Source organism: Mustela erminea, chromosome 5 (assembly GCF_009829155.1).
Source record: "Mustela erminea isolate mMusErm1 chromosome 5, mMusErm1.Pri, whole genome shotgun sequence".
NCBI lineage: Eukaryota > Metazoa > Chordata > Mammalia > Carnivora > Mustelidae > Mustela > Mustela erminea.
Window position 1 is genome coordinate 133,882,612 of NC_045618.1, and position 64,826 is coordinate 133,947,437.

Genomic DNA, 64,826 nt, shown 5'->3' on the forward strand with positions numbered 1-64,826 from the left:
GGCTTGAATACCCATAAAGGGAAAACAAAACTCCAACAGTAGTTCTATTCTTTTATCAGTTCTTTCTAGTCATTTCCTAACTTGGGCAAGGTGAAATCAGGGAAGAGGAGATGGCTCGTTTTTACACATTTTTGAAGGAATGGTGTGCAATATGGGTTCGGAAAATCGAGTTATTTGCGTCAACTATACTACACATTACATCACTCGTCTAATTTAGCGCCATTCCCTTTCCGGCCACTACCCAAAACAACGCGCTGAAACCTCCGACCACCGCAGTAATGCAAAAACTCCAAGTCCCGAAATGCTCCACCGCCTGTCTTTACCGCCTCCTCACAGGAGCAGCCCTTTTCGTCCTGGGAGTTGTAGTCACTTAGAGCCTTGACTTCCGGGATGTGGGGAGGGACCCATATCCAGGGGACTACATTTCCCAGGAAGCTGTGCGCGCCCTTCTCCGCCCTCGCCGGCGTAGGACTCCACCCCCTCCCTCTCCTCTCTCCCTGGACTGCACTGCTCACGCCTTCCTGGTAGTCTGAGCTGGGAGAAGTTCACTCCGATCAGCTGATCCCAACTGACAACAGGAGAGGAGGAAGCCCGGAGGCAGAGAAGGAGGAGGGGGGGCGGAGATGGAGATGAGGATGGATCCTCGGGTGCCCTGAGGAACAGCTCCCGCCCCCGCCGGCGCCCTGCGGTCCCCCGACGCCACCTCGCCGCGGCGGAGCTGCTCGGTAGTGGGATCCCCGGGCCGCCGCGGGCGGGGAGGGAAGGGCACGGCCCAGCGCCGGGCGAGCGATAGTCCTGGAGCTCCGGCTGCCCCCGGGGGCGGGGGGGGGGGGCGGGTGCGGCTGGGGTGGGGGTGGGGTGGTATAAACAATGGATTCGGCTCTGGCCTCTGCTAGCTTGGGGGTGGATTTTGGGGGACCTTCTTTGTTTAGACTCTGCTCGTGCCCCTCGGGTTGTGGTGGTGTTGCCCGGGAGAAAGGAAGGGTGAGGAATCCCCGGCTGGAGAGACGTGTCGAGGTGGGGGCCCAAGGGGGCAGATTGTTTGCTCGGCCGGTCCGGCGGTGGGGTGTTCTTTTGGAGGTTGATTTTATATTTTTATAAATTGTGGCTAATTTCGATTTTTGTTTCTGTTGCGGGAGCTGGGTGGGCATGGCTGAGGTTAGGGGGTAAATAAGGTCTCCTAGTCACTCCCTTGCCTTCCTGTTTGTCTAAAAATAAGATTGATAGATTGATTACTAGAGGGAGGAGTGAATATTTGTAAGGAGGATTTTGCATTTCGTTAGGGTATTAGAATGGAGGTCAAGGCTAAGAAGGGTTAAGAATACAATTGTGGAAGTGACAAAAGCCTCTTTCCTGTCCCAGTTATCTTTTTCCCCCCTTTATTTTCTTTTTTGAAGTTATTTTTAAGTTAGTTTTTGAGTGACAAAGAGAAAAATCATTTGTTTTAACTCATGCAGGCCTAGCTTTGCCGTGGGCCTTAGAGGAGGGAGGAATTCTGTCTCCTGTTGCTCCCCCCCCTTTTTTTTTGCAGTTAGAGAAGGGACAAAAGGAAGTACAGTAATTGTCTTTTATTGTTTTTAAACATGACATGGTGGCTTTTGTTTCCAGGTATAAGGTCCTTAATAGACATTTGTCTAGAGTTGAAACAACCTAACTAGACCTGCCAAAGACTTTGGTGAAGCTAAAGTCTACATTATTATCATTTCTTCAGGTTTTTTACAGGCCTCTTTATTCACCTCACAAGTGCGTGTTGTGGGTTAGGGGAATGCAGAGGGTTGCCCTTCCAAAGATGATTTTATTCTGAATTTAATAACTGGATGAAGAGAGAATTTCAGTCTGTGAAATGAATACACAGTTTCTGAGATGCCTTGGGCCTAGAGACAGTGGCAGTGTTCAAAGGGAGGAGTCTTGCCCATGATTTTGAGAAGAAATTTCTGGGGTCAGAAGTAGCCTGTGTAAGTTTTACAAGCAAGAATGAGATTTCTCTCAGGAGTTCTGGCGTCTTATTTAATCACAATCTTTTTTTTTTCTTCCTTTCTTTTTAAGGTGTACTTCCGTTTTTAGATTAGTGAAATCCTTTTCCTTCCTCTATTCTAGGTATCCCCTGAAATATTGACTTGAGGTTGGATTAAATTGCAAAGCTCCTGACCACTCTCCTTCCCTACCAAAACCTTGTGGCTGAGGCCCAGCCCACGAGGTGCCCACCTTGGTGAACCTACCGGATCTCTCTCAGATAGCCGTAAGAGACCTTTTCAAGTTAATTTTGACCACAACTTTGGTTGCACTTTATGGAGGAGAAAACCGTCAAACCAAATCAACATTGCTGCTGATCCGGGAATCTTGGAGGCAGAAAATTAAAAATTTGAACATTTGTGAGCAGGTGAAGAATTCTGATAGGACCCCGAAACTTTGTTTTTGTTTTTTTGTTTTTCTGAAGGTGTCCAGAATCCTCTGAAAGTTCTCTGCGGTCCTCAGACTCAAAGCCTCTGTCTTCACCCCTGGGGCAAGCCCAGGGACCATTATATGGTGGGTGATTTCCTTGCCAACCTGAGTATGAGTGCTCAGACTTCCCCAGCAGAGAAGGGCCTGAATCCGGGGCTGATGTGCCAGGAGAGTTACGCCTGCAGCGGGACTGACGAAGCGGTCTTTGAGTGTGATGAGTGCTGCAGTTTGCAGTGTCTCCGCTGCGAGGAGGAGCTCCACCGGCAGGAGCGCCTGAGAAACCATGAGCGGATAAGACTCAAACCTGGCCACGTCCCTTACTGCGATCCCTGCAAGGGCACCAATGGGCACTCGCCGGGTGTTAGGCAGAGGGCAGCCGTGAGGTGCCAGACCTGTAAAATCAACTTGTGCCTGGAGTGCCAGAAGCGGACTCATTCTGGGGGTAACAAAAGGAGACACCCCGTTACTGTGTACCATGTCACTAAGGTCCAGGGCTTACTGGAGGAGGACGAGCTGGATGAAGAGACCAGGAGGAAGAAGATGACTGAGAAGGTTGTGAGTTTCCTCCTAGTAGATGAAAATGAAGAAATTCAGGTGAGCGAGCCTGTGGGTGAAGTGGGAGTCCTGTGGTCGAGCCGCGGAGCTCTAGTTGGAAGGGAGCTCTTGTTGGAAGGGAGCTCTCGAAAGGAAAAGTCCAAGAAGAGCTCACGTTTTGATGGTTCAGGGGCGAGACCCAGGAAAGCTTAAGTTGCATGGAGTCAGATTTCGTCACTTACCAGTCACTTACCGTCGTGTGTGACCTCCGGCTGAATTACTTTCTCTCCCTGCCTTAGTTTTGTCATCTGTAAATTGGAGGCAGTGCCTACTTCACCAGGCAGTTGTGAGGATGAAGTGGTACTGTGTTTCTAAAGCCTGTTGCATAACAGATGATCACAACACGGTCGCCGTTGTCATTATCGTTATTGGGGTTATTGCGAGGGAGACCTGACTTAGATGAGCTTTTGGAGTGAGCGCTTGGCGAGTGGTAGGTAAATGGGGCTGACACGGGCTGTGTGTGCAGGGTGGCAGACACAGTGGGTCCCCTGGGAGTGCCAGGCAGCAAGTCAAAAACCTGCTAGCTTAAATTTAGAGACGGGGGTGGTCCTCGGAAAGTGGCTTTAGAGAAGGATAGCATTCTGCCCAGATGGCCTCTTCTTTTCCTGTACCGGCTGATCAGGAAAAGCCAGGGAGGGCACCTGCCATTACAGAAGGAGAATACCTGATCCGCTTCCGAGTTGGGGGCAAGGGTAGCATGTGGTGGGAACAAACTGGGGAGACGGCGGCATGCAACAGGGGTGACTGTGGAAGGGGTGGTGTGATGCTTATACGTTCCAGTGAAGGGAGTATCATGTGCATGCTTTTGAGTGAAGACCGCTCGAATTCCACGCTCACTTCCCCCCTAACTGTGTAGCCGTGGAGAGTGATGTGAGCTTCGTGCGTTCATCTTACTTGTACTTCCCAGTGGTAGTTGAGAAGATTCAGAGAGAGAGAGTAAGGAATGGCAGTGGAAGGGCCCTTATCACAGGGCCTGGCACATAGTGTCCGGTACCAACGCCTTGTTTCTGTGGGTGTCATGAGGTATTTGTGGCAAATGGACTTGGTACTTTTCAGCTGTGATGAAAAGTCTCCAGGTTGGGGAATAACCTTTGTAAATTGCTGTTCCACAACTCTCCAGTTGCCCACTAGGAATTTTTCAGCTCTATCTCTTTCCTCCTTGGTAAGGTTATAGAAATGCATTACATCATGATTCCATTGTCAGCTAAATATTTTGCTAACACAGACTTCTTTATTGGCTGAGAGGGACTAATGGAGTTATGGGAAGAGTGACCCAGATCCCGGTCTGCCTCTCTTGTTAGCAGTAATGTCTTCATCATGGTTATGCTCTAATTGGGTGACAATGTGGAGTGAATATTTTCTAAATGGAACACTTGAGCTTGGGTGTTTCTTGTTGGTTTTGCCATCAGTTCATAGTCTGGAGTCATAGTTCATAGTTTGGATGGCTGTCACTTTTGTAAAGCAAGAGGGAGATTTGGGACAAACCAGTAATCTCACAGATCAGTTTTAGCACCAAAAATAATATTTTCTGATGGGAGGAGGATGTGTATTTTTTCTTTTTGTGCCACTGATACATGTTCCTTAGTAGAGAATTAGGAAAATTTATGGAAGTGTAATGAAGAAGACAAATCCACTACCCACAGATAGATAACTTGTTCATCTTTTTTCCTGCAGTGTGTAGTAATGTATGTGACTGAGTTGATTGTGAAGATTCCTCCTGCTTTGCTTTCCTTAAACACTGACCACCCTCCAGGAAGTAACTATTTCTGAAGCTTAAGCAGCACTGGTTGGGACTAATGGACTAGACATAGAATGTATTCTTTTTGGGTGGTGACTTGTTCTCCCAGAGTCACAGTGGAAAACTACTTTGCGAGAATGTCTGGTTCTGTTTTCTGATGTGAATGTCCAAGACAATTAGATGATTGTCTAATACAAACGTAGAGTATAAATTCAGCCAGCATGTGAACTCCTGGAGAGCAGGACTGGGTCTTAGGCCCTGTGTCATGTGCAGTGGTAGGCACATTGGGCATAAATACCTTTGATAGGTCGGTGATGTCACATCTCAACTTCAGCTTTTAAAAACTGGGGATCATGCACATTTCTAGTTAAAACCTAAAATAACAGCAAAGGGTATATGATAGCAAGACTTTCCCTTCTACTCCACCCCCCTAGTCTCTTTTAGAACAGTCTCCATGAACAATGAACTACCTGCCCTTCTAGAATTTTTTGACATGTGCTTATTAACATATGTATGTATCCTTTTTATTTTTAAACAGAAATGAGATCTTTTCAGGCCCTGAGCTTTTTTTCACTAAAAGATACATCTTGTTGATGTATCAGTACATCTTATCAGTACATTGAGGTCTACCTCATTATTTAAAGGCTGCCTACTATTTTGTTGAATGGATTTTCTATAATTTAAGCCTGTTAGTGGATATTTGAGTAGTTACAAACAGGATATGTTGAATATCCTGTGAATTTATTTAGAAATGGAATCTCTTTGTCAAATGATGTATGTATGCATTTTATTTTATATATTTTATTTTTATTTTTTAAAAGATTTTATGGATTACAGAGAGCACACATGCACTTGAACAAGGGGATAGACAGAGGGAGAGGGAGGGGAGAAACAGACTCCCCAGTGAGCAGGGAGCCTATTGATTCCAGGACCTGGAGGTGATGACGTGAGCTAAAGGCAGATGCTTAGCTGACTGAGCTACCTCTGATGTGTGCATTTTAAATTTGGACAGGCAGGACGCCTGGGTGGCTCAGTTGGTTGAACGACTGCCTTTGGCCTGGGTCATGATCCCGGGACCAGGATCGAGTCCCGCATCGGGCTCCCAGCTCCACGGGGAGTCTGCTTCGCTCTCTGACCTTCTCCTCGCTCATGCTCTCTCTCACTGTCTCTCTCTCAAATAAATAAATAAAAAATCTTTAAATTTGGACAGGTGTTACCAGATTTCTAAACCGCATTTTCTTACCCTCTGAAGTACTTCAGTGAATCCCCTGGGTTCTGATCTTGACTCATAATAGCTAACATTTAAAGCGCTCTTACTATGGTTGTTAGGAACTGTACTTAGCACTTTGCATGTAGAAGCTCATTTAATCCTGGTGATAACTATGTATTAGTTTCTTATTGCTGCTGGTGCAAATTCCCACACATTTAGTGGCTTAAAACAACACAAATTTATTTTCTTACAGCTTGGAGATCAGAAGTCCTAAAATGGGTCTGAGTGGCTGTGTTTCTTGTGGGACTCTAGGGGAGGATTTCTTGGTCTTTTCTAGCTTCAGGAGGCTGCCTACATTCTTTGGCTCGTGGCCCCATCATCCAACTTTAAAGACAGCGATGTTAACATCTTCCCATCCCTCTCTATGACTCTCTGCTTCTGTTGTCCTATCTCCTTGGCCCTCCTGCCTCCCCCCTTACAAGGACACTATGATTCCATTGGACCAACTTGGATAATCCAACACTGTCTCCTCTCAAGGTGTTTAATGCAGTCACATCTGTAAAGTTCCTTTTGCTACATAAAGTGAGATATTCACAGGTCTCAGGGATAAGGAGGTGGTTGTAGGGGGTGCAGTTTCAGCCTACCACACCCTGTGAAGTAAGTTGTAGTCAGTTTGGGCTGCTTTGTGTGATAGAATGCTGCGTATGTTGTTATCTTATATACCATTCAGTAGCATATGAACAACAGAAGTTTATTTCTTGCAGTTTCCTGGAGGCTAGGAGGCCCAGGATCAAGGTGCTGGCTGTTCAGTGTCTGGAGATGCCTGACTTCCCGACTCACAGACAGCCATCTTATCTTCTCCCTGTGTCCTCAGATGGTGGAAGGGAGTTCTGGAATCTGGTTTTATAAGGGCATTAATCTTATTCATGAAGACCTCACTTCATGACCTAATCAACCTCCCAACCCCCCCACCCCACCCCTACCATCATATTAGGGATTAGATTTGAACCTGAATGTTGGGGGGACACAAGCATTTCATTTCTAACATTGTGTTTTGTAAGTGAGGACACTGAAGAACAGAGATGAAGTAACTTACCAGGGTCAAGTTACAGTAAGTGGCAGAGGATTTGAACACAAGCGTCTGGCTCTGAAATCCTTGCTGTGACCATGACACTCCAGTTGTCTCTGACCAAGGCAGTTAAGCTTTCTGATTAAGCTTTCTATGGCCGGTAGCTTCAGCCCACCAGTTCTTCCTCAGGGCTGCTGTGCGGAGCAAATAAAGCATGGCTTTGTATAAATGCAAGACAGGGTTATTATTGTTACTAAAAATTATTTTAAATTTTAAAAATGAAAAAACATTTTTAAAATATTCAATTTATTTATTTGTCAGAGAGAGAGTGAGCGAGCGAGCGCACAAGCAGGGGAAGTGGCAAGCAGAGCAGGCAGAAGGAGGAGCCTGATGTGGGGGACTTGATCCCAGGACCCTGGGATCATGACCTGAGCTGAAGGCAGACTCTTAACCGACTGAGCCACCCTGGCGTTCCGGAAGGCAGGGTTACTGAAGAACTGTTTACTACAATAGTAAAGATTCTGTGAGGTAGGCCCCATCTTTGTTTTTCCTTTTATGTTTCTAGCATTTGTGGGTTTTGACCATTTTCAGTTTTGTACATAGGAATTATTTTAGAAGCTTGTAGGCTATAACTGGTGTGTGGTTTTTTCCAAATTCTTTGGCCTAGAATCCCCTAAGATTCATTGCTTACGGTTTGAGTATTACTCGGTTTCTTCTGGAAAACCTGAAAGTTCCTTTTAGAAACAAACAAGTTCCTTTTAGAAGTGTGAATTTTATCATTACCTTGTCATTTTCATGTGCACTATAGTGCTAAATTTAAGGAGAGACTGGCTTTTGGTTTCAGAAGCAAGAATTCATTTATGGCTCTTAAACGGACCTTTAGTCTGTTACCCACAAAAGCATTCACTGATCGATCACAATTATTGAGCTCACATTGTGTGCCGGGCTCTTTCGAGGTTTCAGGGATACTTGGGTGATAGGACCGGTCCATGCCATCGTAGACTTAGCACCCAAGCAGGGAAAACAGAGTTCACCCATGTAAAACACATAAAAAGATGGTTCAGGTGTAGTATTATGCAGGAAGGTTTTACTGTAGAGATGACTTTTAAGCAAAGACCTGATGGATACTACTACCTGGGGAAATAGATCTTCAGGCAGAGGGCAGTGGGAACAGATAGAAGGTGGTGGGCATGTTCGGGGTATAGGTAGAATGCCAGTGTTGCCTGAGGGAGCCGGCAGAGCGTGGGAAGGGCAGAAGCACGGACGTAAATGGGTTCCAGAGCAGGTGGGGCCTTGCAGGCCATAGAAAAAAGTGTGGCTTTTAGGTGTAATGGGAAGCACAGACAGCATTAGGGTAGTAAGTCACGTGATCCAGTAGTTTTCAAGAAAGGGCGGCAGTGTGAAGACGAGATTGTAGTGACTGGTAGGGGCGGGGCAAGAAGAAAGGCAGGGAGACCCCCTAGGAGGCCATTGTAAAAGATAAGTGAGAGGTGGCTTCGATTTGGGGTTACCACTGACATTGGGGAGATGGAAAGACACTGATGGGCGCTTCCGGGTTGGTGAACACATGGCCGCTGGGGAGAGTGGTGTTCCTGGAGAGTGCGCGGAAGCTCCTCACCCTTTCCCCATCCCTCTCTCCCTGCGCATCTCTCCATCTGGCCGTTGATTTGTATCCTTTAGCATATCCTTTAATAAACTGGTAAGTATTAAAAAGAAATAAAGACTGACGAATTTGGGCCAAAATTTGGATGTAAAAGAGGAATGCTCTTACAGAGTTGGTGGTGAGGAACGAGAGAACTCGCGGTGGTGACTCCGTGGCATTTCCTTTGTGCAGATCTCACTGGCTTAATACCCCGTATTTTATTGATTTGCTAACACTAAAAGTCTTTTAAGAACCTGATTTGTACAATAAGGAGTTAAATTAATCTCATTTGGTATTATCTAACGCAGTGGTTCTCAACCAGGAGTGATTTCGCTCTCCCAGAGGGCATTTGGCAATGTTGAGAGACATCTTTGGTTGTCAAAACTGGGGGATGTGCTACTGGCTAATGGGTAGAGGCCAGGGTGTTGGTAAATATGTTACAACACATAGGGCAGCCCCCCACAAAAAGAATGATCTGGTACAAAACGTCAGTTGTGCTGTGATTGAGAAATTGATCTAACGGATGAAAGTTTGATCTAATAGGAGATCTGTAATCTGGTGACATGGCAGACATACCAGGGACAAAAATTTAACCTATACACCAGTTTTGCCTCCCTCTCTTGGTTCTGTTTGCTCCCCAGAAGTAATGTAGCTGAAATCAGTATTCTCTTTTTGGCATACTTGCAACCTCTCCAGTGAAATGCTTAGACATCTGTGTAGTTTTCATTGATTTTTCTAGGCCTCAGTGGAACTGTGCTAGGAAAACCAGAGGACTCGAGGGTCCATTGTTTAGCGTCCATAATAAGTAAATGATCCACAGGTATAAGTCATTCATATGCTCTTGAACTTAGAGACAACACCCTTAGCAAATAAGCCAAAGGTTAGAAGAATACAATTCTGACAGTTGGTTTTCTCAGTGGAGGAAGAGGATAGTATTTTCCTATCTGTTGTGTCTTGTGGGGGATTCAGACATGTCTTACCTGAATGTTTACTGGTCAGAGAAAAAAGTGAACAATTAAGTCTTTTTTTTATTTGTATGCATATCTTATTTTTAAAAAATATTTTATTTGTTTGAGAGAGACAGAAAATGAGAATGAGAAGGGGTGGTGTCAGAGGGAGAAGCAGACTACCTGCTGAGCAGGGAGCCTGATGTGGGACTCGATCCTGGGTTTCCAGGATCATGACCTGAGCCAAAGGCAGTCACCCAGCGGAGCCACCCAGGTGCCCTTGTATGCATATCTTTAAAACCCATGTAAGTTTTTCTCTTTTTCATAACCACCCCATTATCTTCTTTGTCCCTTTTCTACAAACTTCTGTGATTGTCTTCTTCTCCAGAAAGTAGAGCAGCAAATCGATGAGAAATTTCACCTGTTTCCCCTTCACGATCACTGACCCCTGACTCTAGGACATGAGAGCTTAGGAGCTTCTCATGCCAAGTGGAGTCCTCTCGCGCTGAGCCTGCAAGGTGGTGGGAAAGCCCAGGGACCCAGGAAGAGTTCATGAGAAGCGAAGAAAGTGTCCACCGGGGCAGGCCTTCCTTGACTCAGAAATCTGCAGTCTTGACGCACTCTGGAATGGGAGGCCAGAGTGAGTGTCTTCTTTCCCTCTGCGGCACAGTGGTGGACTTCCTCTCACGGAGACCGTTCCTTTAAGAAGACCCATCACGTTGCTTGGCTGCCTCACTTGTTTACAGTCCCAGAATAGTGTGGCTCAAAATACTGGGACTTGGCTTTTTTTTTTTTTTTTTTAAATTGGCTAAAGGAGACATTATTCTTGTGAGATTCTGGAATGGAAACCAGCAGAGCATGTTTTCATACTCTATGGGAACCCTTGACCACAAACTGGCTCTGCTGGTCTGTCCCATTTTTGTGCCCCTTGTGTCATAGACTTAATCTGCCAGTGACCCCTGTGGCCTTATCCTCTGGTTTCTGGTCTAGGGTACCTTGTTGGGGCTTGGTCTTACAGACAGCCTGGCGGAAACCCTTGAGGATTTAATTCTGGCCAATAGGTCATGAGGCAGGGGAATCAGTCTACATTGTGGAATTTCTCCATTTTTGCCCTGCCCATGACCGAACCATTACAGTGTAAGGACTAGTTTTGGTGGTGTGGCTGGTTAGCCTTTGGCAAGTTCTGGTCAGTACGTGGATATATTTGCTGCAGTATTCTTGGGTGCCATATAAGAAAATAGAATCAAAAAACCAGATCTGTTTAGGAACTGTCAAAATCATAAGTAATAATGGGCTGAGTAGCAGAGGCTCCCACTCATCGCTGCTTTTTACTCCTAGAAACCCAACGACAAGCCCCTTTCGCTTGGTAATAGTAGTGGGGGAAGGCATTGAATGGAATTACTGGGAAATGCAGGGTTGAGGATGACTCAGGCAAACACAAGGAGGAAAGGGCCTCTATTATGTGCCTCCAGTTTCCGCTCAGCATCTTCTGAGCTTTCTCAGCGTTGGGCTCATTCAGTTCTAAGAGGCCCCTGGCTTTTAACTTGGGAGGCTATTTAGTTTAATACAGGGCTTTTTAAAACTTGACCCATATAAGCCATCAAAACCACTGTGAGTCAGCTTTTCAGGGAACTTGTCTTTAACTATTTCAGGTTATCTTCTGTGAGTGCGATTCTCTTTTTTTCTGGTCTGTGACTCCCTTGAAGTGATTGATTTCTCTGGAATTGGGCAAATATTTGGCTTTTCGAGCCAGGGTTAATACAACAGGCAGATTTCTTACTGAGTTGACCTTTTATGTTTTTCCTGTGGATGCATTTCCTCTCGCCCGCAGCATCCTTGAGTTTATCCTGGAGATGGCGTAGCAGGATGGCATCTGACGGCTGGTTAAACTTCCCTGGGGGGTGGGATGGTGCCTGCTTGGGGAGGAGCTCCCAGGAGACTGTTCCTGAGGTTAGAACTGCTCAATGTATTGATGTAGAAGAGAAAGAAAACAAAGGTATGGGGGGGCGCCTGGGTGGCTCAGTCAGTTGAGCGCCTGACTTTGGCTCTGACCCAGGCCTGACCCAGGCTCAGGGTCCTGGGATCGAACCCCCCCATTGGGCTCCTGGCTTAGCAGTGAGTCTGCTTGCCTCTTTCCCTATCTCTCTGCCCCTCCCCTCACTCATGTTCTCTTTATCTTAGATAAATAAATAAAGTCTTTACAAAAAAACCAAAAAACCTCACAAGGATATAGAAAGTTCCAGGTAAGAAAGAATTGGAAGGACCTATGAGAAGAGATACAGAGGGACTTCTGGAGGCAGGAGAGCGTGGATGTTTCCTGGGAGGTCGTTTTGTTCATTTCCCCATTTTTTCAGTGGCTTTTGTCGAGCAGTTAAGAGACTCTCTTTGACTGGTTTGTGTGGTCAGCTTGGTGGTGACTTGAGTTCTTAGGCAGAGAAGTAGGTATACCAGCCATGCAAAAGCACCTAACCTCTGGCTTGACCTCACTGGAGGATGATTCTACTTTTCTGGTAGCTTCTGGAATTTTTTTTTCGCTTCCCAGTTTCCTTCCATTTGAGACTGAATTATTGCTCTCTTTCCCAGGGAATTTGAGTCTAGATGTTAGAATGCTAGAAAAGAACTGACCGCCTGGTTCCTGCACGTAGTCACAGACATCCTAAATTCTAAAATTAAGAGACAGCATAAACCTGAGCAATCCAGCAGTCATAGAGTATTCTAGAAATTCCTCTGCTCTCTAGCCCAGTCCTTTCTGCCTGCTGAGTGTCATCCAGATGGCTAAACTTGTTTTCCATCATCTCTCATAACCTTTTCTTTCAAAGTGCTCAGTTCATTTCATCTGTATCACTTAGCCACAGTCAAACATTTATCGAATGTCAATTATGTGCCTTATTAGTTTGAGTAATCTCTATGGAAAATGTTTTAAAATGGAAATTCAGAGGTTGAGGGAGTCTGGCGGATGAGGGGAGGAGATGGCAGAGGGCTGCACTCCCGCGGAAGCTTAGCTCCCTTTTGTGCTTGTCTGTGAGTAGAGGCTGTTGGAGGATCCCGCAGTTCTTTTCGTACACCCTCTCTGGTCCTGCCTGGTGACCAGGGCTTTAGTTGCAGTCGTAGGTCTAGGTGACCGCATAGGCACTGTTGCTTTTTGCCCTCATCTCTCTCTCAGTCAGCTCTGGTGATCAGTTCTGGACTGTGATCGTTGGACAGATGGACAGGCAGACAGCCTGCTTGCCTGCCTGCCTTCTTCTGTCTTCTCTCTCTCCTCCCCGTCTCCTCCCTAGCTCTCCCTTCCCGCCCTCTCCCTCCCCTTTTCCTCCCCTCCCCCCTTCCCTTTCCTTCCTGCTTCCCTTCCCCCCTCATTCTCTCCCTCTCTCTTCTCCTCCTTCCCTTACTACACCCCCCCTCCCCCGCCCCCTTCATGAATTAAGAAGTTAAGTCTGCCAGGGCCAGGGGAGAAAAGTTTTCTTTCTAGAACTAAATAGAAACGATTTTAGGTTTATGTTCTGTTTCGGATTGTTCATGACATTCATGACATCACTTTCAGGACCACAGAAAATTGCATTTGTTACACTTTTTTTTTTTTTAAAGATTTTATTTTTTTTATTTGACAGACAGAGACACAGCGAGAAAGAGGGAACACAAGCAGGGGGAGTGGGGGAAGGAGAAGCAGGCTTCCCGCTGAGCAGGGAGCCCGATGCAGGGCTCCGTCCCAGGACCCTGGGATCATGACCTGAGCCGAAGACAGATGCTTAACCACTGAGCCACCCAGGCATCCCATGCTACGCTGTTTATAAAAGAATTGACCTAAAAAGGCTTTGGCTCCATAGTGAAGCCCTCCTTGAGCACCATATTTAAAAGAGCGACCCCTTTCCTGGCCTCCTAGTTCTCATCTTCTCTCCTGATTCTGTTTTCACACCGCTTACAACCTTTGGACATACCATGTCCTTTTATTTATTTATTTTTGAGATTTACGTATTTCAGAGAGAGGCACAGTGCCCACGTGCATGGGAGTGGGAGGAGGGGCAGAGGGAGACGGAGAGAGTGTGGAGCTGAGTGTGGAGCCCCATATGGGACTCCCATCTCATGACCCTGAGATCTGACTCCGGCCGAAGCCTTGAGCTGGCTGCCTAGCCGACTGAGCCACCTGGGCTCCCCTGATTGTACTTTTAAAGAGCTCTGTTGTGATACAGTTCATACATGGTATATAATACGGGCATTTTAAGTGTGAGGTTCTATAGGGTTTTTTTTTTTTTTTTTTTTTAGATTTTATTTTTTTGAGAGAAAGAGAGAATGAGAGAGAGAGAGAGAGAGGATGAAAGGAGAGGAGTCAGTGGGAGAAGCAGACTCCCCGCCAAGCAGGGAGCCTGATGTGGGACTCCCATCTCGGGACTCCAGGATCATGACCTGAGCTGAAGGCAGTCGCTTAACCAGCTGAGCCCCGCAGGCACCTGGTTCTATGGGTTTTAGAAAGTGTAAATCCACATGTACAGCCACCACCACAGTCAAGATAAAGAACATTGCCATCTTCCAGAAAGTTTCCTCAGCTGTGGCTGATCTGTTCTCTATCACTGTGGATTTGGTTTTCCCCATATAAATAGAATCATGGAATGCTGTCTTGGGTGTGGCCGCTTTCACTCCCAGTCGTTTTTGGAGCAGGGGATCCATTCATTTGCATGTCCCAGGCCACCACTTTTTACTGCTGGGTAGTATTCTGTTACATGGATCTACCAGTTTGTTCATCTGTTGTTTGATTTTTGGTGGGTGTGCTCTATAGTTTTTAATTGTTTGAATATGGTCTTTCTTCCCCATAAGAATACAGGCTCCACAAGGGCAGTTATTTATTTTTTTATTGAAGTGTAATTCACATCTCACGAAATGAACCACGGGAAAGCGAACGAGTTGGTGGCATTTAGTATATTCACAGTTTTTTGTGTGCCATCACTCTGTCTAGTTCTCAGACATTTTCATCATCCCGAGTGAAAACCTTCTGTACGTTAAGCAGTTTGTTCCAGGAAGATGACTTTTTTGGTCTTTTTTAAATATAACTTTTTAAAATTTCCAGTTATAAAAGTGGTAGGCTGCACAATAAAATACTGAAAATACAGAACTACAGAAAAGTATAGAATTTTACAATAAAAGAAGGTCATTGCTATCTTCTTTTTAATGTTGCATATACCTTTTTAAAAAACAGTTCTATTAAGGGGTGCCTGGGTGGTTCATTCGGTTAGGCATCCGACTCTTGATCTCAGGGTGTCAGGGTCATGAGTTCAGATCCTGCATTGGGCTCCACGCAGGGCTTGGAACCTACTTAAAAAAACCAAAACAAAACACTTTTTGTTTTAAATGTATTTTTTAAAAAGAGTTTATTTAGTTATTTGACAGAGATCACAAGTAGGCAGAGAGGCAGGCAGAGAGAGAGAGGGGGAAGCAGGCTCCTTGCTGAGCAGTGAGCTGGGTGTGGGGCTTGATCCCAGGACCCTGAGATCATGACCTGAGCTGAAGGCAGAGGCTTGAACCCACTGAGCCACCCAGGCGCCCCAACAAAACAGTTTCATTGATATGATTCACATATTATATGATTTACCCATTTAAAGTATATAGTTAATTGCCTTTTAGTATATTCATGGTTATGTACAACCGCCACCACAGTCACTTCAGAAAATTAAAAAAAACACACATTTTCGTCAGACAGTGATTTTTCCCTCTTCTGTTCATCAGCATTTAGAACAGTGTTTGGCACATAGTAGGTACTTGATATTTGTGGACGAATGAAAGGAACTCATGAGAATAAATCAGTTTAATCATTAATTCAGTAAACATTTAATAAGTGCCTCCTGTGTGCTAACAACTGAGGCCAGTAGAAAGTGACACTCAGATACTGAGCTTGTCTTGGGAGAGGATAGTCCATTGGTGATAGAAGACAAATATGTGGAAATAAGATGGATGATGTCAGAGTGGTAGAGAGAGGATGTTCTAGAAATTCAGAGAAGGGGGCTACTGCTGGAGGGGTTACTATTACTGACTTTGTTTTTATTTTTAATTTTTTTACATTGTATTTTGTTTTCTAATACATTGCTTCTTTTTAAATTTTTTTATTTTATCATTTTATTTTAATTTGATAGAGACATAGTGAAAGCAGGAACACAAGCAGAGGGAGTGGGAGAGGGAGAAGCAGGCTTCTTGCTGAGCAGGGGATCCCGATGTGGGGCTCGATACCAGGACCCCGGGATCATGACCTGAGCAGAAGGCAGCCACACAGGCATGCCTAATACATTGCTTTTAGTGTGAAAAATTAACAGCTATTATTTGTATTTTGACTTTGTATCTTGTGATATTGCTAAACTTACTAAGAACTTTGAGTGATTTTTACTTTTTTAATTTAAATTCAGTTAACATAATGTATTATTATTTCAGAAGTAGAGGTCAGTGATCAGTTTTTTTTTTTTTTTTAAAGACTTTATTTATTTGAGAGAGAAGAGCACAGAGAGAGACAGAGAAGCAGACTCCCCACTGATGGGGGCTCCATCCCAGGACCTGGACATCATGACCTGCCTGAGTAGAGGGCAGACAAGACACTTAGCTGACTGAGCCACCCAGGTGCCCCCTCAGTCTTACATAACAACACCCAGTGCTGGTTCCATGACATGCCCTCCTTAATGGCCGTCACCGAGTTACCCCATTCCCTCTGCCCCCTCCCCTCCAGCAACTCTCAGTTTGTTTCCTACAATTAAGAATTTCTTATGGTTTGTCTCCCTCTCTGATTTCATCTTGTTTTTTATTTTTTCTCTCTTCCCCTATGATCATGTTTTGTTTGTTTGTTTGGTTGTTTTTTTTGGGTGCAAAAAGTGATCTTATTAAAGCCTGGGACAGGACCCATGGGCAGAAAGAGCTGCCAGTCCTGTTTTGTTTCTTAAATTCCACATATGAGTAAAATCGTATGATGATTGTCTTTCTCTGATTGACTTATTTCACTTAGCATAATACTCTCTAGTTCCATCCACCATGTTGTAAATGGCAAGATTTCTTTTTTTTTTTTTTCTGTAGTGTTCTACTCTATATCTATATAGATGGGCATCTGGTCTTTTTCTATAGTTCAGCTATTGTGGACATTGATATAAACATTGGGGTGCAGGTGCCCCATCGGCTCACAGACTTGTATCTTTGAGGTAAATGCCTAGTAGTGCAATTGCTGGGTCGTAGGGTGGCTCTATTTTTAATTTGAGGAACCTCCATACTGTTTTCCAGAGTGGCTGCATCAGCTTTCATTCTTACCAGTAGTGTAAGAGGGTTCTCTGTCTCTGCATTCTTGCCAACATCTGTCGTGTCCTGACTTGTTAATGTATTGCCATTTTGACTCATGTGAAATAGTATCTCATTGTGGTTTTGATTTGTATTTCCCTGATGCTGAGTGGTGTTGAGCATTTTTTTCATGTGTCTGTGGGTTATTTGTCTTCTTCAGAGATATGTTGGTTGTTGTCTTGTGTTTTCTTGATTCGATTATTTGTTGTTTGGTTATAGATTTTGGAAACTAGGCCTTTATCTGATAAGACATTTGCAAGTATCTTCTCCCATTCCTTTTTTTTTTTTAAGATTTTTATTTATTTATTTGACACAGGGAGAGATCACAATTAGGCAGAGAGGCAGGCAGAGAGACAGAGAGGAGTGGGGAGAGAGCCTGATGCAGGGCTGGATCCGGGGACCCCGAGACCAGGGCCTGAGCGGAAGGCAGAGGCTTAAGACACTGAGCCACCCAGGCACCCATAGCTTTGCCCTTCTGTCCTTTGGTTTTGTCAACTGTTTCCTTTGCTGTGCAAAAGCTTTTGATCTTGATGAAGTCCCAATAGTTCATTTTTGCCCTTCCTTCCTTTGCCATGTGTCTAGCAAGAAGTTACTGTGGCTGAGGTTACAGAGGTTGCTGCCTGGTGTTCTCCTTTAGGATTTCACATTGAGGTCTTTCATCCATTTTGAGTTTACTTTTGTGAATGGTGTAAGGAAATGGTCCAGTTTTGTTTTTCTGCAAGTGGCTGTCCAATTTTCCCAACATCATTTGTTGAAGAGATTGTATTTTTCCCATTGGTTAGTCTTTCCTGCTTTGTTGAAGATTAGTTCTGACCATAGGGTTGAGGGTCCATTTGTGGGTCTCTATTCTGTTCCATTGATCTCTGTTCTGTTTTTGTGCTAGTACCATACTATCTTGATGATTACAGCTTTGTAATAGAGTGTGAAGTCCAGAATTGTGATGCCATCAGCTTTGGTTTTCTTTTTTAACATTTATTTGGCTATTTGGGGTCTTTAATGTTTCCGTACAAATTTTAGGATTATTTGTTCCAGCTCTGTGAAAAATGTTGATGGTATTTTGATAGGGATTGCATTGAATGTCTAGATTACTCTAGGTGGCATAGATATTTTAACAATATTTGTTCTTCAGTTCATGAGCATGGAACATTTATCCACTTCTTTGTGTCTTCCTCAGTTTCTGTAATGAGCATTCTATAGTTTTCTGAGTACAGATCTTTTTTTTTTTTAAAGATTTTATTTATTTATTTGACAGAGAGAGAGATGACAAGCAGGCAGAGAGTTAGGCAGAGAGAGAACGGGGAAGCAGGCTCCCCGCTGAGCAGAGAGCCCGATGTGGGGCTCGATCCCAGGACACTGAGATCACGACCCGAACCGAAGGCAGTGGCCCAATCCACTGAGCCACCCAGGCGCCCCGAGATCCTTTTTTTTTTTTTTTAAAGATTTTATTTATTTATTTGACAGACAGAGATCACAAGTAGGCAGAGAGTCAGGCAGAGAGAGCGGGGGAAGCAGGCTCCCTGCAGGGCAGAGAGCCCAATGCGGGGCTCAAGGGTCCCAAGACCCTCGAGGTCCCAAGACCCTAGGACCATGACCTGAGCCGAAGGCAGAGGCTCAACCCACTGAGCCACCCAGGTGCCCCCTGAATACAGATCCTTTGCTCTTTGGTTAGATTGATTCCTAGGTATCTTGCGGTTTTTGATAAAATTGTATATGGTAGCCACTCCTTAATTTCTTTTTCTTCTGTCTCATTGTTAGTGTATAGAAATGCAGCAGATTTCTGTGCATTGATTTTATATCTTGTCACTTTGCTGAATTCTTGTATGAGTTCTAGCAGTTTTGTTTTTTTCTGAATAGAGTATTACGTCATCTGTGAAGAGTGGGAGTTTGACTTCTTTGCTGTTTCAGATGCCTTTTATTTATTTTTGTTGTCTGATTGCTGGGACTAGGACTTCTAGTACTATGTTAAACAACAGTGGTCAGAGTGGATGGACATCCCTGTTGTGTTCCTGACCTTAGGGGAAGAGCTGTCAGTTTTTCCCCGTTGAGAATTATATTTGGGGCACCTGGGTGGCTCAGCCATTCAGTGTCTGCCTTCAGCTCAGGTGATGGTCGAACCCCTCATCGGGCTCCCTGCTCAGCGGGAAGCCTGCTTCTCCCTCTCCCACTCCCCTTGTCTGTGTTCCCTCTCTTGCTGTCTTTCTCTCTGTCAAGTAAATAAATAAAAAAATAAAAATAAAAAATGATATTTGCTGTGGGCTTTTCATATATGGCTTTTATGGTACTGAAGTATGTTCCCTCTATTCCTACATTGTGAAGAGTTTTTTTTTTTAATTTTTTTAAAAGATTTTTATTTATTTATTTGATAGGGAGAGATCACAAGTAGGCAGAGAGGCAGGCAGAGAGAGAGGGGGAAGCAGGCTCCCCGCTGAGCAGAGAGCCCGATGTGGGGCTCGATCCCAGGACCCTGAGATCGTGACCTGAGCTGAAGGCAGAGGCTTACACCACTGAGCCACCCAGGCGCCCCCATTGTGAAGAGTTTTAATTAAGAAAGGATGGTGTATTTTGTCAAATGGCTTTTCCTGCATCTGTTGAGAGGATCCTATGGTTCTTGTCCTTTCTGTCATTAGTATAGTGTGTCACATGGATTGATTTGCGGATTTGAACCACGCTTGCAGCCCAGGAATAAATCCCACTTGGTCGTGGTGAATAATCGTTTTAACATACTGTTGGATCCTGTTGGCTGGTATCTTGGTGGGAGTTTTGGCACCCATGTTCATCATGGATATTGGTCTGTAATTCTCCTTTTTGGGGGCCTCTGCCTGGCTTTGGGATCAAGGTAATGCTGGCCTCATTGAAAGAATTTGGAAGTTTTCCCTCCGTTTCTGATTTTTGAAACTGTTTCAGAAGAATAGGTATTAATTATTCCTATTATTGACTTTAACGAGTTCTAGCTATGTTGTTAACTTACTAAGGGCTCCACTGTTGTGTTCTTTGTAGCATAGAAAACAGGCCCCGTTCAGTCTCTGCCCCAGATGCCAAAGATCTTCTTGTAAGGCTGTGTCATCTGTTAAGATCTTTGAGATAAAGTATGAGAAAAGCATTTTTAGTGAATCTGTGGTAACATAATAATTCTTGGAATCACGTCACCTTCTTTGGAAGGCTGAATGCAATGCCTTCTTATGCATAATGCATGTTTTATGTGATCTCATACAGCTTTTTCTTTAATTGAAAAGGCAGATCCTTCTGAGGGAGGGAACAGTAAGTACTGAGTGAGGATCTTGTTCCAGTATCTCTAATTCTTTAATGAGAGTGCACTGGAAGCCTTCCCTGGGAAGGGTTTTTACTTGGGATAATGGAATGAAAGTCTGTGGTGGCAGTGATGACTCTGGCCTAGAGGCAAACAGTGTAACTACAGGGATGATGTCAGCCAGCTCTTCTAGCATTTACTGCCTGATGGCACTGTGCAGAGTGCTGGAGGTGCAGTGATCTCGTTTAAGCCTCAGAGCAATCCTCTGAAGTAGACCGAGCTATCCCCATTTTACAGGTGAGAAAACTGAGGCCCAGGGAAGTTAAATAACTTCTTTAAGGGTATTCTAAAAACAGCAAGTGGTATCAAGGCAGGTTGGTTGAACCCTTCACGGTAAATCTCTATGTTCCCTTCCCCAGAGAGAATATAGCATTTAGATATTCATTCATTTATTTAACACATATATATTGATTTCCTGTTATGTCTCAGTCCCTGGGCTGGGAGTACAGTGGTGAACAACACAGAACAGACCTTGGCCAGCAAGGAATATGTTATAATTGGGAAGCTCAGAACCAGGAAGAACACGAAAATCGTAAAAAAAAAAAAAAAAAAAAAAAGATGGGGGGGGGGGAACGGAGACTTTGAGAAGGGTTGAGTAAATTGCCTGTGGTCTCATCCAGGTAGAGGTGGACCCGAGCTTAGCTCTCTTGTCTTCTTTCTGGTGTGGTACTTTTATTGCTGAGTCCCAGAACCTTTACCAGAGTTTATGTCTGTTTTGTAGCTGGCCAAATATAGGTATGCCATGGCACTTAAGAGGGCGCTGGGTCTTCCATCTGGAAGCTCCTCGAAAGAGTCTTTAGATGATGTGGGTCTTGAGGATGACTCGGTATTTCCAATATGCCCTCAGATTTCAGCTTTGCTTTTGGAAAGCTTTTTGTACATATACAGAAGGAGAGCTGAACAGGTTGAGTTGGGTGAGGTCAGAGAAGCCGATCATGGAGCTAAAAATGATTCTCTTCAGAGAATTCATTTTGTGGATCATTTCTCCCTACAGACACTCTCTTTCTTGCTGGAGTATGAGGGGAGCTACAGGCCGCGTCTGGGAGGCTCTGTGTCAGAAGCATGGCTAGTGGTTTTAAGACAAGGGAGGAGAATTCCTGACCTCTCGAGTCATGGAACACTTTGGGGACAGTGGAGTGGAAGAAAGTGATCTTTGCCCTTACCAAATGTGCTCAATGTGTTTGTGAAGCTAATCTCATGACTTCAGTGGTCTTAAGGAAACATCTGATTGAGAAACAGTTGTGTTTTTGTATGAAATTCTGTGGACACATACGTGGATAAACACAAAGTTACACACTCCTTTTAGGATAGAACGAAAGTCGATTTTCTGGACTTGCTGGGTTGGAGAAACAGGTTTACTAGAACTTTCTGACATCAGGGTTTGCTCTTGGAATGGAACCTCCTTATCATTTGGGTTGTAAAAACAGACTGGCTCCTGATCTGTTTTGATATTGTTTTAGTAAAATCTTGTCTGAAAATTAGACCATGGATTTAAATCATTGCCTGGAGGGCACTGGTTGGCTCAGTTGGTTAAGCAACTGCCTTTGGCTCTGGTCATTATCCCAGAGTCCTGGGATGGAGTCCTGCACTGGGCTCCCTGCTCAGTGGGGAGACTGCTTCTACCTCCCACTCTTTCCCATCTTATGCTCTCTCTCGCTCTCTCTTTCACATAAATAAATAAAATCTTTAATCAAAAAAATAAATCATTGCCTGGAGTTTTTTTCAACATGATGAACGTGGCTCTGGATTTTTTTTTTAATTTTTAAAATTTAAAAAATTAAAAATTTAAAAATTTAAATTAAAAATTTTAAAAACTAAATTTTTAAAATTAAATTTAAATTAAAATTTAAAATCAATTAAAAATTTAAATTAAATTTTAAAGTTTTTATTTATTAAATTTATCTAATAAATTTAAAATTAATTAATTTTAATTAATTTAAAATTTAATTTCTAAATTAGATTTAGGAGAGTGAGCTAGAAAGCACACATGAGGAGGGCCAGAGAGATGGAGAAGCAGACTCCCTGCTGAGCAGGGAGCCTGACTATCCCAGGACCCCAGAGTCATGACCTGAGCTTAACCATCTGAGCCACACATGTTCCCCTGTTTTTGTTTTTGTTTTTTTTTTTTGTTTGTTTTTATCAGAGAGAGAGTGGGGAGGGGGCAGAGTGAGAGGGAGAAGGAAAGAATCTTAAATAGGCTCCTTTCCCAGTGCAGAGCCCTACATGAGGCTTGATCTCACTACCTTGAGATCATATAACCTGAACCGAAATCAAGAGTTGGGGACTTAACGGACTGAGCCACTCAAGCGCCCCAGCTCTGACTTTTTCTAGGAAGAGTTCTCTCACCTTCCACTTCTCCTTTACCTTCCCAGGAGAAGGAAGAGTCACCTGAGTTCTTTAACTGGCCTGGTCTAACATCATCAGGTCAGTGGCAGACACTGAGTGACGCTCAGTATGTGTCTGTTGATGAGAAGCAGCAGTCAAGTTCTAGCTTCCTTTTGGGATGGTGGTCCCAGTTCTGGTGAGAGTGAGAATCTGGTTTGGTATCTTTGGGTTCTGTATCTTCCTCTGAACCCAGCTAAAAATCGAGTAAAAGTAAGATCAATCAGAGACCAACATGTTAAAGGAATTAGTAGGAAGTTCCCTTTGGCAGTAACTATTGAACTAGGCAGGTTTTAGAATCTTGGTGGGGAGGTATAAAATCATCTTTGGTTCACGGCTGGGATCTGTTACAAGAATTGGGTTGTGGTGGGTTGGTAGGAGCAACCAAGCTTTTCTTAGCTCTTTCTATGACTTGAGGGAAGGAGCTGGTTTTTGCCTTCAGCCACAGGGAACATCGTTTTAAAGATTTAAAGGACTGTGTGATTTTAGTTGGCACAAATTAGATCCTTTTTGTCTCTAGAGGCCAGAACTGAAAGGACCTCAGTGCTGAGCTGTTTTTCGTCTGTAGTGTTTTCGGGAGCCGTTGGGATTTCGCTTCTGTGGTCTCTCTTGCACTTTCCTCCTTCCAAGGCTCTTTACTTCAGTTCCTTCCTCATCTCAGCCTTTTTCTCTTTGCAGGGAACAAAAGCTGTTTTCCCTCAGAACAGAGCTTATATGGTTATTCTTTCTGGAATGATTCTCTAAGGGCTAAGAAGGAATTTCTTTCTTTCTTTTTTTTTTTTTAAAGATTTTATTTATTTATTTGACAGATAGAGATCACAAGTAGGCAGAGAGCAGGCAGAGAGAGAAAGGGAAACAGGCTTCCTGGCCGAGCACAGAGCCTGATGCGGGGCTCCATCGCAGGACCCTGAGATCATGACCTGAGCTGAAGGCAGAGGCTTTAACCCACTGAGCCACCCAGGCGCCCCAAGAAGGAATTTCTTGATGGAGATTGTCATCATTCCCATTGCTTGCTTGGGTCAGACGTTGGTTGCTGGATGGACCCATTGCAATGCCATAAACTGCTCTGAATTCTGAGTTGGAACAATGGCGATCACAGAAGACTGTCAATATTTCATTTTAGAAACTCTGCTTGGAACTCTATACGAGGGGAAAAAGCTTTGTGGGTGAGATAGAGAGGTGTACTGTTTGGTTTCTTAAAAGCTGAAGGTTTAGACGACCTTTACTAAGAGTCAGCTGTAAAGCCAGTATTACCATGTTGTGATGAGAGGGAGAGGAAAGGAGATCAGAGCGGCTCAGCGAGTTCTTACATTTTCAGGTGGAATCAGTTTAGATCTTAGCACATGGGTGATTTAGTCCCTGCACGAGCAACTTTTGGGCCCCAGGGCGGGGCAAGCCAGGCCCGCTGCTGTTTTGCCCCTGGAAGTGTTTGCAGTGGGCTGGTCTTCAGATAAGAAGGGGTACTATTTAGTGAGTGCTTACTGTGTGTCCTGCAGTGTGTTGTGCTCTTTCCCTGCTCTGTCCTCCTTGGGATCAGTAGAGCTTGCGGACTCTTACTGTTTCCCTGACACCTAGGTAGTGATGTCACTTTTTCAAGGCCAGGCAGTGGTCAGCCGTGGAATTTGGGTGTTTCCGCTTGTCTCACGTCCAAGAGGTGGTCTGGTGAGCTCGGGGAGAGCAGAAGGTGGAAGGAAGCTGGGGAGGGGAGGCTTTGCTGTTGTGTAAGGGCCCAGAAGCATTTCAGATGCGCGGAGCTGGGCGCAGAGTCAACGAGCTGATTTCCCTCCAGGAATGGGGCAGAGTGGGGTCGTTGATGGCGAACGGGTAGAGCGGGAGCCTTGTTCCTTTCTGGCTCCTTCCCTCCCTTATCAAAGGGAATCTTCTTTTCTTTTACCTTCTCTCCTGGCCGGAAATCAGTCTCCTTTCTGCCTAGGCTGCTCTCTCCTTTCTGGCTCAGGGGAAAAGGCCCACAGATGATGATGGGTCCAGTAGTGTTAACAGGGAGCCAAAGAATGTGGAAGGTGGCATTAGGAACAGTGGTGAACGACAGTGTCCGGTTAGGAGGCCTTTTCTTTTGTTTATCTCTTTACTTGACTAGCAACCCCCACCCAGTCAGGGGTGGCAAAGGAGGGTTTGTCCTTACTTTACCTGTGAACGACAACATAATCAGTGCGCGTTAAATGATTACCCAGGCTTGTCTAGATAAAGCAGGCTAGGGCTTTGAGCCCCTCCACCTAAAATTCTTCGCCTGCATTCATAGGTGGATGTCCAGCACGGGAACAGGTATGTTCCACCTACCCCAGGACACTGGGTGCTGGACTCCCCCCCACCCCATGCCGACAGGGAGTGTTTTATTTTTATCCCGAATGAGTTGTTTGTTGATACATGTTACGTACATCGCCTGGTGGGTACTTCATATGGATCCTGACACAGTTGTGTACCGAAAGGCCTCCATGGGCCCCTGTCCTGCGTGCCCGCTTTTTTTTTTTTTTTTAAGAGTTTATTTGTTTGATAGAGACACAGCGAGAGAGGGAACACAGCAGGGAGAGTGGGAGAGGGAGAACCAGGCTTCCTGCCGAGCAAAGAGCCTGATGCGGGGCTCGATTCCAGGACCCTGGGATCATGACCTGAACCGAAGGCAGACGCTTAACAACTGAGCCTCCCAGGTGCCCCAGTGGGTGCCCACTTCTGATGTAGCCCGGAGAACAGTTGTAGCTCTGTGTGCCGACAGATTCCCGGCAGAGATTTCCAGGGAAGAAGTCTCTAGGCCTGGTCTTCCCCAGGACTGTGTGAAAAGGGGCTGGCTCTCGCTGCCACTCCCACCTTATCTGACTCCTCGCCAGGAGAGCTTTAATGAGCTTTTCTTTCTCTGGTGGTTAACTTAGCTGTTGGGGACCAGTGAGTGACACCTGTCATAAATGGGCTGTTGCATATAACTTCTGGTTCCTCTCAGTGGTTTGGAACAGTGAGCCCATCACCGGTTTTCTTGAATGCTGTTGTATGTGAAGCCCTGTGGAGGATACAGGATGGAGAAAGTGATTAAGGCACCTAGCAACTTGCATGACATTGATTCGTTGGTTCATTTATTCATTTGGTAACTAGATACTGAGCTTTTCCTGTGTTCGGGTTGTGTCCCAAATGCTAGGAATGAAAAGATAAGATAGACAAGGTTCTGTCCTCAGCGATCTAGCAAAGGCACTGTTACGAAATGTTGTGGGCTTTGAGTAAATTATCAGCATTGTCATTAATATTAAGGCCATTAATAATGCAACAGCAGTGATGTTATTAATAGGATCCGAGTAGTCTACTATCTTGATGAGGTTTTGGGAAATGAGGGTTTATGTTATCATACTCATGGTCTGTCTGCATTTCCCTGATTGCTCCTCATCAAACCTGCAGACTCTTTTGAGAATCAGGAAGCTCTGTTTTCTCTTGTGGTTGGAGGATACTAGGTATAAAGGTTCATCACTACTTGCTGGCGTAGTACCACTGCCTGTATATATTAGGAGCTTTGGCTCTGGCGTTCTGTATTCTGAGATTAGGGGCCCTGAGCATCTTTCTGGGGGTCCAGTCTGGGATCTCACTGGTACCAGTTCTCTTCCTGCCTGGCCTGACTGTTAAAAGAATTGCAGGATTCTTTAACTGTAAATAGAGGCATTATGGATGGATGAAGTTTGACCAGTGCATTTTTTAGTTATAATCTCCATTTTATTTTTTTCCAGAGAACAGTCTTTCTTCAGTCCTTAAGGACTTAGCTTCTTACATGGGCTTTGGTAGGAGGAAATGGGACAGCACCCTCAATCGCGGTGGGGTGTTTGGTCCTACGATGCTTCATGAGAGTGACTACCTTGCTGTGGATGTGTGTTTCACACGCAGCTTGGGAAGCACAAAGGCATCAAACATACTTGCTTTGGAAATGTCCTGATGGCAGTGGCCTCTACTGTGTTCCAAATAACGAAATTCTTTTTTTTTTAAATTTTTATTTTTTAAAAATATTTTATTTATTTGAGATAGAGACGGTGAGAGAGAGTATGAGCGAGAAGAAGGTCAGAGAGAGAAGCAGACCCCCCGTGGAGCTGGGAGCCCGATGCGGGACTCGATCCCGGGACTCCAGGATCATGACCTGAGCCGAAAGCAGTCCCTTAACCAACTGAGCCACCCAGGCGCCCCCAAATAATGAAAATTCTTAATGGCCCTGTTCTTGGGCACGCAACAGGCACAGTTGGTGCAGCAAGGAGGCAGCCTGTGGCCGTGGCCCTTTTTGGCATGACTGTTATTCCTTGCTCATCTTAGAAGTGAAGACCCAAGAGAGCCAGTTTTATTTTTTTTGAAGATTTTATTTATTTATTTGACAGAGAGAGATCACAAGTAGGCAGAGAGGCAGGCAGAGAGAGAGAGGAGGAAGCAGGCTCCCCGCTGAGCAGAGAGCCCGATGTGGGACTCGATCCCAGGACCCTGAGATCATGACCTTAGCTGAAGGCAGCAGCTTAACCCACTGAGCCACCCAGGCACCCCGAGAGCCATTTTTTTTTTAATAATATATTTTTGTTTTATTTTATTTATTGGACAGAGAGAGAGAGATCACAAGTAGGCAGAGAGGCAGGCAGAGAGAGAGAGGAGGAAGCAGGCTCCCCGCTGAGCAGAGAGCCCGATGTGGGACTCCATCCCAGGACCCTGAGATCATGACCTGAGCCAAAGGCAGCGGCTTAACCCACTGAGCCACCCAGGCGCCCCTGAGAGCCATTTAAAAAAAAAAAGATTTTATTTATTCACAGAGGGAGTGCATGCAAGCCGGGGAAGGGTTTAGAGGCAGAGGGAGAGAGCCCAGAGCCTGATGCAGGGCTCCGTCTTAGGACCCTGAGATCATGACCTGAGCCCAGACCAAGAGTCAGACGCTTAACTGACACACACGTTCCTCCCCCCGACCCCCATTTTTTAATAACAGTTTTATTGAGATGTAATTCATATACCATATATTTTATCCTTTAAGAGTGGATAATTCAGTGTTTTTAGTATATTCATAAAGTTGTGCAAGCCATAGCACTAATTCTAGAACATTTTTATCAACCCGGATAGAAACCATATACCCATGAGCAGTCACTCCCTGATTGGTCCTTCCCCCAGCCATTGGCAGCTCCTCATGTACTTTCTGTCGCTGTGAATCTGCCTGTCACAGATATTTAACATAAATGGAATCCTAGAATATGTCGTATTTTGTGTCTGGTTTCTTTCACTTCGTGTGATGTTTTCAAGGTTCGTTCGTCTTGTAGCATCCATCCCTCAGTGCTTCATTCTTTTTTATGGTTGAATAATACTCCATTGTATGGACCCACGTTTTGTTTATCTGGTCATCGGTTGAAGGACATCTGGGTGGTTTCCACCTTTGGGCTCTTAGGGATCTAGCTGCCATGAACATTTGTGTTCACTTTTGTGTGGGCATTTTTTTCATTTGTCTTGGATACACACCTAGGAGGGGAATTACTGAGATACATGGTAACTCTGTGCTTAACTTTCTGAGAAACTACCATACTGTTTCCAGACTGGCTGTGCCGTTGTGTATATTCTCAGGAGTGTGTGATCATGGCAGTTTCTCTATACTCTGCTAATATTTGTCATTATCGTTTTAAAACAGGTTTTAGTCTTTTTATTATTTATTTTTTAAAAAATTTTATTTTATTTTTTAGAGAGAGCCCCAGGGAGTGTGTGTGAGCACAAGCGTGGGGGAGGGTGAAGTGGGAGGGAGAAGCAGAGTCCCCACTGAGCAAGGAGTCGGCCACAGGCTCAGCCCCAGGGATGACCTGAGCCATAGGCAGATGCTTAACTGACTGAACTTACCCAGGGGCTCCTATTTATTTTTTATTTTTATTTTTTAAGATTCTATTTATTTGACAGAGAGAGATCACAAGTAGGCAGGGAGGCAAACAGAGAGAGAGGAGGAAGCGGGCTCCCCGCCGAGCAGAGAGCCCGATGTGGGGCTCATCCCAGGACCCCGAGACCATGACCTGAGCCAAAGGCAGAGGCTTAATGCAGTGAGCCACCCAGGTGCCCGTATTGTTTTTATTTTTTGGAAGATTTTATTTATTTATTTATTTGGCAGACAGAGATCATAGTAGACAGGCAGGCAGAGAGAGAGAGGAAGAAGCAGCCTCTCTGCTGAGCAGAGAGGCTGACGTGGGGTTCGATCCCAGGACCCTGGGATCATGACCTGAACAAGGCAGAGGTTTAACCCACTGAGCCACCCAGGCGCCCCATCCTATTTATTTTTTAAAAAAGCTTATTTAAGTAATCTCTACATCCAACTCAGGGCTCCAGCCCACAACCCTGAGATCAAGAGTCGCGTGCTTCACACGGACTGAGCCAGCCAGGCGCCCCCTACAGCTATGTGAAGATTTTTGTTGCTGTGATCCTTTTGGCCTAGCTATTCTAGTGGGTGTGAAGTGAGACCTCATTGTGGTTTTCGTTCACATTTCCTTAATGACTGTGGTGGTGAGTGTTTTTTCTTGTGCTAATTGACCATTTGTAAATCTTTGGGAAAATGTGTATTCAAATTTTTGGCTTAATATTTAATTTTTTTTTTTTTTTTTTTCTTGTAGAGTTGAAAGAGTTCTTTACATACTCTGGAGTACTAGTCCCTTATCAGATAAATGATTTGCAGATATTTTCTCCCATTCTTTGGGCTTTCTTTTCACTGTTCTCATGGTATCTTTTGCAGGATACAGGTTTTTAATTTTGGTGAAGTCTATTAGTCTATTTCTTTTGTTGTATTGCTTTTGCTGTCATATCTGAGAAGCCATTGCCTAGTCCAAGGTCACATAGATTTGCTCCTTTATTGTTTTTTTCTTTGTTCTTTTTTTATTCTTTTTTTTTTTTTTAATTTTAATTCATTTATTTGAGAGTGAGAGAGCGCACATGATGGGCGGAAGGGCCAGAGGGAGGAAGAGAAGGAGACTCCCTGCTGCCTGCCTTCAGCTCAGGTCATGATCTCAGGGTCTGGGATTGAGCCCCACATAAGTGAGATCATGACCTGAGCTGAAGGCAGATGCTTAACTGACTGAGCCACCCAGGTGCCCCATGCCTATGTCAACTTCTTAAAAAAAGATTTATTTATTTGAGAGAGAGCAAGAATGCGAGAGAGAGAGAGAGCGAGAGCGAGAGAGCGCGCACACGCAGGCATGTGCACAAGTGGTGGGGAGGGGGCAGCAGCAGAGGGAGAAGCAGCTTCCCTAACAAGCAGGGAGCCCAGTGTGGGGCTGGATCCCAGGGCTCTGGGATAATGACTGAGCCAAAGGCAGGTGCTTAACCAACTGAGCCACTCAGGTGCCCCTCCTATGTCATATTCTAAGAGTTTTATAGTTGTAGCTCTTTCATGAGCACTAAATTGTACTGCCTAAAGCTTTGCAAGTTCCTCTTAGCTGTTTGCTGGGGATAAGGCTGGGTGGGAGCCTACATCCTGGAGCTTCTTTCCTTTGCTGCCTTGACAGTTCGTCAAGGATCTTGACCTTGGAAAGCTTTCTTGAAAGTTTTCTAACTGTTATGCAGTTTATATTTCTTTCTTTTCTTTTCTTTTTCTTCTTCTTCTTCTTCTTTTTTTTTTTTTTTTGAAGGTAACGAATGAAGAGGACTTTATTAGGAAATTGGACTGTAAACCTGATCAGCATTTGAAGGTGGTTTCCATTTTTGGAAATACTGGTGATGGAAAGTCTCATACTCTCAACCACACTTTCTTTTATGGCCGTGAAGTCTTTAAAACTTCGCCTGCCCAGGAGTCCTGCACCGTGGGGGTGTGGGCGGCCTATGACCCGGTCCACAAAGTAGCGGTGATAGACACAGAAGGGCTCTTGGGGGCGACAGTGAATCTCAGCCAGAGAACACGGCTGCTGCTTAAGGTCCTGGCCATCTCAGACCTCGTCATCTATCGAACTCACGCAGACCGGCTGCATAATGACCTCTTCAAGTTCCTTGGGGACGCCTCAGAAGCTTACCTGAAGCACTTCACCAAGGAGCTCAAGGCTACCACTGCCCGCTGTGGGCTGGATGTCCCCTTGTCCACCCTGGGCCCTGCTGTTATCATTTTCCATGAGACTGTGCACACTCAGCTGCTGGGCTCTGGTGAGTAGACAGGGGACTGTCACGGATTGACCTTTCTGGGTACAAGGAGGCAGCCCTTGGGCTGCAGTAGTAGCTTGGTGGAGAGGGGGATGGCCCAGCAAAGTTTCTGCCTGGGCAAGACCTGAGGGAGTGTTTGAAGAAGGGTGGGGTGAGCAACGGTGTCCAAACCCGGTCAAGATGGGGATTGAGGATTGAGGATTAATGACTGGCTTAGGCAATATGGAGAGCCTTGGTGATCCGGAGAGGACCTGTTTCCCAGGGGTGGTGGGCATGGAAGCCTGATCAGGATAGGTTTAGGAGAGAACAGGGGAAGAATGAAGGTTGTGAGTATATCCTAGTCTTTGAAAGAGTTGTGTTACAAAGGGAAACAGACAAACGAAATGATGGTTAGAGGCTGATGAGGGATTTCAAGGGTCCCCCCCACCCTTCTTTAAATGGAAGCTGTGAGGTATTGTAGATGGTTGTGTGCTGGTGCAAAGGGAAGGGAACAATGTGGCTAGAGGAGAGCAGAACCGTTGGGGTGAGGCCCATGTGGGTGTGTTGGCCTCAGAAGCATGGACAGTCTCTCCGGAAGCACAGGGGGGAAAGCAGCGTGTGGACACGGTTGCTGGTAATTGTCTTACTGTTTCTATTCCCTGAAAGAAGTAGGAAGCAAAATCGTGACCTGAGGGAGGATGAGGGAGCAGTGCACAGTGCAGCAACAGTGATTGGACACTGGTGGGGACAGAAGTGTTAGCCCCTAACACAGTGGTCCCATTTACCTGTTCATTCTTCCTTTTTTTTTTTTTTTTTTAAGGATAATGAGGGGAGGGCAGAGAGAGAGAGAATCTAAAGCAGGCACCACGCTCAGTGTGGAGCCCCACGTGAGCCTCGATCTCACAACCCCAAGATGATGACCTGAGCCGAAATCAAGAGTTAGATGCTTAACTGACTGAGCCACCTGGGTGTCCCATCCGTTAACAAAGTTTTTTTCTTTTTTAAGATTTTACCTATTTATTTGAGAGAGTGGGCAAGAGAGAGAGCATGAGCAGAGGGAGAAGCAGAGGGAGAGAGAGAAGCTGACTTCCTGCTAAGCTGGGAAGCCTGACAGGGGCCTTGATCCCGGGACTCTGGGATCATTACCTGAGCCGAAGGCAGTCGCTTAACAGGCCAGGCCACCCAGGTTCCCAGTCAGCCAGGTTTCTTAAGGGCACAATGCCATGTGCTGAGCTCTGGGGCACAGAGCTGAGAAAAGCAGTTCTCACTCTCGAATAGTTCCCTGTCTCGTTGGGGAGACCGCACGGGTTCTCTTCTGGAGCGGATGTGGGTCCAGGAGCTGTGGGAGTGCAGAAGAGGGACTCTCCACACCTCCTGAGGGGGTCTGGGAAAGAGGAGGTGGGGTTGGAACCTAGACATGTGGCTTGATAGGGCTGGAGAGGAAGGATGCTTTGGAAGGAGCAAACCCCTGGAGGCTTGCGGGGGGCAGGTTGTGTCCAAGAACCCGCAGGTGGTCCTGCCAGAGCCTCTGGAACTCGCTTCCGGTCCCTCCGTGCGAGCCCCACACAGCAGCCAGGTGCTCCTTTCAGAAGCTTGCTTTATCGTTTAGATCACGCTGGACTCCTGCTTGTACGCTGTCCGTGCCTTTCCCCGCAAGCTCATTACGATGTCCCCACTCTGAGTCCTGCCTGTCTCTGACCTCCTTCCCTTGTTACCCGCTTCCTCCCCTCCCGTTGCCCCGCGTGCCCCCACCTCATACCGGCGCCCACCACCTCTGCGTACACTCCCATCCGGTAGCTGCACCAGCCTTTTCTGTGTTGCCACCTTGGCCTATGCTGCTCTGTCCCCCTTGGAGCCTTGGCTGATCATCCCCTGTAGAGTGGTCCTTCCTGCCCCTGAGTTTACTCTCTTTATGCATGGCTCTGTTCGTTTGCATCAGGACCGCTGTCACTGTCCATGGTCCTCCTGTGTGTGCTCGCTTGCTTGTGTTTGTTTCTCTTCAGTTACAACCGGATCTCACAAAGGCGGGAACCTTGCCGGTCTTACTCACTGCTGTGTCTAAAGAGCCTGGATGAGTGCTTGACGCTCCAGTTGGTTGGTTTTCACTGTGTGTCTGAAGCACGCATTGTAAGGGAGGGAATGCTGGAGGTACTTGGGGGTCAGATTGTGGGTTGCCTTGACTCAGTTCTCACATAGGACCGAAGCCCCTGAAGCATTTTAAGCTGGGAGTTACACGAGCGGATCTGTATTTTCCAAAGATTGCACGGCAGCCTGTTGCAGGCTGAGCCACAGAGGCATGCCTGGAGGCAGGGAGACCAGGTGGGACGGACATTCACCATGGCGCTAGACGAGAAGTGATGGGAGCTGAGTTGGGCCATTGACACAGGAGGGAAGTGGACGGACCAGGGCCATATTAAAGAGTTAGAATCTGAAGGACCAGGCTCTCGTGGGAGGATGAGAAATTAAATATTCCAGCAGAGTCTCCTTAGCAGGTGACTCTGAGGTAAGGGGAGAAGGTTGGAAGCACTGACTTGAGGATGTCTTCCGTGATCTACTTTTTTTTTTCAAGATTTTATTTCAGAGTGAGAGAATGGGAGACAGACAGTGCATGTGAGACCACAGACAGGAGGGGGGCAGAGGGAGAGGGAGAAGCAGATTCCCTCCTGAGCAGGGAGTCTGTTGTGGGACTCAATCCCACAAAATCCCTCAATCCTCAATCCCTGGGATCATGACTTGAGCTGAAGGCAGATGCTTAACCAACTGAGCCACCTAGGTGCTCCCTGTGATCTGCATTTTTATGCCACTTTGGATTTTTACAGCCTTGGTAAGGGGAAGGTTTAATTTCTAGTTCAGAATCTTGAAATAATGAGCCCATCATAAATAACTTTTTTCTTTTCTTCTTCTTCTTTTTTTTTTTTTCGCTATATACCATATACTGTGACAGGTAAATGTTAACTTACTGTATCCTTGTTATTCGGCCCAGTTAACAGCAGCCCCATTTTACAGATGAAGAAGCTGCACTCAGAGAGCTTGAGTTATGTAACCAGAAGTTTTGCAGATAGTTGCAAAATTGGGGCTCAAAATAAGGTTTCCTAACTCCTAAATTCAGAGCTCTTTCTGGAATACTATTGCTGCTTCTTGAAACTTGAAGATGGAACCAAGGCTGCCAATTTACGCAGGGAAGGAGAAGAGGTGCCAGAATTGTGGGCAAATTGATAATTTGAGTTTTCTGTTTCAGACTTTCTGATTTTATATTGTTTAAATTAATTAATTAATTAATTAATTAAAAAAAGATTTTATTTATTTACTTGACAGACAGAGATCACAAGTAGGCAGAGAGGCAGGCAGAGAGAGAGAGGAGGAAGCAGGCTGCCTGCTGAGCAGAGAGCCCGATGCGGGACTTGATCCCAGGACCCTGGGATCATGACCTGAGCCGAAGGCTTTAACCCACTGAGCCACCCAGGCGCTCCTGTTTAATTTTATTTTAATTTCTTTTTTGGGGGGAGAAGGAGAGTGAGTGAGCAGTGAGGAGGGGCAAAGAGAGGAAGAGAGAGAATCTTAAGCAAGCGGAGCTCCATGCGGGGCTGGATCTCATGACCCTGATGAGATCATGACCTGAGCTGAAATCAAGAGTCCAATGTTCAATGGACCTAGTCATCCAGGTGTCCCGCTTTCTGATTTTATTTTGATCCTGTTCTTTTTCTGGACAGAGGATTCTAGGTGGGAGTTAGTAGGCAAATGAATTCTCTGTTTCATAAATGAGGAGAACATAGAACCCATCCTCACTGGGGAGCAGTGATTGTATGTCCAGAGACCAGCTGTGAGATGAGTTGGGGAGGGATGGAGGGTGGCCAAGCTGGTACCTGGGTGGTGTTGGGAGGAGTCACTTCTTGCTGATTGATCCTGGGATACCCTGGCACCTAAAGTCACTGCCACAGGAAAAGATCAGGAGGAGATGGATTTAGGGATGAACTACAGAATTTTGGGCACTTCTTGATGACTGCACTTTCAAATTTGAGTAGGGCCATATCTCCAGTATTACTTGGAGTGGTTTTGTGGTTGTTGTTACAATACTAAAGGAAATGAAAAATCCCTTCTAACATTTCTCTCCAGGATATTTATTGAATTCATCTGTACTACCACTCCACAAATTTCTGCATAAAGATTGGTGAAACTACCCTCAGATACATTGGGAGCTTGTATATAGCTTCACCATTGGAAGACCAGCATGTTTGAAGTGGTTGTTTATTCGAAATGTTCCTTAGTGTGGGGGGTGGGGTAGAGAAAATCTATTTTTTTTTTAATGCTTTGACCTGTTTGCATTTTTTTACAATGAGCAGATTAAAAGACTTTCCCTTGAAGTACAGTGTACATATAGAAAAGTGCACATCATATCACAAGTGTATTAATGTGATGAATTTTATAGTCTGTGAAAGCAGTAGCAGAACATGACATGACATGCCAGCACCCACTTCCTGGGGAAGCCCTGCTCATGCTCCCTTCTAGTTAACGGTAACCTGGATTCTAACAGCATAGATTAGTGGTGCCTGTTTATGTACTTTATTATATGGAGTCAGACTGTGTATTACTTTTATAATGCAAGACAGATTTTTTTTTTAAAGAAAGGTCATTGTTCCTGTACCTGTTTCCTTGTCCAGATCACCCCTCAGAGGTGCCAGAAAAGCTCATCCAGGACCGGTTCCGGAAGCTGGGCCGCTTCCCTGAAGCCTTCAGTTCCATTCACTACAAGGGAACGAGGACTTACAACCCACCCACCGACTTCTCTGGGCTGCGGCGGGCTTTGGAGCAGCAGCTAGAGAACAACACCACCCGTTCTCCCCGGCACCCGGGGGTCATCTTCAAAGCCCTGAAGGTCAGTGGGGCTCCTGCCCTGAGTGCTTTTCACTGGGGTACCAGTGGGTGGTAAGAACACTCAGCTCCCCTTTTGTTGGTGCTGGAGATTGGAAACTGGGGTGGAAAGCAAGGTTGTAGGGAAAGGAAGCACCAGAGGGGAGTTCACACCTAATGAGTTAGAGCTCATCCTACTATGAGCACGGGCACAAAGGGATCTTGGGCTATTGTTAAAAAGTGACAGGTCCTCCTGTTGGAGAAAAACCAGGCTTTCAGACAGTAGGAAAAGCGTTCATTTCCACGTGGTGTTGCCCAGCCCTGTTGAGTTGATCTTGCATTGAGGCTCAGTTACCTGAACAGGACTCACTTTTTTTTTTTAAAATCTATATTAATTAGGTTGTTCAGGAGGACAAGTTTTTGTTATCACTGTAAATGGAGAATCAGTATCACAGGTAGAAATTTCCCAAGACAGAAAATACAGACACATGATAATAGTAATTGGTGTTTATTATATACCATCAGAGGACTCTATGAATTAGTTCATTTAGTCCTTACACCAGCAGTATGTCTGGCTGGCTCAGTCAGTAGAGCATTCAACTCTTGATCTTGGGGTTGTAGGTTCAAGCCCCACGTTGGGTGTAGAGATTGCTTAAAATTTTTTTTAAAGATTATTTATTTATTTATTTGACAGAGACACAGTGAGAGAGGGAACATAAGCAGGAGGAGTGGGAGAGAGAGAAGCAGGTTTCCCACCTAGCAGGGAACCTGATGCGGACCTCGATCCCAGGACCCAGGATCATGACGTAAGCCCAAGGCAGATGCATAACCCACTGAGCCACCCAGGCACCCCTAAAAATAAAATCTTAAAAAGAAAAAAATCCTCTCTCACCCCCTCCATGTGTTAATTGCTGTTTCCCAGCCTCATTTTGCAGATGAGGACACCAGGGGCAGGTGTCCCAGGAGGTGAAGTGATTGGTTACACACAGTTACTAAGTAGCAGCTGTGGCTGGTAAAGCCTGGCTGGTTTACTCTAGAGCTCCTTCTAACCAGCAAGAATCTTCCTCCTCGCAACAAATGTAATAACATACTATTTCCTCTCTAGGGACTGTTGTTCATGGAAGGTTCTGAGACTGGAGCTTGTTTTTTCTTTATTTAGAAGGGAGATGAGCAAGTGTTCAGGAGATGATAAAGATAATGCTATTACCCAGTTGGGACTTTCTCTTTAACAGAATCTGAAATTCTGAAAGTGAACTTAAACAGGAGTAATTTCTTCTGTGGAACTTGATGCTCTTCACTTGTACCACCAAAGTCACGTCCCACGCCCCTAAAATTCATGTTGTATACACTAGTGATGCTTCTTTCGGGAAGCATCTCCAAGCATCGTATCTTTGTCTTTTAAAGTCAGGCGAATTGTTTTTGTTGTGTATCTCAGCAGTACTGTCAATATATTGTTTTGATAATCTAGTAAAATCCTGTTAGAAAGCGTCCTGCTTTTGCACAGATTTCACTTCCCCCATCCTGGTGGTTGGTGCTGGGTTCTGTGTAACAGAGGGCCTGCTATCTGGGTGGGCTGCGAGCCCTCCAACCACAGTAGATGCTGTATAACCCATCTGGGGCCCTCAAGCGGTAAGCCATTGCCCCTTCTTTGTCTGAGGCCTCACAGGTATCTGGGTAGGTGGGATCACTGTGCTAGGGGGTATCACTTCTCTCCCATAGCAGTATGGCTTCTCTACCATTGCTGTGTCATGATAGCCATCAACAGGCAAGAAATCACTAAAACAGTAGCAGTGGGTGGGTGGCACAGAATGGATAATAGAAAAGTATAATTTAAAAAGTATTACTGATTATTGAAAATTGGCTTTTTTTTTTAAGAAAAAGTTTTTTAAAGATTTTATTTATTTATTTGACAGAGAGAGATCACAAGTAGGCAGAGAAGCAGGCAGAGAGAGAGGAAGGGAAGCAGGCTCCCTGCTGCGCAGAGAGCCTGATGTGGGGCTCGATCCCAGGACCCTGAGATCATGACCTGAGCTGAAGGCAGAGGCTTTAACCCACTCAGCCACCCAGACGCCCCTGAAAATTGTGTTTTGAGAATTGACTGGGTACTCTCAGTGAAATCTTGATGTCTTCTCACAGTGCATTGGTCAAAGCATTCCCTGGTCCCATTAAAAGCTGGGAAGAGGGTTCCCAAAAGGAATGTCAAAGTTGTTGCTGTCGTTATGGGAACAGGAATTCTAAGTTTAGGGCAGGATGTTCAGTGATCCAGTTTGTCTGAATTCATATCCTCTGGCTTACGTTAGGAGTACAGGTTAAGCGTAGAAAACGTTGGCTACTACAGTAGAGTTACAGTAAATGAAAACAAGAACCAATACAGTCTTTCCACCCAGGAATAGCCATTGTTAACATTTTAGTATGTGCTCTTATAGTGCGTGTTCTGAGTGTTAAAAAAACAAAACAAAACAAAACAAAACGTGTTGCTTGTCATCACATCAAAGATGTAAACTTGTAATCTTTTCCCCATGAAACTTCATAGACATTTTACTATATTGTTATTTTTGTTTTTAGTGAGTGAGTGGGCAGGCGAGCGGGGGAGGGGTAGGGGCAGGGGGAGAGGGAGAAGGAGAGAGGGAATCTTAATCTCCACACCCAGTGCAGCCCGGTGCAGGGCTCCAGCTCACGACCCTGAGATCATAATCTGAGCTGAAACCAAGGGTCGGATGCTTAACTGACTGAGCCACCTGGTGGCCCCAGTGTTTTACTATATTATTACATGATTTTTATAAACCGTTTCGATAGCTGCACAAATATTTCATTGTCTAAATATACCCAAATAACAGTTGTCGGACAAGAAATTATAAGTAAAATATCTCTATTAAAAATAATGCCACAAATAAATATCATGAAAGCTCTTTCTATACCTGGAATTATTTTCCTGGTTTATATTTTCTTGAAGTAGATTGTGTCAGAGGTGTGTGTGTGTGTGTGTGTGCGCATGTGTGTGTACACACAGCGAGTATGTATCGCATTTCTGTCATTTCACTAGTTGGACATGGACTGTTTAAGTACTTTGCTTATTTGGTGTCTTTTTTTTTTTTCTGTTTTGCCTATTTTTAGTATTTCAGGGATTTTACTTTGACACAGTCTCTGATCTTTACTATGTATGTATTTATTTTAGCATTTAAAAAATTTTTTTTTTTAAGATTTTATTTATTTGACAGAGAGAAATCACAAGTAGATGGAGAGGCAGGCAGAGAGAGAGAGAGAGGGAAGCAGGCTCCCTGCTGAGCAGAGAGCCCGATGCAGGGCTTGATCCCAGGACCCTGAGATCATGACCCGAGCCAAAGGCAGCGGCTTAACCCACTGAGCCACCCAGGCGCCCCTTATTTTAGCATTTAAAAAAAAATTTTTTTTTAAAGACTTTATTTATCCATTTGACAGAGTGAGATCACAAGCAGGCAGAGAGGCAGGCAGAGAGAGGAGGAAGCAGGCCCGCTGCTGAGCAGGGAGCCTGACATGGGGCTCCTTCCCAGGACCCTGGGATCCTGACCTGAGCTGAAGGCAGAGGCTTTAACCCACTGAGCCACCCAGGTGCCCCTATTTTAGCATTCTTTATAATGAATTCCTCAGAGGGATCCCCTCGAATTCCTTCTTGCAGTCTGCTTTGTGGACAGTGCTTTGTTAGCATGTCTGCGGGCTTAGGACAGAGGAGCAGGACGGCAGCAGGGCCTCTGGGGCAGTGCTGGGCGTGTGGGATCTGGAGAGAGGCTGGGAAATGTTGGCAAGATTGGATCTAGGGATATGAGGATGCCGTGAGGACTGGGGATAGAGACTTGGGGCGGGGAGGGCTAGGAAGGACAGCAGAGGAGAAGGGGATTTGGAATAAGACGGGGCAGGCTCTGGTGCACGCAAGAACAAAGTTTGGGCATATGCTGATTGGCTCCATCCATTGGGTTTTTAGAAGGTTTGTAGTGGGGTACCCTGTCACAGTAAGTGAATTTGGGTAAATTGCATATGAGAGTTCCTTGTACCATTCTTGCAACTCTTCTACAAGTCTGAAATTCTGTCAAAATGAAAAGTTACCTTTTAAACAGAGCTTGGTGGGTTTTGCATTGTGGTTGCTTTAGGCTGGATGTTTATGTCGTCCCAAATTTCCTATGTTCACACTGTAATGCCCAGTGTGATGGTATCAGTGGGCCTTGGGAGGTGATGGGTCATGAGGATGGAGCCCTTCTGAGTGAGATTAACGCCCTTGGAGAGAAGCCCCAGAGAGCTCCCTTGCCCTGTCCACACAGTGAGCACACAGTGCAGAGGCACCATCTGTAAACCAGGGAGCAGTCCTTCACCAGAACCTGACCTTGTTGGCATCTAGATCTTGGGCTTCCGGCCTCCAGATGTGTGAGAAACACATTTCTGTTCAGAAGTGATCCGGTCTGTGCTGTTTTGTTTTAGTAGCCTCAAAGGACTGAACATGGTGGTTAAATCTTGGGTTCTGGAGTCAGTCAATCAGTACAGACAATCAAATCAATACAGACTTGTGTTGGAATCCCAGTTCCTTGGTCTTGGCAACTTCCTTCATGTGTTCATTCATTCAACAAATAAAAGAGCACACCCATCTGCTGGGTAGAGTTTGAGGTGCGGGGAAGTACAGTGGAGAACAAGATAGACAATAACCTTTGTCTTCCTCTTAGTCCTTTTTCAAACCTTTCTCATCTGGAGAATAGGAATAATAAGAGAATGTTCCTAATGAAGTTAAGCTGAGGTTCAAAGAGAATGGCACACTTGAAGAAACAAAGATGTGGCATATAGTAAATGTTGCATAAGCATTAAATAGAATATTAAAAAAATTTGTGAAAAGTGATTGTATTTGAATAATTCATGAAATGCATACTTCTGATTAGATTTGAGGTGAAGGTATACTTATATGTTCTGGCAAATGTCCTTGAAATGGCTCAAAGATAGTCACAGTAGAAGATCACACTCCGGTATGGCAGACATCGTCAAAAGAGGCCGAGGCCATACCGTGGTTTACCAAGGGCTGGGAATCTGATCAGTATAAATTTTAACGAAGAGGCCAATGGCTGGGTTCTAGAGTTCCTTAGGTTTTCTCTAAGCTAACGCAGCTTAATGTTTAAATTAGATTGGCAGGGACACGGAGTGCTGTGGGCAGTAATTAGTGCTCGGGGATTTTACCCTCAGGGGACTTGGATGTCCTCCTGGCTAGTTTGTTAGGCAATTTTGAGAAAAATAGTTACACTATGCTAATGAGGTGGTATGAGTCATGAAGTTTTCTGTAAATACACGGAGCCTGGTCAGCTGGAGATGTGATGATTCTTGGTAACTGGTGTCCCCAGAGTTTCCCCCGGACCCTATATTTAGTTCTGTCCTCTGGGGCGGAGACTGGGGTGCGGGACCTGCTGCTTCTGTCCGTGGAGTTACTCATTTCAAAACGCACGTTTTTGGCTCTCCCCAGGGGATTATGGGGTTCTCTAACTTACTGACATCTTTGAAAAACTTGTTTTTATCTTTTTGGTTGTCACTTGGCTTTTAATCTCTTCTTTAAATCAGAAGTTTGTTAATTTCCCAGTTATCGTTTTAATAGAAAACTACTTGTAAGGTCTGCATTAGGCAGATTGACCCACTAGAGTTTTTGTAGCTGTTCAGACACACTAACTGAAGTTTTCATAGTTCACAGCAGTGTAGAATAGAATGGCTGTATTTTTTTTTCAGTGATTTTTTTTTTTTAAATTTGGCTTTCCTTTGTTTTATTTATTTCTATAAGGAATCTTGAATTCTTTTTGGAACAGAAGAATTGGGATGGGCATTAACATAAATTATCAGCGACAAACTGATTTGTTTGGCTTCCTGCTTCTCCCAGTTTTTCCTTTCTCTGTTTGGTATTCTTAGCCTTTTCCAATTACTCACGAACTCACTGAGTAAAAACACTGTGAAGGCCAGGGCTATGTTCTAATATGATAAATGAGATTTTTTTTTTTTCTATATGATTGTCTTTTTTATTTTAGATAATATATACAGGAATATGGTCAGGAAAAAGTATATAAACTTTTGGGAAGACAGAGAGACAAATCACTTAAGAGGCTTGATCAAAACTGTGATGTACAAATGAAGAAATCTCAACTCTCTAGTAATCAAAGAAATGCAGATGACAGCCCCAACAGTATGAGAGCAGACGTTGATAAGTCTGGTGCTAAAATGTCAAAAAGGATGTGAAGCATTGTAAGCTCTTACAGACGGCCAGTTGAAGTTCAGATCAGTAAACCACTTTGAAATGCCATTCAGAAATATCTAGTGTAGGTGAAGATACGCATAATATGTATTCCAGCCGTATCATTTCTGGGAATTCGCCTTAGAGAAACTCTTCCACCAGAACACAGGGGGACCTTTATGAGGATGTGATGACTTTTAAAGTAGGAATTATTGGGGCTCCTGGGTGGCTCAGTGGGTTAAGCCTCTGCCTTTGGCCCAGGTCATGATCTCAGGGTCCTGGGATCAAGCCCCGCATCAGGCTCTCTGCTCCGCAAGGGAGCCTGCTTCTCCCACTCTCTCTGCCTGCCTCTCTGCCTACTTGTGATCTCTCTCTGTCAAATAAATAAATAAAATCTTTTTTTAAAAAAAAAAGTAGGAATTATTACAAAGCAATTTTCTTTGTAATGGTAAAATAATGCAAATTAAGTATGTAAAAAATGGGTAGATAAATGGTGATGTTAAGTGATTCTTTGCTACTTACTTTATTTTTATTTTTTTAAAAGATTTTTATATATTTATTTGACACAGCCAGCGCACAGGCAGGGGGAGTGGGAGAGGGAGAAGCAGGCTCCAGCGGGCTGATGTGGGGCTGGATCCCAGGACCCTGGGATCATGATCTGAGTCGAAGGTAGATGCTTAACTGACTGAGCCACCCAGGTGCCCCTGCTGCTTATTTTGTTGTGCCCGAGTTTTCGCATTTGCGAGACCACCAAGGAGCCAAGCACCGATGCAATCACACGAGGGTTTATTTGACAAGCTTAAGCTTGGGCTCAAGTATACCAGACACAGTGGAGTAGGGACTTGGACCCCGAGGTGACATGCTTAAGCTTGGGCCCAAGTATACCCAATGCAGCGGAGTAGGAACTTGGACCCCGAGCTTAGTTAAGGCAGGGGTATTTATGGGTTCCTGTTACTAAAGCAGGGTGGGGTTCTCTGGAACCAAAGCAGGGTGGAACTTCCTGGAACTAAAGTAAAGTAAGGCAAGTTCAGCCCTTGGGCACAGGGGTCTGAATGGCCGTACTTATGCTAAGGCTAAACCTGAGGTGGGATGGCCTTGATTTTTTCTGGCCTCCACAATTTTAAAGAGAGAACTGGGGTCATAGTGTATGTATGTGCAGTTACGTACTTCGCTTTTCTCATGGAATTTTGAAGCCTAACATTTTTTCTCACGCCATTAAATATTTAATGAAAATACGTCTTTAAAGTAGTTGTATGCTTTTTGTTTACAACAAATGGATGGATCGTTTTTTACATTTAGTTAATTATGCCCTTGTTTTAGTAGTGGTTTTCATTTTTTCCTGCTTGTATTTTCCATGTATTTAAAGGAATGGTTCACATTCTGCCTCTTTCCTTAGGATCAGTTACAACTCCTAGTACACTTTTGGACTGATGTTTATGGAGTGCTTACTGTAGGCTATGTACTGTGCTCGGCTCTGCACATATGATGAATTCACGTAATCCTCGTGTCTGCTCTACGAGGTCAAGACGGGGGGTAGAAAAAGATGTGGAGGCACAGAGGAGTTAATTAATTTGCCTACTGTAACTCACTTAATCAGTGGTGGAGAATTTGAACCAGCTAGTCTGGCTACCAAGTCTGTGCTTTTAACCCAGTGCTATATATTTATTCTCAGTAGTTACTCTGCTTCTGAGAAGGCCCGAGGGCGTAGCCGTCTTTAAAGTTTCCTCATACATTTTGCCAGTTGCCTCTTGAAAGGATATTCCCATAAATTGTATTTTTTTGGTTATTTTAATGTTTAAAAAGTCATTCTTTAAAATATAGAAGCAGTATGTGCTCAAGATAAACAATTCAGTAGTACAGAAATGTGTAAGGTTCAAGTTAAAAGGTCCTCCCCACTCCAGTCATAGCCATTGCTAATGCTTGTGTAGTAGCTTCTTTGCTACATTGCTGATACTTGTGTGTGCTTCTAGGAATTTTTGGGCCTACATAAGTGCATACATAAGTGTGTGTATGTGATGTATATATTTTTTTCCCTAAATGGGATCATATGATTCCTACAATTCTACAGCTTGCTTTTTTCTTTTTTTTTAAAGATTTTATTTGTTTATTTGACAGACAGAGATCACAAGTAGGCTGAGAGGCAGGCAGAGAGAGAGAGGAGGAAGCAGGCTCCCTGCTGAGCAGAAAGCCCGATGTGGGGCTCGATCCCAGGACCTTGGGATCATGACCGGAGCCGAAGGCAGAGGCTTAACCCACTGAGCCACCCTGGTGCCCCTACAGCTTGCTTTTTTTCACTTAATTATGTATCTTGGTTATATGTTAATAAAAAAAAGTTTTATTCATTTTGGTTATCTTTCTATTGTAGTACAGAAAACATACCGCATTCTTGGGGCACCTGGGTAGCTCATTCAGTTCAGTGTCTGCCTTCGGCTCAGGTCATGATCTGAGGGTCCTGGGATCGAGCCCCTCATTGGGCTCCCTGCTCAGTGGGGGTCTGCTTCTCCCTCTCTTTCGACTTCTGTCCTCTCTCTCAAATAAATAAAATCTTCAGAAAAACACTACATTCTTAATGCCATTAGTATACATTAAAAAAGTTCTGAGCAGTTATCTTACTTACGAGGTTCCATCTGATTGAGAGCGCGCTGTTGGATTCAGAGGGAGCCCAAGTGCTACTTTCCATGTTCATTAGTGAATAGGAAATGTGATGACGAGGAGGAGGGCAGAGTTTGCAGAATGTGTGTGAGAGTTTGTTCTGCCGCCCTCTTCTCTGTGGCCTGCTCAGTTGTTTCCTGGTGGATCATGCTGACCTCCTCGTGCTTCCTGCCAGTCAGCCGTGGAATCGGCCATGTTGTGGTTCAGGCTCCAGTCTCTCTGCTAGCAGGATTATCTCCCACTTCTTGACCACTCACTGCTTTGCTCAGGTTCCAGGGGAGCAATAGCTCAGACACCTACCAGTCGAGTATACCCTCCCTGAGCAGGTAAATCTGTTTAAAGAGCTGCTCAGGTTATATATTGATATATATCGACAGACTTATCTGTTGTCTGTATTTACAGTTCTGAATACATGAGAGGAACCATTTTATAGTTGAATTTGTATAGGTTTTATATAATACCTTTTTTAGGCTCTGATCTCTAAATGTAGAAAGTCTGACTTTCCAATTCTGTCACATCAGGAAGTATCTATTTATAACGTTATTTTGTGGGGAGAGGTGGCATCAGTGATTACATAAGAGTCTCCATTTTGAATCAGAAAATTCCCTGCTAGCCCTTGGTGACTGGGACTAAACCTTACAGGTAGAAAGGGCCATACTGTTGCCAGGGCAACTGAAGTTCAAGATCATCTGGTCTCCAGGCAACCTTTTCTAGAGTTGCCTCAAATGTTCTCCCTAGCTTTCTCTGGTGGGGTGGAGGGGGTGTCCCTGCCTGCCTCTAACAGCTTGGGGACCTCAGGAGGAGGAGAGCCCAAGAAAACCTGGAATGATGTGAGGTTTGGATTTTTTTTTTCTTAAAGATTTCATTTTTAAGTGATCTCTACACCTAACATTGGCTTGAACCTCTACCCCGAGGTCAAGAGTCCATTCTCTACCTACTGAGCCAACCAGATGCCCCTGAGCTTTGGAATTTTTCAAAGACAAAGACTGGATTAGTTGGAAAGGAAGGAAGATAATTTCTCTTTACCCTTGTATCTAAAACACACTAACATCAGAGTCTTCTTGTGAAGAGTTGTACTGTTACATTCGCATGCTCTCACTGATGTCAGTCCTCCTGAGGCCTGTTAGGGTCGGCGTCATTACCGGCCACCAGCTCTTTATTGGCTTGTGAGCGAAGTGAGATGCTATGTTCCCCAGCAGAGGAGAGGCTGGGGCGCCCGTGTCTGAGTGATGAGGCCAGTTAGCCTGGGGGTTCCTCTCTCGCTGATGTCATAAGAGGTTATGGCTGCCCTGGCCAGTGTAAGCCAGCAGCTTATGTGTCTAGGGCGGGCGACCCCGGGGGTTCTGTGGGCACGTGTGCCATGGGACTCAGCCTGCAGATTGTTCCGGGCCGAGCTTGGAAATCCTTGCTGCCGTTTTTCTGGAGAACTTTCAGAGAATTGAGTCAGGCCACTTGGAGCAGAGAGAACCTGGAGCCGTCAAGGTACCTGGGCTGCAGTCCTGTATTTGCTGGGGAGTGCCCGTCGCCCCTGTCTTCAGCCCACCTGGTGACCTCCTGCCACATGGGCTGGTTTTCGAAGGGAGACTAGTACTTAGGTTAGCCTTTCAGTTACCTGTTTAAAAGAAAAAACCCTGGGGCTAAAAGTACTCTTTTTTTTGTTGTTTGTTTCCCTTATACCTTTTTAGTAGTTTCTCTGTTCCTTAGTGATCTTTTTTTCCCTTTCTCTTTTCCCCCATTACATACATAAGCACCTTTTTTTTCCCTTAAGATTTATTTTTATTTTTTTAAAGATTTTTTTTTTTTTTGTTTATCAGAGAGAGTGTGTGTGCACCTGTGTGTGAAGGCGGAGTAGCAGGCAGAGGGAGGAGCAGGCTCCCTGGTGAGCAAGTAGCCCTATGTCAGGCTCGATCCCAGGACCCTGGGATCATGACCTGAGCTGAAGGCAGAGGCTTAACTGACTGAGCCACCCAGATGTCCCAAGATTGATTTATTTTTAGAGAGTGAGCGTACTGGTGCACAGATGGGAGAGGGAGAGAGAATCTTATGCAGACTCTGCTGAGTGTGGAGTCCCACATGGGGCTTGGTCTCATGATCTTGAGATTATGACCTGAGCCAAAACCGAGAGTGGGACGCTTTTTTTTTTTTTTTAAAGATTTTATTTATTTATTTGACAGACAGAGATCACAAGTAGGCAGAGAGGCAGGCAGAGAGAGAGAGAGGAGGAAGCAGGCTCCCTGCAGAGCAGAGAGCCCGATGTAGGGCTCGATCCCAGGACCTTGGGATCATGACCTGAGCCGAAGGCAGAGGCTTTAACCCACTGAGCCACCCAGGTGCCCCGAGAGTGGGACGCTTAACCGACTGTGCCACCCAGCCGTCCCGATAGGGGAGCATCTTTTTGCAGCTAAAAATTTGCCCACTGAGTTCAAGCCCCAAGGTAGAACTTACTAAAAAAAAAAAAAGGTCCACCAGCAAATGCAGGAAGCTGTGAAGACCAGTGAGCTATTGTGGAAAGGATGGAAAGGAGAGAGGTTCTTGATATCTTATCCCCTGTATTACATTGATTAGGTAGGAGGGTATCTAAGGAAGAAAATAAAATTACCAGGATAAAAATCCAATGAAAATGATGTTAATAATGGCAGTGAATGTTTCCTGAGCTCTTAATTTATGCCACGTGGTCTTCATATGTAAGTTCCATTGATTTTGGCCGTGTAATCCATGAAGATGCCTACTGAGGAAGGCACTACTAGCAGCCTCTTGCCACAGATGAGATAAAGGGACAGAGGGTGAGGACTCACCAGCGACAAGCTGAAATGACTTGGGTGGGGGTCTTACGTTTTATTTATGCAAATTGTCCATTCAGTTTTGTACTGGATCCATGTCTCCTCTATCTGTATCTGTCAAACCTAGTCCCGTCTTTCAGTAAATTGATGCATTAGGAAGATAGTTCTCTCTTTGCCCACCAGCCCATGCCAGACAGCTGTGCACCCACCTGTTTGAGAACTACAGCCTTAAGAGTTCTCAGTAATTTGGTCAGTCAGGGAGCAGCTAGCCCGATATTGGAGAGGGTCTGTGGGCATGGGGTGAAGCTTGGCCCAGAGGCAAGAGCCAAGGTGAGGAGGGGAGGGCGGGGTTGGTGTGCACATGGGGGCTGGTGCTAGACCACTTATTCCAGGGGTCCTAGTTGAGAACCTTTTAGGACCTTTGCTAGGAGCAGTGGAGGATACAGAGGTAGGAAACTACTTTCACAGCATGTGTGATCCTGTCTGGGAGGTAATACCCGTACAGCTGGGCCGTGACTTCGCATCATTACCCAATTACTCAATATGTACTTCAGATACTGAATACAGTCGGTGTTCAGAGAAGGCCGAGTGTGGTATGTCTAGAGTGGTTCGGAAGGCTTCATGGAAGAGGTGAGGCCTAAAAAAATCCTGGAAGGATAGGTCATTTAGAAGTAGGACAGGGACACCTGGGTGGCACAGTCCGTTGAAGGTTCCTACTCTTGGTTTTCTCTCAGGTCTGCTGTCAGGGTCATGCAGTCGAGCTCTGTGCCAAGTCTGCTTGAGTCTGTCTCCCCTTCCCTCTGTGCCTCCACACCCATCCTCGCAGGTGTGCCCTGGCTTTCAAATAAATCAATAAATCTTAAAAAAAAAAAAAATAGGACAGAGGAGGGCAGTGTAGGCTAGTGAGTGATTCTGCTTTTCGTTTTTTTTTTTTTTAAAGATTTTATTTATTTACTTGACACAGAGATCACAAGCAGGCAGAGAAGCAGGAGAGAGAGGGGAAAAGCAGGCTCCCTGCTGAGCAGAGAGCCCGATGTGGGGCTCCATCCCAGGACCCTGAGATCATGACCTGAGCCGAAGGCAGAGGTTTAACCCACTGAGCCACCCAGGCTCCCCTTGCTTTTCATTCTTATTTATTATTAATATTCCTGTGTATATTCATGTATGTCTTCAGTGTTTTCCCTAAGCTAGTCCTCACAAAATACCCCCAAGAGGACAGGACTTACATGTATTATTTGTCAGAACTTTTTTTGTTGGTCTGAATCAAGGATTGCGACCTGCCCGGCCACGGCTGGCAGATCCCTGCGTGATCCACGCAGAAGCTGAGTTGGAATGTGCCTGGGTGTCACGCACCCTCACTTTGACACACTCCTTGCCATTCCTTCTGTCTAACGCCTGAGCTCACTCATCATTGAAACCACGTGCCTTTGTCAACACTTGAGTTTGCACCTCGGGGTATTAAGATTTCATTGAGAAAAGGAAAAGGAACTTTAACAGGTTCTCGTTAAGTGAAATTCCCTTCAGAGCCTGAGAGCCTAGGTTTAAAACCTAATCCGGGGGCACCTGGGTGGCTTAATCAGTTAAGCGTCTGCCTTCAGCTCAGGTCATGATCCCAGGGTCCTGGGATCGAGCCCCGATTTGGGCTCCCTGCTTCTCCCTCTCACACTCCCCTTGCTTGTGTTCCCGCTCTCACTGTCTCTCTTTCTGTCAAATAAATAAAATCTTGAAAAAAAAACCCCAAAACACAAAAACCCCTAGTCTGCTCTTATCCCAATCTCCTCTTAAATTTTCTTTTGCCTTTTTACTAAAGGAAGTAACATCTTGTCTTTCTGGTGTAGGCCACTTTACTTCTCTTACCCCTGAATAGCCCGTGGCTGCCTCAGAATGGGAGACTGAAACTTGCATGCATATGTTGATATTTAAAGCCTGAAAAGGCCATTTCCCTTTAATTTATGTAACTGTCCCCCACTGCATATGAGTAAGGACCTGCTGGGAAGAAATCAGCTTGAAGGACACTTTCAGTGTATAAACTAGTGAATGAAAACAGGGGTCTAGAAGTGGAAGCTTTCTTTCAACATAACAAAATTTTCAGTTTGCTTTTGCAAGTACTTTATCTTCCTTCTTGGCATTTATTTTGGCTGTTTGCTGTCTTTTAGGTTACTGTTGTTGATAAAAGACTGCCAAACACTACAATAATTCTTCCTTGTTTTATGGCTGATGACTTTTTTCTACATCAAGTCAGTTCTGTGGCCCTAGTAAACCCCCAAAGAGCGCCTGTGGTTAGAACTGGGATAGAAGCCCAGGGAACTCCCAGCTCACCATTCAGCTCTGCCTCCCTTGGACTTAACGACGAGGCTTCTTCTCTGGTCTCCGATTCTTGGTTGCAGCTTCAAAGGACGAAATGGGCATGAGTCATTATCTGTGGTGGTTTTGTATGAAAGACTGAGTGTGTGAGGTGTTTATAACCTCCGAGGTAATTAAGAGAGCACAGTAATGTTGCTGGCTTCCCTCTGACCTCCGGGGGAATGGCCTGGTTCTTCCTGAGGTTTCCCGTGGCGAGGATGGGTGCAGGTTGGGCCAAGAAGGTCACGGGTAAGGAGCAGAAGCGTTGGGGTGCCCCTCCCAGTGGTGGAGCCTGTAGGAAAGAAGCCAGTGACGAGGGGACCTTAGAAAGGCAATTAGCGGGAGGGGCAGAGCCTGGGGCTCTCTGCCAAGCACCTTCATGTGTCGCCTTCCCTCTTGGCAGGCCCTGAGTGACCGCTTCAGCGGTGAGATCCCCGATGACCAGATGGCGCACAGCTCCTTTTTCCCAGATGAATACTTCACCTGCTCCTCCTTGTGCCTCAGCTGTGGGTAAGTGAGGCCTGGCCACCTTGGGCAGAGATGGAGAATTCAGACTTCAGTGTGTGTGCAGATCCCCTAGGGTCTGGCTGAGTTACAGATTCTGAATTACGGAGGGGCTGGGGTCTGAGAAGGTGCATTTCCAGCAAGTTCCCAGGTGATGCCGGTGGTTGGGGGACCACACTTCGAGGTTGCAAGGGATTCTGGGATACATGGCTATGAAGTGTTTTCTGAAGATCCCAACCTGGTTTAGATATGAAATCGGCTGGCTTCTGGCTTGGGCGGTGTTTACTACAGAAAACCTTAGGTTGCTTTGTTTTTCTGCGTTTCTCCTACAAAGACTTTGAATTGTAGTCATTCCGCTTGCTTAACTCAACATTTTCCTGCCTGGAGTGTACAAAGCTCTGTGGTAGGTGACAGTCCTAGGTGATTCCTTTCACTGTGAGGGTCAGCCTCTTAGAACACCTTTAGAATTCTCTCCAGGAGCTTTCAAAACTCTCAAGGCCGGGACCTCAGTTCCAAGGATGTTCACTTAACAGAGCTGGGGTCGGGCCCTTGTGTTGGTGCCCTTGAAAGGGTCCTCAGATGATTCTCGTGTGTTGAGGACATTGAGTTAGGGCCGAGCTCCTCAAGCCCTAATCTGTGTGTGCATGACCTTGGGGTTTTGGTGAAATGCAGGTTCTGTATCAGCGGGCCTGGCTGTGATTGTGTATTTTTGACAAACCTCCTGGTGACGCTGGTGCTCCATTCGATTCTCACCGTTGAGCACGTGTCAGAAAACCCTGATGAATATGTTAAAACATGGCATTGGGCCTTGCCTCCCCAGTTTCCGATTCAGTGGGTCTGATGTAGGGCCTGCGAGTTTGCGTTTCTGGTATGTTCTCACCGTTGAGCACGTGTCAGAAAACCCTGATGAATATGTTAAAACATGGCATTGGGCCTTGCCTCCCCAGTTTCCGATTCAGTGGGTCTGATGTAGGGCCTGCGAGTTTGCGTTTCTGGTATGTTCCCGGGTAATGCTGATGTTGCTGACTGGGGCCACACTTTGAGGATCGCTGGATTAATTCAAGCTGTGGGCAGTATTAAATCACAATCTGGTGGCTTGTCTATTGGAACTCAGGGGACTTAAATGCAGCGTGTCGGTGAGATCGCAGTCTCCGGGTCCTCTAGACACTTCCCCCCCCCCGCAACCCTCTTCCCCATTGAATTGTCTTTACTCCAATCAGGACCACTGCCCCACATTGTCCACATGTATCCTTCTAGAGCCTTTATTGTGAATGGTCTTTCTGCATGGAATCCTATATGCAGGCTACCTACTGGGCACTGAACCGCCACCACCTTGGCTCTGGATTTCTAAAAAGGATTTGGCTTTTAGATTCCACGGTCTGGGCTGGGGAGAGCTAAGGATTATGTTGGAGAGGAAATTGGGATATTACTTGCCAGTATGACTTGTTACCTTCCTTTTTTGTTTACCCCACAGCCCAGCATGAGGGGCTTAGGCTTTGTTGGATCATTACTTTCCGAACATTCTGACAGCCTCACCAGCGTTTCCAGAACTTTCCCTCCTATCATAGCGAAATTCTAAAGTCCTGCTCTCTGTTTTTGCATTGTCAGGATGGCAGAGCGCACTGTTTATTTGGAAGGTTTTCTTGTTCAGCTTAAGCCTCCTCTTAATACACTGCCAAATTTTGGAGGCTGGTTTTGTTTTATATCTTGGCAGCCTGTTCTGGTTAAACTTCCCATTTTGTGCTTTTTTGGATTGGGGGGTTTCCTGAGCGCCATTCAGGTTTTCTCTTCTGTCAGGGTGGTGCCTTCTGGCTCCTGCATTTCTGCCGTGGGACCACGTGGTTTTTCCCAGGAAGACAGTCCTCGCTGTCTCCTTTCTCCCCACACAAGGGTTAACAGTGGCCACGTCTCTGTAGTGCTGCCAGGTCTCGTAGAGGAGAGGCATGTGGATTTCTGAGCCCCACAAGGCACCTGCTGTGCTCAGGATTTGGGGCCCAGTACTATAACCAAGGTCTGGTGTTGGCCCCGTGTCTGGCTCAGGGTCCCGGTCCCCTGTGTCAGTGTCAGGGATTCCTTTAGCCACCTCACTGTCAGCTTTTGGGCTTCACTCAGGGCTGGATGTAAGAACAGCATGAATCATGGGAAAGAAGGAGTCCCTCACGAAGCCAAGAGCCGCTGCCGGTACTCCCACCAGTATGACAACCGCGTTTATACCTGCAAGGTGAGTGCTCTGCTCCGGCAGCTGGCTTGCTGCCCTGCTCTGCTTTTGGGAAAGACTAGGGGCCACCCACTCCCGCTTCCCAAAGTATTTGAAGTTTAGATGTCTGGGACTTCTCTCCAGCTCTAACCAGAGGAACTCCCATGCCTCCGTTGCTGGGACCCCTTGGTTCATTTGTTAATTTCCCAGCCTATTTTCCCTGTATTCTGTGGAGCCTGTATGCCAGGGGCATGTACACTGACTGTTCGTTCTTCTCCAGAGCAGGAGTGCTCTGCGGGAACCCTGTCTAATGGATTTTTGGTGGCAGGCGTAAATTACAGTTCTGTTTTGGGTCTCAGGATGGGTCCACATTCAATTCATGATCTTTTAGGGCACTGGCTTTTTTAGGGAAATGACCCTTCCTCTAATGTGAACTCAGGGTCTGCAAACGTTGGTATGGTTTGTGGGGAGGGGGCTGGCCAGGGTAATGAAGGGGTCAGGGCGTTTGGTGCACAGAGAAGAAGCTGGCAGAGTGCTCCATGTTTCAGGCCTGCTATGAGAGAGGCAAGGAGGTCAGCGTAGTGCCCAAGACATCCGCTTCCACTGACTCCCCCTGGATGGGTCTCGCAAAATATGCCTGGTCTGGGTGAGTTTCAACGGCGTCGATGTAGCTGAGGGTTGTTGGTGTGTTGGTCTGCCAGGCACCTGGCCGGGTAACATGATCTGTTTACTTTGCTTGTAGGTATGTGATCGAGTGTCCCAACTGTGGCGTGGTCTACCGTAGCCGGCAGTACTGGTTTGGGAACCAGGATCCTGTGGATACAGTGGTCCGGACGGAGATTGTGCACGTGTGGCCTGGAGTAAGAGCTGCTCCATTGTCTTCTTGTATCATTCAGTTATTCGTGTGTGTAGAGAAGTGGAGCTTGTGTAGAATTCAGGTTAACCTTGAATTTTAAAATATCTTGGTGATTTAGGGAGGCAGGATCTGGAGAGCCTTTTCTTGTTCTAGACCCTTAATTAATTCTTCTTGCCTAAATACTAGAAGCACAACTTTATTTATTTCTAATTAAAAAAAAAATTTTATTTTTTAAAGATTATTTATTTTTTTAACAGAAATCACAAGTAGGCAGGCAGGCAGAGGGGGAGGGGGAGGCAGGCAGAGGGGGAGGGGGAAGCAGGCAGAGGGGGAGGGGGAGGCAGGCCCCCTGCTGAGCAGAGAGCCCTATGCAGGGCTGGATCCCAGGACCCCTGAGATCACAACCTGAGCTGAAGGCAGAGGCTTAAACCCACTGAACCACCCAGGCGCCCCACAGAAGCACAACTTTAAATAAAACTAAAAGTTGACCTATTGTTATACTGCCTTAGCAAATAGGATTTTTTCATATTCTCATTTCCACATGCAGATTTTTCCAGTTTCCACATTGCTTCAGTTTTTTATTATCAAATGCTATAGTGACATTCTTTATGTGAGAAATCCTCTGTTCCAGAAAATTCTTTTGCCGTATATTTAAGAAGTGGGATTTTGTCAACCCTTACAATTTTTTAATTTGACTTTTGAATTCAAGATACTGGAAAAACAAATCTGTTTGGAGGCACAGTGTGGTGCTCTCATTCTTACTGGTAAATCCCAACACACTCCAAACCTTTTCTCTTTGTAGAAAAAAGAGGAGTGATTTTCTTGAAGGGACTTATCTTATTTGGTGCTGTTCCCCTTGCTGGGTGACTCCTAAAGGTAGCAGTCAGCCCGACAGGCCTACCTGCAGAACCATCTTGAGCTTTTCTGGGGCCACTAATTTTCATAAAACTGAAGAGTTTTGGGCACCTGGGTGGCTCAGTTGGTTGAGCAACTACCTTCTGCTCAGGTCATGATCCCAGAGTCCCGGGATCGAGTACTGCATTGGGCTCCCAGCGCCAAGGGGAGTCTGTTTTTCCATTTTCATGCTTTGTTTTTCTCTCAACTAAAAATTAAAAAAAAAAAAAAATCCAAAACTGAAGAGTTCCTTATTGTTTTATTCTTCTCTCCAGTTTCCAGTCCCACCAAAATGTGTTTCTGTGCTATAGTCTTATTCTGGAGCCCACCCTGTTGGCACAGTGGGCCAGGCCATCCTGTCCCTAGGACTTAATGTGGCCTTGACTAGTATAATTTTCTCTCTACACTTTTTCTGACTGTCATTTGATTTTGGGTCTGTGTTCTTTCTTGTGAATGCTGTTATCTCTGTGGTTAGATACGTGTAGTCTAAGAAAGCTGTGATATCCTAGACCCCTTTTAGTCCACATTCCTTGTGGTCCTTGGGATTAGGGGACGCAGGCCCCTCCCCTTCTGTTCGTTCACTCAGGTCATTATGTCAACCCAAGTATTGGTTGATCACTATGTGCCCAGAATTGAACCTGATGCTTTAAAAATACAGGGTCGAAAAAGGTAGGTTATTGTATTTAGAGAGCTTGGTCTAATAGCAAGTCGAATACATAAATAGGAACTGTCTTTACACATGGAAACAGGATTCCTGACAACGTATAGGTATTAGAGGAACCCACGAGGGAGGGCTCCTAACCCAGCCTGGGGTGGAGGGTGTCTTCCTGAAGGCGCTGCCATTTCACTTGAGTATCTCTTAGATTGTACATCTCATTTATGGGCAGGTAAGGCCTGAATTGAACAGTTGTGCACCAGGTCTTATGGTTGCCTCAAAAGGAATGAGTCAGTAATGTGTGGTTGGGTGTGATTCTGTCTAGAAGCCAGAGGGATTCTTGGTCTGTACCCCTTCTTCTCTGCCAGGGAGTTTGTGGTTCTGAGTTGGCCATTGGCGAGCGTACAACTCACTTGAGACCACCTCCCCCCACCCCTTTACTCCCTTCGCTCAGAGCATGATGGGAGCCTGCATTCTCCTTTCAGACTGATGGATTTCTGAAGGACAACAACAATGCTGCCCAGCGCCTGTTGGATGGGATGAACTTCATGGCCCAGTCGGTGTCTGAGCTTAGCCTTGGGCCCACCAAGGCCGTGACTTCCTGGCTGACAGACCAGATTGCCCCTGCATACTGGAGGCCCAACTCCCAGATCCTGGTACGGTGCGGCAGGATGCCGCTGCCTCCCTGGCATGGCCTATTCTGCTGGTGCCATTTTGCTGTGAGGGAGGCCGGGAGTTCTCTTTCAGTCAGGTTAGCTCCCAGCACGTTAGGGTGGGGCACGAGAGGCAGCCAGTGTTCTCTTGCCCATTGATGTCTCTGTGTTACTTTGTGGTTAATCTCTTTTTGGTGGGTTATAGTTCCTTTGCCTCCGAGGCTAGTTCTTTATTGGTCAGATGTCTGAGGTTGTAGATTCACAGAATCTGGAGGAAAAGGAGCATTTAGAGGGCCTGTGTCTTGGTACATGAATCTCTGCAGTACCTACAGCAAGGGAGCCCCCAGCTTGGGCTCACACGCTTTGTGACAGGAAGCTTGCACCTCACCAACTTCCCAAAGGCTCTTTTGAGAAGCCGTGGGAAAAAAGTGAATTCTCATTGGTCTTCTGGCTAGACTTAGCATAGTCTTTTTTGAGAACGCTGTGACTCAGCCAGATAGACTTGAGGGGGCTTTCTAGAGACTTCTCGGAAGAAATGGGTCACAGCTGGGCTTCAGCGGGTGCACTCTTCATGAGGGCAGGCCTCAGGTTCTCTCCGTGACTGCTGTTGGGGTCCTGCCATTCTCAGTCCATAGAAATGAATTAACGTCTGCCTTTCTGTTTGTTTTGGGCTTGGAACAGAGCTGCAACAAATGCGCTACATCCTTTAAAGATAACGACACCAAGCATCACTGCCGGGCCTGTGGGGAGGGCTTCTGTGACAGCTGCTCGTCCAAGACCCGGCCAGTGCCCGAGCGGGGCTGGGGCCCTGCGCCGGTGCGGGTGTGTGACAACTGCTACGAAGCCAGGAATGTTCAGTTAGGTAACGTGGGGCCCAGGAGCCTGCAGGGGTGGAGGGCGCCCTCTCTCCTTGGCCCCGGGATCCTGGGAAGTGGGACTCCCACATGCCTCACCCTGTTCCTCACCCAGTCACTCTAATGAGGGCAGCTGCTACCCTGGTCCTTGGCGTCCTCTAAGCTCTTCGTTAACAGAGTCCTAGGCTCTGTTAACTAGGTGCGAGTCGTGGGCAGGGGTTTACCCTGTCCTGTCTTAGCAGACATGGCTTAGACTGGGTCTTTTTTCTGGAGAAGGTTCTTGGTCACGCTCCTAGAACCTTTCTGGCTTACCCTGAAAGGAACGTTTTTATTTATAAAACAGCTCCAGAGGGTTGAGGTCAAGGACTGACAGAGCTTACTTGGTGTCAGGGTCTGACCTGACTCCAGCCCAGACCCTTGCCGTCATTGCAGGGCAGCAGGCACCGGGTTATCTTGGGAGAAGAATCCAGAAGCACTCTGCTGTCGGCGCCTCAGTTTTCCATTTGGGAAATGACTAAGAGGTGACGGCTTTTCCTTTCGCACTGTCTACAGATGTGACTGAGGCACAGGCTGATGATGAAGGCGGGACGCTGATCGCCCGGAAGGTGGGCGAGGCCGTGCAGAGCACTCTGGGAGCCGTGGTGACAGCCATTGACATACCGCTAGGTGGGTGTAGCGTATGTGGGATGAGGGGTTTCGGAGTACCCTGGGCTGTCCTTGTGTCAGAGCCTTGCTGACCGGAAATTGATATTTGCTTGCTTTTGCTGGAAACCTTAGCGGTTTCATGTTTAATCCTGGAGGCCATCTGTTACACTATCCATTGCTGCATAAGGAGCTTCCTAAAAATGGAAAGGCTTGACACAGCGCCATTTTATCATGTCTCACAACTTCGAGTCAGGAAGGGCTATTATTCCGGCCTAGGGGGCCTTGCTGGAGTTACCGCCTGATACTCCAGTATGGCAGCCTGACCTGTCTCGAGGAGCCAAGACAACCTCGCTTACATGCTGGGCACCTTTCCGTGTGTTCTCCAGGCCACTCTATATGGTTTCTCCAGGGGTCATTGGACCTGTTACATGGGGCTCAGGGCTCTTAAAAGCTAATATCCCAGGAGACAGGAAGTAGAAGCCACCAGTGTCTTGAAGATCTGGGCCTGGAAATGGCACTAATGCTATAGCCTCCTGGAGACACAAAGCCTGCATTTGGAGTAGGAGCCGGGAGTGTCAGAATCTGTGGCTGTCTTTGATCTGCCGCACCAGCCACGCTGCTACTCACTGACCCTTACTCACCTCTAGATGTGAAGGGTGCTTGTAACTAGGAGGGCCCAAGGGAGGGGAGGGGAGACCCACCAGTGTGTGGAAGGCTTGGGCACTGTTGGCTGGGCCTGGGGTGTTTCTGCCCGTTACAAGGGAGCAACCAGAGGCTCCCGGGTGGCTGGTGGTGAAAATCACTTGGATCCGATTTACCATCCTTGTGGCTTAAGGGTGAACAGATGATGAACTTTGGACTCAAGGGCACAAGAATAGATTTGCCCAGGCTTGAAGTGCAGGTTGCATATGTTCTCGGGGGTGCCTAATTCCTGGGCTCACCAAGGGTTCACCTGCTGCGCGCTCGCTTCTGTTGGGTCCCAGGTCAGTGCACTTGTCACACTATTTCTTGTAATCCCTGTAACTGCTCTTGAACGTGAGCTTTTGAAGAGGAGGAAGCCAAGACCCAGAGAAGTTAGGTAACCTCTCTCGATCCTGTAGCCACTAATCAGCATGTATTCAGTGGAACTGTGATTTGCGTGAAGAGATGTCCTGACTCCCAGAGTCTGGGCTGCTTTATCATTATTCTAGTGGTTTTTTTTTTTTTTTTTTTTAAGATTTTGTTTATTTGAGAGAGAGAGTGTGAGCACAAGCAGGGGGAGTGGCAGAGGGAGAGGGAGAAGCATATCCTCCGTGGAGCTGGGAGCCCTGGCCCCTGGGATCTCGACCTGAGCCGCAGGCAGCTAGCTGCTTCACCGACTGAGCCAGCCAGGTGGCCCAACTCCAGTGGTATTTATGCAGCTGTGCTGCGGGATCGCCTGTGAACTCGATAGACACGTAGATCTCAGCGCGTGGTCCCCGGCTCCAGATCTCCTGACCTGCATGGTGTGGGGTGCAGGCCAGGTGTATGCATGTTTTAAAAGCTCTGTAGGTGAGGGGTGCCTGGGTGGTGCCGTCTCCTTAAGACTTTCTCCCTCTCCCTTTGCCTCCCTCCCCTGCACGTGCTCTCGAATCTTCACAAACCAGCCAGCCCTTTAGGCAGTTGTGTGTGCAGTAGGACCACGAGCCCGTGAAGAGTCTGAGGGTGTCTTCTTGGCCCGAGGAGTGGGGGTCGGGGGCTCAGGGCGCACGGCTCCCCGCGGCGTGCCCATCGGTGTTGTCTCCACCACAGGGCTGGTGAAGGACGCAGCCAGGCCAGCGTACTGGGTGCCCGACCATGAGATCCTGCACTGCCACAGCTGCCGGAAGGAGTTCAGCATCAAGCTTTCCAAGCACCACTGCCGGGCCTGCGGACAGGGCTTCTGTGACGAGTGCTCCCATGACCGCCGGGCTGTCCCTTCTCGAGGCTGGGACCATCCTGTCCGAGTCTGCTTTAACTGCAATAAAAAGCCCGGTGACCTTTAACCCCAGCTCCCTCTCCGCGTCCTTCACAATTCCTTAGGTTCTCAGGGTTAGAAACAGAAGTCTCGTTGAGGTTGGCCCTCCTCTCGGGCACCTGTCACGGCGTGTGTCCTCTGCTCTTCCTGGTGTGAGGGGTGGGGCAGGTGGTGAGCGGGGGTGTGAGCCTGGCAGCCGGAGGTGTGAACCCCTCAGGGCAGGGGAACCGAGCAGCTTATAGCAAAGGGGAATGAAGCTGAATCCGTTGCATTTGCTTCAGTTAGAAATAATAAAGATCTAAATATATGTGTAGATACATCTGAAGGGGACGTGGAGCATATTCAGGCTGCTGCTGGCTCCGACGACTTAGCACAGTCTGTCCCTAGCACAGGGACAAGGTGGCCGCGGCCGCAGGTCTTCCCCACAGAACAGAGCCAGGCACAGAGCCACTGTGTTGCTAGTCACCTTTTGCTTCTTCTCTGTGAGCCTTTGAAGCCTCTCTTTTCCTTGCCTTTTCCCAGGTACCTCTTGCTTGGAAGGGCCGGAAAGGAACCTTCGGGGGCCCCCTGGGGCAGGGTCCCTATCCTAGGCCTAGGCCGATGTCAGAGACTACCCAACTTAGCGTGCAGGTCACCAGAGTGGGTGGAGGGTGAGGGGTAGGGTCCTTGGCCCCGACTACTGGGGAGCGCGCGGGAGGAAACCGGCCTTCCCCAGCTGGGTTTCCTATTTCTTGATGCTTCTGTGTCCGCTTGGCTTTCCCGGAGGCCGCCCCCTGCCCCCAAGTAGAGCACCTGCTTCCTTCCTCTCCGCCCTTGCGAGCCCACCATCTGCTTCTGAGTGTTGCACTAGGATTTTTATTGCTTATTTTGAAGTGTCTTAATTCTTTGTTCCCTGATACACGTCCCCTCTGGCCGTCGGAGGGGCAATATGAGAATCTTCCAGGGAAACAGCGCACCGAACGGACTGTTATTGTTTCAAATGCATATAAATATTTCAACGGATCATTAAGAAAAAATTCTCTCTGGTTCTTGCAAGAGAAGTCAAGTGAACTTTGGTTTCTCACCAAGAGCCGGGACATCCATCTCTCGTGACTGGAAAGAGACTGTTGTGCTGAACCTGTCATCGGGGCGGATTTTATCTTCAGTGGCCAAACACGAAGAATTCAATGCGACCTAGGTCTTGGCAGAACTGGGGGGTGGGCTGAGCTTCAGGGAGGGGCGTGGCAGTCAGTCCCGGCATGAGAGTCCGTGCGTCGGGAGCCCTGGCTGGCCTTGGTCCCTCGCAGACCTGCGTCCGTATTGCCTCCTGTGGCCCAGGGACTCAGGCCCTACTCCAGTACTGTGTATTCTCAAATTCGCCATTATAAAGGAATCTTCCTGCTGAATACGGACTGTGCTCTTTCCTTTAACTTCCCAGTAGACCTTGCCTCTTTCTAGACAATAGGAAAGTAGCTGATGGCTTTCAGAGCAGAAGCCAAGCGAGAGGGATGTTTCTGGGGTGGTAATATTTGACCTTTAATACCTCAGTCTGTTAGCCTAACGAGAGCTTGGAAAAAAGCAGCTGTGATGGGGTTTTCATCTCACGATGTTGGGCTGTTTCCCCCCAGCTCTTAGATTGCCTCTTCCAGCTGTTTGCTAACTGGGAACTTGGAGGCTGTTCCTTTAGAGGGTACTAACAGATGCTCACAGAACGTTCTGGTGGTGAGGGCTCCATGCGTGAGCAGGACCTGGCCATGCTGTGGTCCTGCCCCTGGGCTCGTCATCAGAGCTTTCCCCAGCATGTGTGGCCACTGGCTGTGGGGCCGGGGAGCCGTGTCAGCCTGGCCCTGAGTAGGGCTGCCTGTGTCAGACGGCCGCTGCCTGGTGACTTGGTGCTCGGGTGTCACTGGGGTAGCTGTGGTGCCTCAGTCCACGGGGAGTCCTCACAGAAGGGTTAAGTGTTGCTACTGACCTAGAGGAACCATTGGAAAAACTGTTCTCTACCTTTTTATCTGTTGGTTCCCTCTTCATTCCCTTGCTCTGCCTTCTCTGTTTGACCCCCATGATCTCTTCATTCCCTTGCTCTGCCTTCTGTTTGACCCCCTTCTCTGTTTGACCGTCCTCCATGGTCTCCTCCTCCTCGTGGGCACAGACACTCGTCTTCGTCCTTTCCCTACCTCTTTGCTCTGTTCTCCCTCTGGCTTTCCCTGTCCCGTTCCCATCCCTTTCATCTTGATCAGCTGCTCTTCGGGTGAGTGAAGCGGGGGGGGTGCATGCGTGGTGGTGGCCTGTGTCAGACCTGGCCGTCTGTCTCATTGTCGTGTGGCGGCACCCCAGAGCATGAGTCGGCCGGGCCACGTAGGAATGATGCGGAACAGTCTTCTGCACGCCCTTCCTTGACCCTACACAGACCAAGAGAGTAAAGGAAGAGAAGCGACCCAGGGTGGAAGTAACAAAGTTCGCTTTTCTTGCCCTACACATCCAATCCCAGCCTCAACTCATGGGCTAAAAACCAGCTAAACTCAGGATGAGAACAATGGCTTAAGCTATTGAACAGTGATAATACACATTTCCATTTGATGGATCTTCTGAAATTGAACGTATAATCAACCAGTGCCCAGATGAAGAAACAGAATATGATTGCAGCCCCAGAAACTGCCCGCCCCGCAGGCCTCCACCTGGAGAGCCCTCTCTCCTGACATCTAATAGTGCAGATTAATTGCCTTCCTGATTAAGGGGGTGGCTGCGTAAAGGCTTTAATAAGTCGCCTGGCTGGCTCAGAAGAGCGTGCAACTCTTGATCTCGGGGCCATGAGTTTGAGCCCCATGTTGGGCACAGAGATTACTTAAAAAAAAAAAAAAATTGCAGTTTGAAAGACTTGCACAGAGGTGGAGGAGGTCACTGGTGAAGTGCTCAGGGAGCTAGGATGGAAGGCTTCAGCTGGCTGAGAACCAAGCGGTCTCCTGAGTGATGGGACCCAGGGGGACCCTCCCGTATCTGTTGGATTTCACTCTGCTGGATTGACTTCCAACACATGGGTGCCAGGTACAGTGCTGGGACTGAATATGTTTGGTATTCTCACAGCCACGCTGGGAGGGAGGGAGTGGTGTCCATGTTTTACAGCTGAAGACCCTGGCTCAGAGAAGTTCTGGAAGCCCAGGGCTGCCTGGCCAGTGAGACTCGAAACTCGAGTGAGTCTGAAAGCCGCACTGTCCCCTGCCCAGACAGTGCAAGATGGCACTTCTCGTAAATTTCTGTGGGTCGTGAATTCTGCATTTCCGGATACGGCACTGACCTTACCCTAAGAGAAAAAGGTACCCACTCTGTTACATCAGAAAGGCTTAGCTTTTATACCTGTTCCTCCTCGTAGAGTACTACTTCCCTTTCACTAAAACGTCACAGCCAGACCTGCTTGCAGATGAAGCAAGCTGATCTCCCCTGTACCACTGGAGCTCAGCTTCTGGTTGTTAAAACACAGTGATGTTTTCCACCACGTTTGCATTTTCAGTTTCAGAACTGCCATCATGGCGGGGGAGAAGACTGAACCCATATAGCCTCCTGTTAAATTACACCTAGTGCAACTTTTTCCTTTTTTTATACCTGGGAAACTCAGACTGAAGCACAGATGGTGTGGGGGTACATGGGGTTCGAGAAGCTGCAGTTTAGGGATCTGCTCATATGACCAAAGCCATCTTTGAAGCTGCCATTTATAGACCACAAGCAGATCTTTCTGGGTCTGGTGGACTTTGATGGAACCCACCAGTCTGTAGTACCAGTCCTGGGGGACTTCATGCACTGCTGTGGGTTCAGCCACCCGACCTTACCCTTACTTCCAGCCTGAATCGATCTCAAGGCTCTGGCTCCTCTGTCCCTGGACATCTTGTTTCCATTTCCAAGATGCCCTGTCACCTGGGTTCAGGCAGCCCTGGGCTCTTGGCAGTGTTTATATCTGGGTGCCTTTGCTCTGCAGAGAAAGTCCTTTTTGCTATAGCTGCTTTTAATTCAAGTGAAGCCAAGAGTGCAAGTGGGTGGGTGGCAGGAACAAGCCGGGAGGTGGAGCAAAGACAGGCCAACCATCCAGAGGTCGCTTGCAGAACACAGAGTTGGCTAGTTTTAAGAGGACAGAAGGGAGATTTAACGTCGAACTGAACCCAAGACCTTAAAGTTCAGGGTGAAGTAAGTCCCATTCCGTCAAGCACAAAAGGCCCAACAGATCTCAGAGTTGAACAGGAGAGTCTGCTGGCTTTTCCACTTACTAGCCGACCTGGGCCAGTCCCTTTCCTTTTTTCTTCTTCAGTATATTGGAGTGACCATCACTTACTTCACAAGGTAGTAAGAATGAAAAGGCAATGATGCTGGCAAAGCTAAGCTTTCGGGGATGTTCTGAGACTTAATAGTGGCACTTCAAGAGATGGAAAGGAGGGGAGTCTGGCTTGCTTTGAGGCCCAGGTGAGGAAGGCTCTCGAATCATTTGTGTCCTGAGACCAGGCAGGAGGAGGAAATGGTCCAAAAGGGGCACGGCACAGATGACCCAATCTCAAGAGGCCACACATTTTATTCTGAGGCACAATCCACTGAACACGGGGACCCAGGGAGATCGCTTTCATGGCAGTGGCCATGCGATGGGTAGCCTCGAGAGGCAGACGCATTAGCAGATACAGAAGGAAGGAGAGATGGAATTTGGCCTGCAGGTGTTTTCAGAGACGGTTGTGGGAAATTTTGACAGGACAGATCTAGAGCTCACAGATAAGTGGGGGCTAACTTGGTCGGAGGACACTTCTGGAGGCCTCTGTAGGTCAGGCTGGCTGATTTCTAAGGTGGTTACACAGCGAGATGGTGGGAAGCGGGTGTTTATCTTGTGGGCATCTGTGATAACCAGTGATAACCAGTGATAACCAGTGCTGCTGTCCTCTCAGCCATTTACAAGGCTACAAGCCAGCAAACGACCAGGCCACTTAGGGAGGACTTCGTCATAGGTCAGCGCTGCTTCCCATCGCCTGCTCATTCACATTTGTGGTCACCTATGAACAGGGCGAAATGCCCTAACAGATGTGCAGGTGAAAAAGGCTTCACCCAGACTGTGTAACATACTCATCTTTGGGACACTGCGTTAAAAAGCAAACGTAGCTTCTTAGCTAAGTTTGACTTTTCTTACAACCTAGACCGGATGTTATTAGTGACTGCTAAACAGAGATCAAGAATTTTGCTGTTTAGAGGTTTTAAAGAACCACTCTCTCCTTTTTAAAAAGCCTAGGGGAAATAAAAAATGATGGACAACTGTATCTGCCTAACAAGGAGCTTGGGTGAGGACAGAGGTGTTGAGGTTAGAGGGTGTGTGGGGACAGGGCCATCACAGCAGAACTCAACACTATTCTCCTGAGTAGTCCTTTTGCCTCTGCTGTTTGGGGAGGGATCAGAATCGCACGAGGAAGCCACTTATGGGCGCTTAGCTCCATAGAAACAATACAGAATCATGAGGGAAACTGCATTAGGTGGTCAAGACTGGCAGTTTAAAATTGCACATCCTGTAATGAACTTGTACATCGTGATCACCTAGAATGTGTGGAGACAAAAGTGAGTGAATATTAGGTTCATGGATCAGCAGTTCTGCTTGTGTCTTGAGCAGGGGCATGCCACCAGAATTGATCCAAAAGACCATGCAGTGACAGTGGCCCCCTTGCTCCTTTGAGTAGATGGGCATTTCCTGAGACTTCTGCACAGGCCAGGACGCCGGGGCCGCAGAGAGAACAGGAGCCCAATCCGAAGGAGTAAACGCCTGCGGATCCTGGCTAATTAGCAAGCTTCTTCGCATCACTGAGGACCAGAAAGTGCACTTACCTGGTGATTCCCCACCAGGGGCCGTTAGCACTGCGCACTTAATGGCACCACCAAGCCACTTCCTGACTTCTCTGTGGCACTTGATGGGCTAGTGGGCACTCGCTCGGATAGTGACCGGAGGAGCAGGAGCCCCTGGGAACGTGGTCTCAGGTCTCTATGCTGAACAGGTTTGTGATCTGACACAAGTCGATGTGCCCAGCCTTCCCTGTAAGGCGATG

At 46.5% G+C, this 64,826-nt stretch overlaps 1 protein-coding gene across 4 annotated transcripts; it reads left to right on the forward strand.

The window, feature by feature from the left end:
• The first annotated feature begins 462 nt into the window (after window positions 1-462).
• ZFYVE1 (zinc finger FYVE-type containing 1) lies at window positions 463-60,176 on the forward strand. Of its 4 annotated transcripts, XM_032345038.1 has the most exons (13): window positions 463-725; window positions 933-1,017; window positions 2,098-3,036; window positions 30,232-30,736; window positions 35,371-35,585; window positions 49,962-50,068; window positions 52,175-52,283; window positions 52,808-52,905; window positions 53,002-53,119; window positions 55,150-55,320; window positions 55,999-56,179; window positions 56,724-56,837; window positions 58,587-60,176. In XM_032345038.1, exons 3-13 carry the CDS (start codon window positions 2,524-2,526, stop codon window positions 58,817-58,819), a joined length of 2,364 nt encoding a protein of 787 aa, XP_032200929.1. In that variant the 5' UTR covers window positions 463-725; window positions 933-1,017; window positions 2,098-2,523; the 3' UTR covers window positions 58,820-60,176. The 4 variants fall into 4 exon arrangements, with proteins under 4 accessions (XP_032200929.1, XP_032200927.1, XP_032200930.1 ...); XM_032345036.1 differs by lacking the exon at window positions 933-1,017; XM_032345039.1 differs by lacking the exons at window positions 463-725; window positions 933-1,017; window positions 2,098-3,036; window positions 30,232-30,736; window positions 35,371-35,585 and adding an exon at window positions 45,111-45,270.
• The last annotated feature ends 4,650 nt before the right edge of the window (window positions 60,177-64,826 follow it).

Excerpts from the sequence above, each read along its gene's own strand:
- ZFYVE1 (XM_032345038.1), top strand. The coding sequence starts at position 2,524 with ATGGTGGGTGATTTCCTTGCCAACCTGAGTATGAGTGCTCAGACTTCC. Across the intron at positions 35,586-49,961 it reads TCATCTTCAAAGCCCTGAAG|GCCCTGAGTGACCGCTTCAG; the intron begins GTCAGTGGGGCT and ends CCCTCTTGGCAG. Across the intron at positions 56,180-56,723 it reads AGCCAGGAATGTTCAGTTAG|ATGTGACTGAGGCACAGGCT; the intron begins GTAACGTGGGGC and ends CACTGTCTACAG.